Raw genomic sequence first — 72,089 nt, 5'->3', positions numbered from 1 at the left:
GTACATTTCCCAGCTGTCACTCTCCCTGCGGGGCGGAGCTGATAAACACAACATTACATCGGCATGTCCGGCATCAGGACACGCTTACTGAGTCTTAAAATAAAAAAAAACAACCATTGTTTAATCCCAGCGACCACCGATCACATCCCTAAAGATCCACCCTGGCTGTCAAACACACCGGACACGCCCAGAATAAAAATTTTAAAAACACTTTTACTAAAAGTTTAGTGTAAATCTAGATATTTCTTCCTTTACAAATTAACTAAAATGGAGGAAACAGATTATTAATGCCCTAAAAGCCAAATAGCACCTGTTTTATCCCCTTATAATGATCAGAACACTCAAATTATTCTGGTGTTTAATCCAAGACTACACATAGGCTTGGCTTCCCAGACAGGGATTAAGATTAGCCTTGGACCACACAGCATTCTGAAGAAGATTTTTAACTAAATGTAAAATACAGATTAGAACTAGACTAAAACCATATCTGATAATCTGACCACTTAAAAGAATATGTAGTCTAGGATTAGATCTAATAAATTTCTGGAAATCTGACCATTTAAAAGAGATATGCAGTCTAGGACTAGGCTTAATCCCATGTAATTTAGGAGTAGGCTTAATCCTGGTCTGAGAACCCAATCCCTTAAAAAGATATGTAGTCTAGGACTTGGTTTAATCCCTGTCTGGGAACCCAATTCCTTAAAAAGATGTGTAGTCTAGGACTAGGCGTATTCCCAGGCCAGGAATCCAACCCTGTAATGTCATATTTATAGACTATGACTAGGCTTAATCCCTGTCTGGAAAACCAATCCCTTAAACAGCTATGCAGTCTAAGACTAGGTTTAATCCCATGTAAATTAGGAGTAGTCTTAATCCGCTCTGGAAAAACAACCCCTTAAAGAGATGTGTAGTCTAGGACTAGGCTTAATCCCAGTCCAGAAAACCGACCCATTAAAGAGACATGTAGTCCATTATTAGGCTTAATCCCGGTCTGGAAAAGATATATGTAGTCTAGGACTAGGCTAAAGCCCACGTAATCTAGGAATAGGCTTGATCCCGGTCTGGAAAACCGACCCCTTACAAAGAGATATATAGTATAGGACTAGGCTTAATCCATGTCCAAAAAACTGACCCTTAAAGAGATATATAGTCTAGGATTAGGGTTCATTCCATGTCTGGGAATCCAACCACTTAAACGAGATTCATAGTCTGGGACTAGGCTTAATCCCCTATAAGAAAACCACCCCTTTAAAAAAAGACTTAATCCATATCTGAGAAACTGACCCCTTAAAGAGATAAGTAGTCAATGATTTGGCTTAATCCCATATAATCTAGAACTAGGCTTAATCCCTGTCTGGAAACCCAATCCCTTAAAGAGATATGTATTTTTTCTATATTATCTATGTATTTTTTTATTCAACATTAGTGAATTATCCTAATTGAAGCATTACCTGTCAGAGGTAAGGAACACCATCGCAGTAAATATTGATAGAATAATTAGTAAAGGAGTTAGTAATGAAATATTTACAATAATCACAAATATTCTGCTTTTGATCCATTAAAATGCACTGTAAACTCAATGAAGGCAGTCTGAGACACACGTTTTGCATTTATTCTCTACTACACAGACACTAGTTGCGAATGTTACATCAGTACAGATATTTATGGCTTCATTTTTTTGAGCCCCAGCCTTCAGGTTTGTATACAGTCGCTGGTTTTAACAGTGAGATATAATCAGAGCAGGGAAAGAGTGAACAGACTCTGAACTAATCAATACTGATAACTATAAAAACAGGACTCTGTCTCTCAACAGCAGACAAATCAATATCCTTTTACCCTCCATTATTTCAGAGCTCTGTTATATAACTGAGACGTCACAGCAGAGGAGATCATTCATATTAAATAAACATAGGATTATTTAACATTAAAATTAAAATTATCCCATCAATATACAAGCATATATACTTAATTAATGACTTTATAGTGTCACAACACTACAATACCATAAGGGCAATAACACATATTAACAATATTAATAAACGCTTATAAGAATCAATAAAATAATCACAGTATTATATCAGTTATTAAAAGCCAATATGCTACCAATTCTCTAATGTATGAAATGCATGCATATACAGTACCTACAGAAATAGCATGTTGTTATTGGTTATGTCTCGTGTAAATGTCTCGTAAATTCTCGTAAAGTTTACAGTGCTGATGTATATCTAACCCTCTCAGCGCTCTGCTGCTGCTAATCTAACACTGCAGTTTTATTACACATTAATCATATAATTACTATAGGTATCAAAACTAATTTTATCTATAGTTACTATTTATATTTATATATATATATGCAGACACAAAAAATTACATTTCTATTTTTTACATTCTTTACTCTTTGGCATAATGTGAATCTAGCCATTTTTTGTATTGTATCAACCTTTAAGAATGAATGGACAATTAGAAATTTATCATATTAAATCAACATATGATGAAATGTACTTTTATGTATCCAGTATGAATGATTTATTATCTGCTTAGACCAGAAATAACTCTGACCACTATTATTAATTCAATAAACACTACGGATTGCTCAGTACCTCTGTATTTTTCAGTATCCAGTATGAATGATTCAGCATCTATTATATATCACTCAGCACCTTGTTACTTGTCTGTATCCAGTATGAATGATATAGTATCCACCATGGATTGTCCATATCATACTATGAATGAATAAGTATCTACTATGAATTGCTCAGTACCAATGTATTTTTCATCATCCAGTCAAAAATGATTTAGTATCCACTATGAATTATACACAGTACAAATTATTCAGTATCTTATACTGTATAAATGATTCAGTATCCAGTATGAATTTTCCATAGCCCAGTATGAACGATTTAGCACTAAGGTACTTTTCTGTATCCATTATATGTATACACTATGTATTTTTCAGTATCCAGTATGAATGATTCAGCATATATTATACATCACTCAGCACCTTGTTACTTGTCTGTATCCAGTATGAATGATATGGTATCCACCATGGATTGTCCATATCATACTATGAATGAATAAGTATCTACTATGAATTGCTCAGTACCAGTGTATCTTCCAGCATCTTGTATAAATGATTCAGTATCCACTATGAATTATACAAACCCAACATAACCCAATACAAATTATTCAGTGCCTTATATGAATTATTCAGCATTCACTATGAATTATATGTAAACCACTACAACTATTCAGGATCCAGGATGAATGATTCAGCATCCAACGTGAATACTAAACATTTATTGTATTCCAATGAATTTGGCTGCAGTTAGTTGTAATTAAAGTATAGTTTTGATGTATTTTTAATTAGCTGAACATTAAAAAGTTACTCAAATTATTTATTTAAAATCTACTAACAATTATTTAAAATCTAGTATGAATTGTCCAGTGTTCACTATGAATTATTCAGTTTGCTTAGTATTCAGAATCCACTGTGAAGTCTCCATAACTCATTACGTTTTTTTTTTCCCAATAACTACTATCAATTAGTTAACAAATACATTGAATAGTTCAGTATCCACTGTGAATTATAAATAATTCACTATGAACATTAAATATTGAACATTTATATTAGTATATATACAGCTCTGGAACAAAATAAGAGAGCACTTAAAATGGATGGATGATCACAAGCCATCAAACCATCAAACTGAACTGCTTGAATTTTTACACCAGGAGTAAAGCAGCATAAAGTTATCCAAAAGCAGTGTGTAAGACTGGTGGAGGAGAACATGATGCCAAGATGCATGAAAAAAAAACTGTGATTAAAAACCAACCAGGATTATTCCACCAAATATTGATTATTTCTGAACTCTTAAAACTTTATGAATATAAACTTGTTTTCTTTGCATTATTTGAGGTCTGAAAGCTTTAAATCAAGCTCTTTTCTACAAATAAATGCTCTAATTAACAATATTTTTATTTGGAAAAAGTTATGTACATAAATTAAAGGGATAATTATTGTATATGTTAATTATCTGAACATTAAATGAGGTCAGATCTCAGTAATAATCAGATATTATTAGATATTAATCTCAGTTACCTTTAGAACAGAAATAATGATCTGTGTGTCCCCCGCCTGCACTGCAACTGTACTCAGAGCCGTGGTGGACGGGTCACGTCCCGGGTCACCTTCACTGGACATGGTCCTCCGGGTCCAGGACGGTCCGGCGGGGCTGGAGGTGCTGCAGTAATCCACAACTGTCCCTCTCTCTGTGTCTCTACTGTCTCATAGGCATCCAAACCCAAACACACAGGGGGGTGTAGCTGTGTTAAAGCCACAGTGGTGTCCACATGTCCTCACCAGCTGCTACACACACACATACTGTCCCCGTCCCACAGGTCCTGCCCCAGACCCGTCCCACAGACCCGTCCCCCAGCAGAGGGACGTCCCACAACCCTGCCCTCCTGCAGGCTGGACTGAGAGAGAGAGGGACAGAGAGTGAGAGAGAGACATTTGACATTTAACTTCACTTTACTATTCCAGAATAAAACATCTCACTTACAACATACACTCTTTTCCATTAATTAGTGTTACTGAGCACAACTTAAAAATTAAGAAACTGAAACACCTGTCATCATTTTAGTGGGATTTTAGGTTTCATGTCTAAATTGGAGCAGCCTGGTGTTCCATCTTCATTAATTGCACATTGCACCAGTAAGAGCAGAGTGTGAAGGTTCAATTAGCAGGGTAAGAGCACAGTTCTGCTCTAAATATTACAATGCACACAACATTATGGGAGACATACCAGAGTTCAAAAGAGGACAAATTGTTGGTACACGTCTTGCTGGAGCATCTGTGACCAAGACAGCAAGTCTTTGTGATGCATCAAGAGCCACGGTATCCAGGGTAATGTCAGCACACCACCAAGAAGCACCAACCACATCCAACAGGATTAACTGTGGACGCTGTAAGAGGAAGCTGTCTGAAAGGGATGTTCGGGTGCTAACCCAGATTGTATCTAAAACCAGGTGTTTCAGTTTCATTCTCCAACACCTGTATATATAAATCTTCATCAACACAAAACATCAGCATGCTCCTATACCAAAGCAAATTCCTCAACATGGTCTACAAACTTATAATACTCATATTCCACTTTCACACGTCCTATCATCAACCCTTTTAGCTCCACTGGCTTTATTCCGCCTCCTAAACCACATAGCCAATTTATATGTTCCCACAACATAATTTAAAAGGCTCACCTTCTTCTGTATATGAGATCTATATTTCACCCCTGCAATAAAAAATATATCCGAAACAGAAAGAGAGAGAGAGAGAAACACAGCAGGGTAAAAATAGAAATATCCTCAGTGTTTATCACCCTCACAGCCCTCAGACACGCCCCCTGTGTGTGGGCGTCGGCCTGTGTTTTCCTCCCCCCTCCTGCTGTCCTCTGATCTGTGGGTTTACTGTACTGTTCTCTTTCATCTTCAGTTTCCTGCAGCGGAACAGGACAGGGTCCAGACCGGGACCACAGTGCAGGACAGGGTCTGTAAAAGACAGGAGATACAAGGTTTTGGAAGATTTAAAAATTTCAACTTATTCAGTATCCAGTATGAAGTATTCAATGTCCACTATGACTTATTCGGTATCCAATATGAATTTTCATCAGTGCACACTATGGATTATTCAGCATCCATTATGAATTACTAATATCACACTGTGACTTTTTCAGTATCCATTATGAATTACTCTATGTACACGACAACTTATTTAGTATCCAATATAAATTTTCATCAGCGCACGCTATGACTTATTCAGTATCCATTCTGTATTACTCATTGCACACTACAACGTCTTTAGTACCCATTATGAATTACTTAGTATCTACTACAGTTTGTTTAGAATTTACAAATGAATATATAAATATTCACATGATTTAAGTATATATTTTGTGGCACTTATGATTTCTTTATTATTTACTATGAGATATTCAGTAATGATTATGAGTATTCTTTAATTAGTTAGTAGTAATTAATTAGTAGTTACTAGTCAGGTTCCACTATTAACTGTTCAGTAACTACACTGATATGAGTGATTTGATATTCATTATGAATTATTCAGTATCCAGTATTATGAATCTACTGGTACATGTTGCAGTTATGACAGTGAGGAACTATGGACGTATATTCCAACACATTTAGTCATAAATAATAAAGTGTTTTTTTTTTTTTTTTGAGATAAGCTTTTGATAAGCTTTGTTTTATATGTTTGATATATTCAGCAGTTTCATTGCTGGAAGAATCAGGAGTTTCTGTCCCAAATAAAAAAGTGCTGATTCTCTGAACACAGAACAAAGAGAGGAAACCAACCAGACCCAACCTGATACTGAACTGCTCAGCAAAACACAATAAACACCCGACTTCCTCCAACCAGCACAGATACCATATTTATACCATATTTATACCATATTTATACCATATTTATACCATATTTATACCACATTCCAGTAAAGAAAAAGCTTCTTATCTGTGCAGTAAGTGTTTATTTATTATCTCAGTAAAACACATTAACTCAGCATTACAATAAATACAAACAGCAATTTTACAAAAAGCAAAAAGTTTTCCTTAAAACAACAAAACATCTCCTAATCTCTCCTCCTCCTAATCTGAGTTTAATAGAGTTATTTATTTCTAGTTCTCATCATATTAATCAACACCTGGTTTGGTAAATTGATCAATTGGTAAATGTGGTAAATCAGGTGAGCTGCTGATGGAACTGAACATAATAATAAACACATGCTGACTGAGGAGCATCCAGGAGAAATCTGAATCTCTACACTTTATTCTTCAGCTCGGCTCACAGGATATAAAACATACTTATAGTTAAAAATGAGAACTATTCCTTCTTACGTTTTACTGTATTAATCTTTATTTACATCTGTTTAAATCATATCTGGAGCTTTTTTCAGGTAAAACACTCATATTGCTGAGATAAATATATATATATATATATATATATATAGTGACTGTTGGGGAGTTTTGTGGGACTCACCTGTTGCTGCAGGAGAGCACAGGTAATAGAGTAATAGAATCAGAGTGGGAAAGTGAATACTATACTTCTTTAATCTGTTTTTTTCTGTATTTTTTCACTGTGTGTTAATAAATTTCACTGTTTGAATGTACTGTTGCATTAGCGTGGTACTGTATATTAATAATAATAATATGTATATTAATAATAATACTGCAATTCAATTGAGAAAAAAAGGAAAACAGAGGATAGAAGAAAAAGCTGACTCAGAAGAATGATTTGTCGAACACTTTTTTTGTTTAATTAATAATTCCATGTATTTTTTTTTTTTTACTTCATAGTTTGGAGGAATTTAGTATTAATATCTTTCTTGAAGACTTTTTTATGCAGAGTTTTCTTACTCTGTGTGAATCGTTTGTATTTTTTTATTTTTTTTTACTGATGTACAAAAATAAACTTAATTACTCTACTTCCCAAAGTACATCTAGAGATGAGTTATACACAACAGTGTGATTCTCTTAATTAGGAGAAAAGAGCTCAGGAAACAACAGGAGAAGAACATCCAACAATCCAACTTATCTTCACTGATATTATCTCACCCACTGAGAACAATCCAGCATTCCGGGATATTCCAGAGCAGGAAATGTGATTTAGAGTAAAAACAGACAGCAAAAGTGTCCAAAACACAGATAGAGAGACACACTGATCCAAGAGAGAGAGAGAGAGCTCAGTCAGAATATTCACTCCTTCGTTTCTTTGGTTTTACTATGAGTGAATGGAGGAGCTCCTGAGCTCTGAGTTTCCTCTTCTGAAGTCTCCATTGCTCCACCAGCCGCTCGCGTTCAGTAAAACTGAGCCGGATCCTCTTTTAGAGGCTGTACGTGTGACGTAAGTACGTAAAGACGATGCGTGACGTGACCAGAAGAAGAAGAACTCCCGCAAAAAGCGACCGACACCCCAGTTTTAGGAATTAATATATTTTAAGGATTAGCAGGGATGGTCGTTTCAGAACACTGATACCATTAAACACAATATTTTATCCATATTTTTCTCCACTATTATTATTATAAATCCCGCTGTAATAAAGCTGATTGTTCATGTTTTCTAGGGAAGGTTAACTGCTGTAAACACAACGGCGGGACGGCCTGGACCGTCCTGGACACGGCAGCTGCAGGACGTGGTGGACAGCTGAGAAAGTAGCTGAGCCCTGGACAACCCCTCGGGCCACAGATAGCCGGCCATCTGTCCAGCGTCCCTGATAAATCGGGACGAACACAGAGTGGTGCTCCTAAATCACACAGGGTTATTAATAGACAAACACTAAAAAAACTCACACTTACAAGTTCCAGTGCCACAGATTACACAAAAACCACCCCCTCACCCCCCACCCCCATCACCATCACCATGAAACAGTGACTAGGGTCCAGAACTATAGGCAAACATCTACATTCTCATTTAAATCGCTAATATTTGAGAGAAAGTGGTACAAAAAAGTGAGAGCCATTGGAACAGTGGAACAGTGGTGAACCTTCCCAGGAGTGGCCTGGCCAGCCAACCAAAATTACCCCAAAAGTGCAGTAAAGACTCATCCAAGAGGTCACAAAAGGCCACTAGGAGTGATTTCTTATTTTTTGCATGTTTGTAATTTTTTTAAATGTTACATATAATAAAACCTATTTAAATATTAGTCAAAGACAACACAAGTAAACACAAAATGCAGTTTTTATATGAAGGTTAGCAGAGAAAGAAAATCCGAACCTTCATGGCCCTGGTGAACCCTCCCAGGAGTGGCTGGCCGGCCAAACAAAATTACCCCAAAAGCACAGCGACAACTCATCCAAGAGGTTAAAAAAGACTCCTAGGAGTGTTTTCCCACCTTCATGACTTCATAATTTTTTCAATCACTCCTAAATGTTTCAGATCATCAAACATATTAAAATACTAGTCAAAGACAACAAAAGTAAACACAAAATGCTTTTAAATGTTTTTAAATAAGGGTGTATTCTTATTAAGGGAGGAAAAAAAAACCTACATGGCTGGCCGAACAAAATTACCCCAAAAGCACAGCGACATCTCATCCTAAAGATTGAAAAAGACTCCTAGGAGTGTTTTCCCACCTTCATGACATTTTTTTTCCATGTTTTTCACTCTTAAATGTTTAAGGTCATCAAGCCAATGTTAATATTAGTCAAAGACAACACAAGTAAACACAAAATGCAGTTTTTAAATGAAGATTTTTTTTATTAAGAGAACATCCAAAAAAAATCCAAATCTACATGGCCCTGTGTAAAAGTGTTTGCCTCCCCAGTTAAAACATAACTGAACTGAGATACCTTAGGCTTTCTCGTGACATCACGGTGTTCAGTAGCTCCTCCATTTCCACTCACTGTTGTGTTTTTTTTTTTTTACATGGAAACCGTGGCGCATCCAAAGTGTACAGTAATTACGGTGTGCAGCAGTGGACAAATATCTATTTTATTAAAGGCGAGGAGACGAAACTCAGAGATGTGCGTCCGGACGGGACTAAAATTACCGGAGGAGCACAGAGTTCAGAGAAAAACAGTAGATAATTCAGCCTGTAATTTTCTCAGAGGACGTCTGAGAAAAACACGAACATGATCGTTCTGGACGGGAATAAAATCACAGAAACCCATAAAAGAGAAAATTACCCAGAACCCCCTGAGGAACTAATCCTGCCCAGATAGGGATTATGTCCTACATTGCTTAATGTAATGTAATAAACTGCCTTTTTAAAGTCATGCAACAAAATCTCAATATGATGATCTGAAACATTTAAGAGTAATAAACATGTCAAAAAATACAAATACTGTAATATGATGTATATTTTAGATATGTTATAAATGATATATATATCATCTAAAAGAAACTTCATTATGTCAACAAATGATAAAGGAAAGTAACAGTATGATCTGTTTCTGCACAGCATGAGGTTTTAACTCGTCAGTACAGGAACTCTCACCGTTATCAGAGTGGGGTTATTTCTGGGACTGTTATCCAGAGAGCTGCCAATAGATGTCAGAACAGAACGTTACTCAGCAGCTCTGCAGCAGGAGGAACGCCGGGTTTCTATATATAAACCACAACAGCCTCACTCTGAGAGTGCCTCACCCCAGCCTCTCACTCTCACACACTCTGCTGGAGAGTGAGGGGTAGTCTGGGTGTGAATTTCTCTGCTCGGCAGGTGGTGGGAGGAGTGAAAACAACCCAGTTTGAGAAGCAGATTTGGAACCAGAAGGTCATTGGTTCTATTCTATTGACTGAAACAGGGTAAAAAGGAGTTAAGCAATGCTGCATACCATCAGTGTTGGGCACGTTACTTTGAAAAAGTAATTAGTTATAGTTACTAGTTACTTCTCCAAAAAAGTAACTGAGTTACTAACGGAGTTACTCCACTATAAAAGTAACTAGTTACCAGTAAAAGTAACTATTGCGTTACTTCGCCCTGTAAAAATAAATAAATAAAGAATAAATAAAGAAAATAAATGATGTAATTACTATTATTATTAGAAAAATAACAAACAAAAATAAACCCAAAATGTTGACAAAAATATAGTCTAACGAATAAAAAAAAATAAGAAACGAAAAACTCCACAGGACCAAAGAAATTTACTAAGACATGTAATACTGAAAAAAAAAACGGAAAAAACAAATACACGTCTGGGGATAAAAATTAAACAAACCAAACCACACTCAAAGAAATAAATGTATATATAAACAAAACAAAAGAATGGACAAAAACAACAATCCGTTAAAAAAAACTCATTTAAATCCATTAAAAAACTCATTTAAAACAATCACAGGCTTTTTGCGCAGAATAATAAAAGTTTCGGTTAGTTTCAGTTTCAAATCATGAAAACAGCTCACCAAAACCTCAACCTATCCTTTATATTTGACAATATTTGATTAACTTACAGGTCCTTACTTATTTTTATTTAACTGAACTGAGTTGTAAATTATTTATAGCCTCGCGCTGAATTCAGCTCCGCGCTGCGAAAGAAAGAGAGAGAGAGAGAGAGAGAGAGAGGCGCAGCGCATTTTGCCTGATTTCTCTTTATTAATTAACAGTACATTTGTTGGCTTTAGTAAGTTTAATAACATTAATTTTAGTATACTTGTCAGATCTTATTTATTAAAACTTTTTTTAGAAGACAGAGGTTATTCTGCGCGCAATGCCGCGCCGCTGCGCCAAGCACCACTTTGCGTGCCTGACATTTCAGAGCGCTGGACCAGATTTTAATTCATGAATTAATATATTTAATATTTTAATAAATTTGCCCTGGTGATAAGAAACGAATGCTAACATATAGCGTTATATTTCTGTGTATTTCAAATGTTTTAAGTTTTATATAATTGACGGGCAGCACCACGCGCCAGATTGACAATGTGCTTTGTTTTTCAGATATAAAAGTGAAATTCAGTTAAATAATAGCAAAGTTAACTAAAATAAATTTATGTTCAGTCAAAGTTATTTTCTCTTTTAATTTTCCATTTCAAAACTCCAGCATTTGAGTGAGAATAAGCATCTGTTGAAATTTTTAAACAGCAGAATGCCTAGTTACAGTTATTTAGTCTGTGTACTAAACATAAATATAAATCCTTATAACTGACAGAAATAAATATAACTAATAATAATTTATAGTTACAGTGCAGATTTTTAAGTATATATATTTTTTCATAGTTGATTGCTGAAGGCTCTGGGTGTGTTTTATTTTTATGTGGTAAAGATGTGATGGTATGGAGTATTTTGGAGCGCAGGGTGAGCAATCGCGCTAAGTTTTTTTCCGCCGCCAAGATAAAAACACGCCAGAAATTTACCTCAACACACATCATTCCCAGACCACCACGCCCATCGGTGTTAATATATTCCAAAGTCCAACGCTATTTTAAGGACGCGTGCAAGGCCTAAAAATAGACTGTTGACGGGTGGCAAAGCGCCACGCTACACGCCTTGTGCGGGGTGTATGATAGGGCTCTTTGTCTGTATGCGCAAAGTTAAAAAAAAGTTCATTCAGCTGCTAAAGTAACGTGCAGTAACGGAGTGTCGAAAATGGTAACGGCGTTATAGTTACAGTCAGAGTAATTAGTTAGATTACTCGTTACTGAAAAAAGTAACGGCGTTAGTAACGCCGTTTATTTTAACGCCGTTACTCCCAACACTGCATACCATTGACTTGTAAGAGGTACAAGAGCCTGAAGGATAGATGGTTCAAGAAGCAACTTTGAGAGCAGAAGGTTGTCAGTTTAATACCTTAAACCAGCAGGTACAAGAAGCAGCAAATAAACTGCAGAACTATATGCAGTACTGTTACCTGGCAGTCACAAATTCAGTTCTTTTGCCCAGCAGGTGGTGGGAGACGCTTGGTTGGAGGAGCAGCTTTGGGACCAGAAGGTCATTGGTTCTATTATTTTGACTGAAACAGTTTACAAAGAGTTAAAGAATGCTGAATACCCTTGACTTGCAAGGGGTAGAAGTGCCGGAATGAATGCTGTTTTTAGGATAGACTTTGGAAGCAGAAGGTTGTCAGTTTAATACCCTGAACCAGCAGGTAAAAGAAGCAGTAAAAGAATGTCAGATCGAGATGCAGCATTGGAACCAGTCCCATTTGCACAGCAGATGGTGGAAGGAGGTCAGTGGAGAAGCAGCTTTGGGACCAGAAGGTTATTGGTTTTATCCTGTTCACCAGGAGAAAGTTAGAGAAGTGGGCTCGGGACCAGAAGGCCATTGGTTAAATTATTTTGACTGACACAGTGTAAAAACAGTTAATGCTGGTTTAAGAAGCAACTTTACCTGGCAGTCACAAATTCAGTTCTTTTGCCCAGCAGGTGGTGGGAGACGCTTGGTTCGAGAAGCAGATTTGGGACCAAAAATTCATTGGTTCTATTATTTTGACTAAAACAGTGTAAAAAGAGTTAAGAAATGCTGCATACCCTTGACTTGCAAGGGGTAGAAGAGCCTGAAGAAATGCTGGTTCAAGAAAAAAAAAATATATAGCAAAGATCGAGAAGCAGTGCTGGGAACAGGCAGTCTTTTGCTCAGCAGGTGGTGGGAGAAGGCTGGCTGGAGAAGAAGCTTTGGGACCAGAAGGTCATTGGTTTGATTCCCTTGACTGGCAGTAAGCTATAAAATTTGATGAAACACGGGTTTGAGAAGTGGGCATGGAAACAGTTTGACCCCATTGACTGGCTTTTGGTAAGAAAACTGAAAAAACCCAATTACCCTTAATTGCTCCCTGGGCACTTAAGTGACTGCCCTAGGTGTGTGTTCTCACGGTCTTGTTTACTAGCGTGCATGTGTTTAGTAAGTAATAGGAGAAAAGAAAAAACAAACATTTAGAGGAGAGGTCTTGGCTCCCAAAGGTTGTTAGTTCTATTTCTTGACTTACCGTGGACAAGAGAGGTGAAAGAACATCAATCGGTTCAAGCTGCTGCATGAATTGAAGGTTAAAGGTTGTCACTTCAAATCCCCTTATCTGGCAAGGGGTAGGAGTGAAGAGGAATGGGCTTGAGACCAGAAAGTCACCAGCTCCATACCCTTAGAGATACAGGAAGTAAAGGAACACTGATCTAAGAAGCTGTTTTATGAACAGAAGGTGGATGGTTCGATTCCCTTTATTGGCAGGGTATAGAAAGAAAGAGTGATGGAATGCTGGTCCAAGATACAGTACTGGGAATGGATGGTCATTGGTTAAATCCATTTGAACGCCAGCTTGAGAAGCAGCTTTGGTACCGGAAGGTCAACAGTTTGAGTCCCTTCACCTGGTAGAAGTGAACAAACGGAAATTCTAAATGCACCCATAATAATAAATTAATAAATTAATTAATACATTAAAATAAATCGAGAAAGACAAAGCTGTGGGGTAAAGCAAGTTTATTTCATGGGTTAGAAACTTCCTGTACAGCCACTGTAAAATGCATATGACAGCATAAGCAAAAAAATACACAGTTTATTTGCAGAAACGGGACATTCCTGTAAACGCAGAGTCAGTCAGTCGTACATCAGCATGACAGGATAAACATTCTCCCGAACTTCTCCCGCGGAAATTCTTTACGCTCACTTTTTTGCTCTTATGACCCCAGATTTTCATAAAATACATGATCAAAAAACGTAAAAACTGCAAAAAGCATTTTACAATTAGAAACAGCGAGTAAAAAAAGAAAAGAAATCAAGAATCAATAAATATGGATTTTATTATTTTATGACATGCCTCAATACACAAGCAGTGTACACGTTAGCTCCACATTCATGAGATGAAACGTCATTTCGGCTTCACATTTCATTAATGGAACCGGTTCTCCAACCTGATGTTCTCTTCGAGGTTCTGCTGTACCTTTTCTCTGTGGCCAAATTCTGTACAAATCGCCACCGTGTCCAGTAACGCCCACTAACTTCGAGGTTTAAAGGCTTGCTGTTTTCTCCCATATCGACCACGGTCACTGTCGTAGGGTCATCATTTTGTAGTCGTCGCAATTTCCAAATTCGGTCCTCGGGCTCTAACCTCAATTTTCAGTGGCAGAAATTAATGGGGCTTTTCAAAAATCGCCTTTATTATTATTATTACGCTCTAAATAAGTAAAAAAAAATAAAAAAGCAAAACCCTAAACAATTTATTCTGTGCACATTTTCTTCTGAACATCACCGGATCCTCTGAATTATAAAATCATTTAAGATTCGTTATAAGAATTTTGTGATGTAGGTTGTCAAGGAGGTTGTGATTGGCTGAGAGGCGTTCCATGAGTGCCGTTATCAGCCGGTAACGCACTGTAACCGAAGCTCTCCATGTATTACTGTATTACTCCGCCACATACAGGTAACCTAGCAACCATGGAGCGCTTACAAACCAAACAGCGCAGCTACAAACAGAGCAGCAATGGAACTGTTTTAACTGGCAGAGTTTTTATAACCAATCAGATCCTATTTTCTTCTCCTCTTTAAAATCTTTCAATAAATAGAGATAGTAAAACTGTGGTATAATCACAATAATACACTCGAGGTTCATGATAAAACGTGTAAAATTAGCACTGCTGTACTGATCTAGAACCGCTGCACCACAGTGCCAATATTACACATTATAGCACAAAACTTAAGCGTACTAGTTGATGAGTTTGTTTACTTAGAGCTTTTTCTTTTCTATTTGGTTTGTTTTCACACAGGCATAAACTTAAGCCGAAACCTAAACCTAATATGCCATAGCAAAGCATGTTGTCTTTTTTATATTGGTCGTAGCTATTTAAAAAAAAAAAAAAAAAATCTTAAAATTGCTTAAAATCCACTGAAATCTAAAAATGTGCTGCTGCTTTTAAATGCAGTGTTTTTTTTAATGGAATGCATGAGTGAAGAGTACTAAACATATGGTATATTTAGTGTAAAACAGTTTAGAGTGAAGCAGCAGCAGAGATTAGCATCAGTTAATAGCTGTAGTAGTAATTATTTTGGTAATAAATCAGGTTAAACTGCACCTGAACAGCCGATTAGCCTAAACATGAGTATATTTGATATTTGGGTCAGACCGAGGTCAAATCATGTTCTTACCACAAACAGAACCGCTCTGAAGTCGCTTTGGAAGCAAAACGTTTTAGTCTTTAGTTTTTACACTCGTTTAAACAAACTGTTCCAAGAGTGCAAACCAATGACAGGCTGTTTCAAGCAGAATAAATAGTGCTGTTATGAAAACGACCTTAAACTCCGTAATTTAAAGGATTTAGTGATGTTTAGGAAAGTATGGACACATAATAAAATGTAAAAACGAGCTCTAAACATAAAATTATTTACCACAAAATACTATAGATGTGATTTCTGCCATTGAAAATCGAGGTAAAACCAAGCAAAAGTCCAAATATGGGCATACCGCATGATGACTACAGAATGATGCACAATGACTTCAGTGGTCAACACACACTCATACATACATATCACTCCCTCTCGCACACACTCTCGCACACACTCTCGCACACACTCTCGCACACACTCTCGCACACACTCTCGCACACACTCTCGCACACACTCTCGCACACACTCTCGCACACACTCTCGCACACACATCTAGCTCTAATTAAAACAGTACCTTTGGCAGTTGATGCCTGAATCAAAGGCCTTTGTTTATATTGGTATATAAAGGAAGTTGGCACAGGAAGAAAAACAGGAAAAAAACGAAGATTTTGGTAATTAATAAGGTTCTGGAAATATCCGAAGAAAAATAAAAACGCAAAATACATTGCTTACTGTCAATCAGGAAGTTCACCAGGCCTAGAAATCTACAGCACCCAATAGAAAACAGGGGGGCGGGGGGAGGGGCGGTGCTTCTGTCTGTACATTCTATAGGCTTTAGTAGCACCAGTAAAAGCTCGGGTCGCCCAGTCCGGAACGGAGAGAGAGAGAGACCAGTAAAGGTAAAGCTTTTTTACGTAAAGAGAGATTTTCCGTCGTTTTTTTAGTTTAGTTCTGCTGGATCAGAGTAAAGAAATGAGACACGAACCAGAACTGCTCTCCGGGCTTCTGCGGAGTTACGATGGCTTAGCTTAGCATAGCTTAGCTTAGCATAGCTTAGCGTAGCTTAGCTTGTATTGGGCAAAGAGTACAAACCCGGGCCTGTGTATCCAGGAGGAAACTGAAGCCTGAAGCATTCGCTGCGGTCATGCAAAAACCTTGTATCTCGAAAAAAAAAAAAAAAAACCTCCTTAATCTCCTTAATTTCCAAACAAGAAATTAGTCATTAAAAAAAGAGGCATTTAGAGCATTTCTATTGGTTCGTCCATCAAGAAATTCTGAAATAATGTATATATGTATTGCAACATCAGTTGTAGTTGCTAGTTAGTTGATATGCAATGTATTTGCTATTTGCTTATTGGTGTTGCAAAGTGGTTGCTAGGAGAGGTTGCTATGGTCTTGCTAAATGATTGCTGTGACATTGTTAAGTGGTTTCTAGGAGGTTGCAACAAATAATAACTCTGGCTTGCTTTGCCTCGCTTTACCTCCAGCTTTGCTAGGTCACGTGATCACAGTCTGTGAAGAAGTGAATAAGCGCCCTCTGTTGGCGGATAGCGGATAATGCAACTGGAGTTTGCTCTTATTCACTGCATTATCGCATGCCATGAATGCTTGCGATAATGATATTTTTATTGCGTTAAGAATAAAAAAAATACTACTAATAATAAAAAAAAAACACTGTGTGTACGGAGATACAAGGTATTTGCATGGCGGCGACAGCAATACAAACGATCAGACCGGACTTTAGACTTAAAGACTTTAGTCTGGATGATCTCGAGATCACTTAATACAAAGATGCTCTGAATAAACTTGATTCAAATGACTCATCTGAACGAATCAAATGAATCAATTCAAAGATTCCACATAAATGACCTCATAATCTAATATTATGAGGTCATTTATATATCATATCTGACTCGAGTGCATCAGTTTCCACTGCTCCTCTCAGGCTCTCAGGATTATTTTAGTGTTCATTAACTCTCATCAGGCCCCGCCTCCAGAGCTGCTTCCTCCTGCAGATGCTCCGCCTCCAACTCCTCCTCCTCCTCCTCCTCCTCTTCCTCCTCGTGCTGCAGCCTCTTGTCCTCCACCAGCTTCATCTTGTCGCGGATGTTCTCGGCCGAGGACGCCATGTCGCCGGGACTGCCGAAAAACTGCTCACTCCTGCAGCAGAGGATTGTGGGTAAAGGGAGAGAGGAATAAAGTCACTTTCTGATTTAGATTTTGTTCCAGTTATTAGTGATTCACAATTAAATCAGTGTTAGTTTGCGCAGGAAGAGGAAGATGGATGAACTGAACTGCTAGAATTTCTGCACCAGGAGTAAAGCAGAAACCTATAAATAGCAAAATCAGAGAAACTGATTCAGAAACTGAAGTGCTCTCTTCATTTTTACACAGCTTTATATCTAAAATCAAGCTGATATCTGTGACAATAAAATGTGTAGAAATCAGTGGATATAATGTAGATTAACAAATTCTATATACACAGTTTATCTGATTTTACTATTTATAGGTTTATATTTGAGTAAAATGAACATTCTTGTTTTATTCTATAAACTACAGACAACATTTCTCCCAAATTACAAATAAAAATATTCTCATTTAGAGCATTTATTTACAGAAAATGAGAAATGACTGAAATAACAAAAAAGATGCAGAGCTTTCAGACCTCAAATAATGCAAAGAAAACAAGTTCATATTCATAAAGTTTTAAGAGTTCAGAAATAATCCATATTTGGTGGAATAATCCTGGTTGGTTTTTAGTCACAGTTTTTTTTTTCATGCATCTTGGCATCATGTTCTCCTCCACCAGTCTTACACACTGCTTTTGAGTGATCTTATGCAACTCCTGACATAAACAGGGAAGCAGGAACATTAGGAACCTCTACAACTCTAATCTGGCACAATGGAATTATGTTTATTGATGTACTCTCACCCATCAGGAAAGATAACCGGCACAGTCAGCCTGTCCAGCAGAGCCTTCCCCACCGTCTCCACCTCCTCAAACACCTCCACCTCCAACACCTCCACCTGCTCACACCCCTCCTTCAATACCTGCAGAGAGAGAGAGAGAGAGAGAGAGAGAGAGAGAGAGAGAGAGACGCATTATGAGACACTAGTAAGGAACAGGGGGGTCTCCATGTTTCCCTTCTAATTCAGCAGTTATGTCTGTAATTCTAAATTTCCTTCAGGATAAATAAAGTATCTATCTATCTATCTATCTATCTATCTATCTATCTATCTATCTATCTATCTATCTATCTATCTATCTATCTATGTATAGTTCTTAAAAAAACTTTTTTTTTTTAACTTAAGCGAGAGCTGGATGTTAATCTATACAGATTTCTCTCCTGAAAACTGGTTATTTGGGTAAGTAAAGCACTTCCATTTATTTACAGTAAACTTAGATTTACAGATTTACAGTAAGGCTTGGTGCAGCAGCATTAGCGGCTAACTGCTAGCACTAGTAAAAGCTGCCTGAGAGAGCTACACTGAGAAACCCTGAGTGTTCCGGTGAGCCAGGGTGATATTAGCTAGCAGTTTGTCCCCCTTATTTTAACATGGTAAACACGCAGACTACAGTCTGATAAACTCAACTCTAAACGGCAAAAGAGCTAGCACTTAGCACAGTTAGCGGCTAATGCTAATGCTAATACTGCTCCAGTCTGGGTGCTGGAGAATTAAACTGAAACTCCTGTATAACTCTGTACTTCAGCGTTCAGAGTGGCTTTACTGGTAGGTGTTTGGAGTCTCTTACCCGCTCGGCGGCGGTGTGGAAGCTGCTGGCCATGTCGAGGCGGTGCTGCCGCTCGTCGGCGGTGACGGTGAACTGCTTCCACACCCGGTTGAGTCGGGGCAGCGTGTCGCCGGAGGAGCGCGTGGTGCAGCGCAGAGACTGACACAACACCACCGTCGCCTGCAGCAGCTGCCTGCCGTAATCATACGTACTCTAACACACACACACACACACACACTCAATCATATACCTTCATCATTTAGATAAATAAAAAATACTTTCGGTACCACTTTAAAATAAGACTTCCTTTATAAAGGGTTTATAAAGGTTTACAATTAGTTTATTAATGGTTACTAATTAGGTTGTAAATGCTTTAAAAATCATTATTAATCAGTTATAACACATACATAGAAAGGGCAACAATATATATGACTTTGGGTTCACTATTTGGCAAGCAACAGGTCATTGTTGCCCTTTCTACGTATGTGTTATAACTGATTATTAATGATTTTAAGGCATTTACAAACTAATTATTAACCATTAATAAACTAATTGTAAACATTTATAAACCCTTTATAAAGGTAGTCTTATTTTAAAGTGGTACCATACTTTCTAATCAAATTTCTTCCATCTAAAATTGTTTTTTAGTTCAATATTTTATTTATTATTGATTTCACACTATCCTATTCCTTCATTAGTTTTATAATACAGGTTTTTATATACATATATATTCTTACTCTTACTATACTGTTTCTCTTTTCTCTTCTTATTTAATGGCTTTTAATTGTTGCATGGTTACTATTTATTTTATATTGTTTTCATATTATTTTATTATTTACTATTGATGCTTATTAATTTAAAATATTTGACTTAAAAAAAAAAAAAAGTTAAAAGTTGTGATATTTTGTATGTAGTTTTTACTTTTCTTGTGATTCTTTTTCACATTAAAAAGGAGACCTGAACCTAAACAAAAATAGTGATAATGATGAAATAATTACTGCTGATAAGAGGATATGATTCTGGTATATCTAGATAGTCCTTAGATTTATAATTGTTAGTCAGGACAGTCAGAAAACACAGGAAATACGATTTTCACAAATCTGAAGCACATTTTGAGGCACAATCAGAACCAAGCAAGCATTTTATGATAATTACATTAATGATTTATCGTACAATAAAATCTTCATGAGCTCAGTAATGTGTGATTAGATTAGATTCAACTTTATTGTCATTGTGCAGTGTACTAGTACAGAGCCAATGAAATGCTCTTAGCATCCAACCAGAAGTGCAATATACAGTGTTATTTACATAAAGTGCATAGATATAAGTATATATACATAAGTATAAATATACAAATATATAATGATAATAGTAATATTGGTGTATATTGTGTTTATTTGCATGTTCATGAGGTTTCATGACATTTATTCTATGACAATTCTATAATGTAATAATCGTGAGCAGCTTAGAGACAGATCCAGGGGGCGCTACCTGCGCTACGTCCACAAACTTCCTGTGTTTCTCCAGCAGGACTTTAGTTTCCTGTGAATCATCTCCCAGCCTGATGTGAGTCTTCAGCAGAGCGTCCAGCAGCTCCCCGAGCCACTCCACCGCCTGCCGGATAAATTAAATAAACATCACCATCGTCATCATCACCAGAATCACCCAGCATCACTCAGCAGTCTGATTACGTGGAGTCGGATCAGAGAAGCTCTGATGAGCTGCAGGATGGAGCAGCGGATACGTTTAATAAGCAAATATACGCAACTCTACACCGCCACTACTCCTCCCACAGGACTAAACCATTCACTATTATTACTGCAATCAAATCTAATCTAATTTATTTATATAGACCTTTTTACAAATGATTTTCTCAAAGCAGCTTCACAGAAATGTGAAATCAGGACAGAGAATCAGACACAACATTAAAACTTTAAAACACAGAAACTTCAGAGATCAACAGAGTAAAAACACTGAGAGGATCCAATACTCACATTTACCTTAAATTATCACCTGTACTATCACATTAACTATCAGATATACAGTACTATCACCTGTACTATCACATTAACTATCAGATATACAGTACTATCACCTGTACTATCACACGAAACATTGCTTGTACCATTGAGGCTCATATACATACTATCACCTGTACTATCATCTATATTATCACATGAACTATCACCTGTACTATCAAGGCTAACAAACATACTATCACCTGTACCATCACCTCTACTATCACATGAACTATCACCTGTACTATCATCTACATTATCACATGAACTATAACCTGTACTATCACATTAACTATCAGATATACAGTACTATCACCTGTACTATCACATGAAACATTGCTCGTACCATCGAGGCTCATATACATACTATCACCTGTACCATCACCTCTACGATCACATGAACTATCACACAAACTACCAAGGCTAATATACATACTATCACCTGTACCATCACGTCTACTATCACATGAACTATCACCTGTACTATCACATTAACTATCAGATATACAGTACTATCACCTGTACTATCACATGAAACATTGCTTGTACTATCGGCTCATATACATACTATCACCTGTACTATCATCTATATTATAACATGAACCATCACCTGTACTATCAAGGCTAACAAACATACTATCACCTGTACCATCACCTCTACTATCACATGAACTATCACCTGTACCATCATCTACATTATCACATGAACTATAACCTGTACTATCACATTAACTATCAGATATACAGTACCATCACCTGTACTATCACATTAACTATCAGATATACAGTACTATCACATGAAACATTGCTTGTACTATCGAGGCTCATATACATACCATCACCTGTACTATCATCTATATTATCACATGAACCATCACCTGTACTATCATCTATATTATAACGTGAACCATCACCTGTACTATCAAGGCTAACAAACATACTATCACCTGTACCATCACCTCTACGATCACATGAACTATCACCTGTACTATCATCTACATTATCACATGAACTATCACTTGTACTATCATCTATACTATCACATGAACTATCACTTGTACTATCACCTGTACCATCACCTCTACGATCACATGAACTATCACCTGTACTATCATCTACATTATCACATGGACTATCACCTGTACTATCACATTAACTATCAGATATACAGTACTATCACCTGTACTATCACATGAAACATTGCTTGTACCATCAAGGCTCATATACATACTTTCACCGTACCATCACCTCTACGATCACATGAACTATCACCTGTACTATTACATGTACCATCACCTCTACTATTACATGAACTATCACCCAAACTATCAAGGCTAATATACATACCATCACCTGTACTATCATCTGTGCTATTACCTCTACTATCACCTTAACTATCACCTGTACTATCACATGAACTATCACACAAACTATCAAGGCTAATACAAATACTATTACCTGTATCATCACCTGTATTATCACCTCATTATCACATGAACCATCACACACACTATCATTGGGTAATATATAGTACAATACATTCAGTACATCAAATTAAAAGTCAGACTCAGACTAACCTGAGAAGCGTCCTCCTCACACTTGAAGAGCTGAACCATCTGCAGCATCTTCAGCCGCCTCACGTCCACCATGTCCTCACACCTAAAAATACCACAGTGCTTTTTTACATTGAATCAATAATCCTAATAATCATATGATTTTTGAAGTTATCTAATTATTTGAGTCTGTTGGAAACGCCAAATCCACTGGAGATCCTATTTAAACCTATAGTTACACACAGAGGTGGGTAGAGTCCAGATACAGAACTAGTGTAAACAGAACTGTTGTAAACATACACCTATCTATCTCAATTGTACTTGGCTGGTGGTGTTTTTCCTCCATAGACTAATTCTAACCATTTGTTTCTTAGCTCTGAATTACTGGGTAAAGTATATAAACACTGATGTGTTATTCGCACAAATAACACAGGAATGAACTGCATGCTGTTTCTAGCGCTGTTAGTTATCTCCTATCTGACGAGACGGCGTCGCTGCCCGGCTTCAGCTCTGTCTGTGGGCGGTCCCGAGCCGAGGTGGGCGGGGCCATGAATACTAATTGACGGGTTGATGTAGACACGGTGCTTTTCCTGATCGACTCGTTTTGTTTTTCTGAATATTTTCTTTTACTAGCTGCTGCAGAAAATGAGGAAGAGGAAGAGTTTCATCATGTGCAGCATCATAAACAACTCAGAGAGACCCACTGTATTTCACCAACAACAAGAATAAGAGGATTTTAGCAGATGGAGAGCTTTAAAATTAAGTTATCATTTTATGGTAGAGTGATTAAGGTCATTTGAACCTCTGCTTCCGCAGCTGCATGTCCTCCATCACGCTGTGGACGTGGTCCACGTTCTCCTTGTTCTCGATCTGCATCTCTTTTCCGTAGAACCAGGACGTTTGGTTAGAAATCTGCTCCAGAAGAACCTGACCTTTCTCCCTCAGACTCTGCAGCGCCCCCTCTGACACACAACCAGAACTACACAGTCAATAAAACACACTCTGAGAATAAAACCATTATAAACACAAACGTCTTTTTATCACTTATAATAAGAAAACATATATAAAACAGAATAAAACATCCTCCTGTACATTTTTACATCTCCACTAAACTCTCATACACATTATAAAAAAAAGAAAAAAAAAAGACATCAAATTCATTGAAAACCCGAAAAAACACTGCATGAACCTGATTCTAATATTCCAAATTCTCACAGTGTTTAAAAACCCTTTATAGCCCCCGCCAGTGTTAATTTTGACAGGTGATTTTAGTCAAAAAGTGACTAAAACTAAGTTAAAATGTATAATAGGTTTAGTCACATTTAAGTCTTTTGGTTATTAATAGTTTTAGTCTTAATTTAGTTTTAATCAACGGAAATAGACAATATTCTAGTCTAGTTTAAGCCTAAAAAATTGTATTCAAATGTACTGTTTTTTTATTTTAGATTTGTGTTGTTATTTTGAGATTTACTGTTAATATGTATTAAAGATTATTTACTGTTAATATAGAATAAAGAAATCTAAACAGACGCAAGCCACATATTTATTTATTTCACATATTTAGAGTTTTGTTTTTCATGGAAGCACAGCTGAACTTATCCCTTTAATGATGTTTATTCAGTAAGTGGGAGCGGAGGAGCTGCTGGATAAATCAGCTGTGTGGGATTCAGAGTGAGGGTCTTGGAGGGAACCAGTCATAAGGATGTTGTGTGGAGTGGCTGTGTTCCGATCATTGATCAATAACATCCTTTACTACAATTAATTTTACCATTCGCCCGTCTTTGACATTTTTGTTTAGTTTTTTTATTATTTGAGGAAAAGTGTAAGACGTTTTGATATAAATTTCATTTTCAGGTATGAATTTTTATTTAGTTCTCGCCTCGTTTTCGTCATGGAAAATAGCTTTTCAACAAAGATTTTTTAATGGAATGAACACTAATTTACTATGTAGGAAAAAGTGAACGAGATTGAAATTAATGATAAATGTGTGTTGAGTTACTGCAGTTTTCTCACCGACGCTCTTCAGCTTCTCCTCCAGGTGTTTGAGGGTTTGCTGGATGGCGGCTCCGTCTGCAGGCGCGACGTCTGCACACAGCATCCCCAACAACCCATCCAACTGCTGAGAGAGCTGGAGAAATAATCCAGAACACAGCAGGACATGAAAAAATTATAATTTTTAAACATTATTTTTTTATCTCTGCCCTTCGAAATCATAATTTTTGAGAAAAAAGTGGAAAAAAATGAATCTATTAATTTTCTGATTTTTTGGATTATACCATCAGATTTGTGTTACAAGCTACAAAAATAGACAATGGAGCTGAGCTCGGATTGGTCAGTCTCTGTTTTTAAAGCATCTGATTCCTAAGAATATCAAACAGATTCCAAAAAAAATGTTATTTATTTATTTTTTATTTTTTTCTTACCAAATTTATCTAGGCTGTTTATATCCCCCTATCACTAGTGATCACAGCGCTAACGCTCGGAGGAAAGCACAGCGACTCCGGTGGTTCTGATACATCAGCTCACAGACGCAGCCTTGTGCTGATCCACATCACCCTAGGAGTGATGAGGGGAAAGAGAGAGCGCCATCTACTGTACTGTACCCACCCAGAGAGAAACAGCAAGTACAACTGTGTGTGCTCTCTCGGGGCTCCGGCAGCTGATGGCAAGCTGCATGACTGGGATTCGAACCAGTAATTTCCCGACCCATCATAATGGCCCCACTTTGTTTTAAATATAATGTAAGCCTGGGTGAAAGATGCTTCAGGAGGCGGGACGTACGTCCTGGGCGGTCCCGTGGAACTCGTGGGCGGACTGCAGGACGTTCTGCCGGAACTCCAGCTGACTGGCCTGCCTGTAGCACACGTCACTCAGCTGCTGCTGCAGAGCCTTCAGCTCCAGCAGGTCCTCGTCATCCCCCGCGCTCAACAGCGCCGCCATCTGCTGATTCAGCTCCACGTACACCGCAAACCACTCCTGCAGACAATCAATCAATCAATAAATAAACAAATATATTAGGGGTGGGCGATATGGCTCTAAAATTATATCACAATATTTCATGGTATTTTCTCGATAACGATACTTTTGGCGATATGACAAAACTACGGTGGCCGAGAAAGCCCAACGCAGTGCAAATTGAAAAGCGCTGCAAAAGCACAAAACACATCCATCAAAATTACAACACAGGCGCTGCAAATAGAAAAACGCGCTGCAAATACAACCACAACACAACGGAAGTGAGTCACAACACAACGGAATTTTCCCGGGGGACCTTAAAAGATGCTGTACCAGCTAAGCTGCGTCTTCAGTAACGTCTCGGACTTCACTATGTGTACAAAGGACAATACGTGGCAAACAAGGCGTTTTGTGAAGCAGAACTTTTAATAATATGCACACAACCGTGGTGATCACAGGTAATAAACATAACTTACTTTTCAGAAGCTTGTTTGCCACTTATTGTCCTTTGTATACAGCTGGTACAGCATCTTTTAAGGTCCCCCCTCTCATACACATTATAAATAAAAAAAAAGACATCAAATTCATTGAAAACCCAAAAAAACACTGCATGAACCTGATTCTAATATTCCAAAATCTCACAGTGTTTAAAAACCCTTTATAGCCCCCGCCAGTGTTAATTTTGACAGGTGATTTTAGTCAAAAAGTGACTAAAACTAAGTTAAAATGTATAATAGGTTTAGTCACATTTAAGTCTTTTGGTTATTATTAGTTTTAGTCTTAATTTAGTTTTAATCAACAAAAACAGACAACATTCTAGTCTAGTTTAAGCCTTAAAAGTTTTATTCAAATGTACTGTTTTTTTATTTTAGATTTGTGTTGTTATTTTGAGATCATTTACTGCCCCACACAGAGCATAAAGTTGTGGGGAGTTTAATTTTAATCCTGAGAAATAACACACACTGTGAGAATAGTTTAACACTAAGGGTTGATACGAGTCGTATTGTATTTATACTTTAAATTGCAGTTATATCTATTTTATTGCAATGATATCTGGAAAAGCATACAGTCTGAGGAACTGTCTGAGTCTAAAGTGTAAAAAAAAGAGTAATTTCTGAATTATGATTTTGATTATGTCTCTTAGTACTGTAACGCTGCACACTGCAACACTGCCACCTGTTGGCTGGACACAGACCTGTGAAGAACACCAGGTGATACTGGAATTTCTCACCACTCTTATCTATTAGTCTGCGTTCACACAGCAGGTAAAAGATGTCCAAATCTGATATTTAGTTCTGGCTGTTCACACAACCTTTTTTTAATGTGTCTCATATCTGACATCTGTTTAGAGGCTTTGCGCTGTGTAACTGATGCTCAGGCTCAAAACAGCAGCGCTTCACGTGAAGTTTCAGTTTCATCCTAGTCAGAATCCAGGGAGCTATGAATGAGTTCAGAGTTTAAGGCAGATAATTCACTCCAGCTCACTGAACTCACTGAAATCAACTGGCATCACAAACAAATATAATATATATACGTATATATATATATATATATATATATATATATATATATATATATATATATATATATATATATATATATATATATATATATATATATATATACGTATATATATATTACATTACATTTGGCAGACGCTTTTGTCCAAAGCGACTTACAATAGTCAAGAACAATGTAAAATAAGTTTAAAGGTAAAAACATCTTTGGATAGGGATAAAAGGAGGTCAAAGGGGAATAATAGGATAGAGGAGTGAAGGAGAGGAAGAAGGAGATGAGGTTAGAATTTAGTTAGTGTGTTAGAGGTGTTAGGAGAGTAAGAGCTCTTTGAAGAGCTCAGTCTTCAGGAGTTTATTAAAGATAGTGAGAGATTCTCCTGATCTGGTAGTAGAAGGTAGTTAGTTAGAGGTGTTAGGAGAGTAAGAGCTCTTTGAAGAGCTCAGTCTTCAGGAGTTTATTAAAGATAGTGAGAGATTCTCCTGATCTGGTAGTGGAAGGTAGTTAGTTAGAGGTGTTAGGAGAGTAAGTGCTCTTTGAAGAGCTCTGTCTTCAGGAGTTTATTAAAGATAGTGAGAGATTCTCCTGATCTGGTAGTAGAAGGTAGTTAGTTAGAGGTGTTAGGAGAGTAAGTGCTCTTTGAAGAGCTCTGTCTTCAGGAGTTTATTAAAGATAGTGAGAGATTCTCCTGATCTGGTAGTAGAAGGTAGTTAGTTAGAGGTGTTAGGAGAGTAAGTGCTCTTTGAAGAGCTCTGTCTTCAGGAGTTTATTAAAGATAGTGAGAGATTCTCCTGATCTGGTAGTAGAAGGTAGTTAGTTAGAGGTGTTAGGAGAGTAAGTGCTCTTTGAAGAGCTCTGTCTTCAGGAGTTTATTAAAGATAGTGAGAGTTTCTCCTGATCTGGTAGTAGAAGGGAGTTAGTTAGAGGTGTTAGGAGAGTAAGTGCTCTTTGAAGAGCTCTGTCTTCAGGAGTTTATTAAAGATAGTGAGAGATTCTCCTGATCTGGTAGTAGAAGGTAGTTTGTTCCACCATTGGGGAACTCTGTATGAGAACAGTCTGGATTGCTTTGTGTGAATATATATATATATATAAAATGACATAGATACCGTAGTTTCTTACAAATAGTGGAAATCTTTCGAAATGCTGCACAGCTATCGGAATATTTTATTATTATTATTATTATTACTATTTTTTAATGTACTCACGCTGTGTTGGCTCTCGATCTCCTCGTGCTTCAGCTGCAGGGCCTGCGACGCTCTGATCGAGTCTCCGATCCCCCACTGAGTCCGGAGCTGATCCGTACCCGGACCTTCCAACCAGTTCACTACCTGCACACACCAGTATAATAACACTATCACTAACCACATCCATCCCATAAATCCCATAAATCAACACGCTCAACACCGACTAAAGTACTTCTTTTAAAATCTGAAACTTAGAAAGAAAATGTGTTTAAGAATTACAGTTTCAGTTACTTGCTGAATTAATACCGTAAATTAACTGGAAAATATATACATACCTAAGCCCTTATTTTTTAATAATAACAACTTTTGATAATGTATGTATTAATGCATATTTTTCAATCGCTGGACTTATTTATTTGACCACGTCTTTTTCTGCGCCGCCTATTGGAGACATGACATTTTGCACTGTGCCTATAGGATCTAGCGCCCCCCAGTGGTGTATACTGACCAAGCACATTTGTCGTGTGTGGGCATCCATGCTCTGATTATGTCAGAAAAACAACGTTTGACAAAGATTGTAAAAATTTACATAACCTCGCCAGAAAGCCACCAAAAAGGCTGTGACTGTTTTAAATTAGTTTTTTTTTTTTGAGTTTACCTTTTTCCTACTATTTAAATGTTTTATTTATTTGTATTTATTTATTATTACTTTTTATTTTTTATTCTAATGTTTTATATTTTGATTATTATGCATTTTTCATTTCTTATCTTTCCAAAACTTTTTCCTTTTATTTAAAAAAAAATATTTTTTCTTTATTTTTTCTTTATTTTACAAATATGTTTGTATGGTCTTTTAGAATTTTCTATTTACAATATATATTTTATTCATATATATTTAACGTTAATTTAAAATTTGTATTTCTATTATCTATTTTTATTTTTTTACTATTTTATTCCTTATTATTTCTAATTTCTTATTAAATGTTGTCAATCCCTTTTATAATGTAAATGCTCGGAAACATGGTAAATAAGGGTCACCCTCAATCTACTCCTCAGTGAAAATAAAGATTGATTGATCGATTGATTTAGTGATCCAAACAAACAAACAAATGGTCTCCAGTAAAATGCTGCCGCTGCTGCTTTATCTCTTCACATATTTGTGAAAAACCAGAGCAGGTGTGCAGGCAGGTGTACAGGTGAGTTGTGGGAGTGTTACCTGCATGACCTTGGTCTGGATCTCCTCCAGCTGTGAGCGTTTGCTGCGCTGACGGCACACCTCCTGGTACTTGGTGTACTGCTCCCTCAGAGAGTCCAGCAGCTTCATCACCTGCGGCTGAGCCAGGAGCTCGTCATCCATCGGAGACCACGCCGTCCCCCCGCCACCACCACCACCTACACCACCTCCTCCACCCTCAGAACCATTAAACCGCCTCTGCTGCAGCTCCGACAGCAGCTCATGACCTGAGAGAGAGAGTAAAGCATTAGCATTAGCCGCTTACTTTTGCCATTCAGAGGTGAGTATCATCAGCCTGTAGCCTGCTGTTAACCCCGGCTAGCAGTGCTGGAGGAGCATTAGCATTAGCCACTAACCGCATTTAGCGCTAGCTCTTTCCCCGTTCAGAGATGAGTATATTACACTGTAGTCTGTGTGTTTACTGTGTAAAAACAAGCTACGTCGCACAAACCGCTAGCTAGGTTCCTCAGTGTAGCGCTGTTAGTCGATATTAGCCACTAACCATGGCTAGTGCTAGTGGTTAGCTGCTTATGCTAATGCTGCTGCACCCAGCCTTACTGGAAATATGGAAATCAAAGCATTCAAAGCAGAATTACAGTAGAATTACAGTTTTATTAACTGCTGAATTAGAAGACAAACATGGCGACACCCCCGGTTCCTTACTAGTGTCTCACAATGCGCCTTATAATCCGGTGCTCCTTATGTATGAATTCTATCAATCAGGTATTAAGGAGCAGTAAAGACCTTCCACTGAAGTACAGAGTTATACAGGAGTTTCAGTTTAGTTCTCCAGCACCGTGGCATTAGCCGCTAACCAAGCTAAGCGCTAGCTCTTTTGCCATTCAGAGGTGAGTATATCGGACTGTAGTCTGCTGCTAGCACTGCTGGAGCAGCATTAGTATTAAATGCTAACCACGCTAAGCGCTTTACTCACCCAAATGAACAAACAGTTTTTAGGAGAGAAATCTGTGTAGATTAACGTCCAGCACTCATTTTACTTTAAAAGAAAATGTTTTTATAAGAATTTAAAAGGATTTTAAAGGTTTTGCCACCCAGAGGCGACACTGGCTGAATTAGAAGGCAAACATGGCGACACCCATGTTCCTTACTAGTGTCACATAATGCGCCTTAAAATCTGGTGCATCTTATAGTGTGAAAAATGCTGTAATGTAATATAATGATCTTGTATGAGTGGATTAAACTGTATGGTGGAGATACACCGATTATAAAGATGTTGTTCAGAGTCTCTCATCATCACAAAACCCAACAATAACAGAGAGAGAGAGAGAGATTCCCCCTCCTGACCCGCCGTCCTCACACTCTGTAAACAAACGCAGGATTTACAACCTCTCTGCGTTACGCCGGGCTCAGTGCCGGGTTCAGTGCCGGGCTCAGTGCCGGGCGTGAGTCATCTAACCAGTCACAATGACCCGGTTCAGAGCGCCGGACCGGCAGAGACAGAGACCGGTCCAAACACACAAAGCTTCCTTTACTGAACACAGCACAGCTCCTCCACCACACACCACATACAGCACTTACTGCACACGATACGACCGTCTACACTGTTATACTGTACATTTACTACCTAAAATTAGATTTAAATACAGTCTAAAAACAAAAACACTATAATAAATAAAATATAAGAGCAAATATCTGTGTAAAGGTGTAAAAAGTATTTATACAATTAGAAAAGAAAACTGTACAAAACTGCTGTCTAGTGGGCGGGGCTTAAACACAACACACAGAAGAGATCTTTACTAATTCAAACTAACGATAAATATCGATAGAGTATTTTAGAAAACAAACAGAGTATTGCAAAACAAAATATCGCAATACCAATACCAAAATTGAGACTTGATATGATGCCGGTCTAAATATCTTAATATACTGGATATACTGGAAGAAAACCACAGCAAAAGCCTAAAACATCAGACAGTAATAGAGAAATAGAAATGTGAAGAAAGAAGGGAAGGAAGGAAGTAGGAAAGAGAGGAAGGAAGGAAGAAAGGAAGAAGGAATGAAGTAGGGAAGAAAATAAGGAAGTAAGGAGGGAGGGAAGGACGAAATTAAGGAAGGAAGGAATTAGGAAAGGAAGTAGTGAAAGAAGTAAGGAAAGTAGGAAGTAAGGAAAGAAGAAGGGAAAGAACAAAGGAAGGTGGGAAGGAAGGAAGTAGGAAAGGAAGTAGTGAAGGAAGAAAAGAATGAATGAGGTAAGGAGGAAGGGAAGGAAGTAAGGAAGGAAGTTGTAGATGATGTGGGAATCTCACCAGTCTGGAGAACCGTTTCAGGGTCAAATGAAGGCAGGGCGTTACAGTCTGAAGGCCTGGAGAGATTTAAAAATAAAAATATATATTTAATTTGATTCAGTAGAGCAGCTTTATGCTTATGCAGAATCTGCATTTGCATTAAATGACTTTCTGGGAAACTTTACAGGACAATTAAATCACTAAATAATAAAACTAATCAGATCTAGCTGAGATTATGCAAATATTATACAATCACAGCAACCAAATTAAATACTTATTTATTATTCAGAGGGAGAATCTGCACACGTTCCACACAATTACCCTCTAATCCCGTCTAAATCACTCATTAACCAATAAATCACTAATCAAACATTTTAACCCAACAAAGAGAAGAGAACAGCTGAACAGATTTCTGATAATTAATGACTCCTGGTAGAAGAGAAGCATCTCACAGCAAAATAAAATATCTATCTTATCACAGTCGATTATAAGAAAATTCATTGTCCATTAAAAGACACAGTCCTAGATTTGGTTAATAAATAGGTGAGGGTTTATTAGTGCATCTCTATGTATCTTATTACCCGCACAGGTATAAAAAATATCCTCTCCCCTTTATTATTAATAAACAAACAAACAAATACATAACTTAACTAATATTTCAAGTACACAACTACCCCATAAATCACTGCAGCAACCTGACACACCAAACACTCATTAATAATAAATAATATTTAATAAAGAGAGAGAGAGAGAGAGAGAGAGAGAGAGAGAGAGAGAGAGAGAGAGAGAGAGAGAGAGAGAACACAGTACAGGACATGAGAGAAAGAGAAGACAGAAAGGTAAAGAGCGGGAGAGAAAGACAGAGAGAAAGAGAGTGAGAACAGTACAGAACATGTGAGAGAAAGAAAGAGAGAGAGAAAGAGAGAGAGAGACAGAGAAATAGAGAGAGTGAAATAGAGAGAGAGAGAACAGTACAGAACATGTGAGAGAAAGAGAGAGAGAGAGAGAGAGAGAGAGATTGATCAAGGAAGAGAGAGAATTATAGAGAAAGGAGAACAGGAGAGCATGTGAGAGAGAGAGAGAGAGAGAGAAGACAGAAATGTAGAGAGCGGGAGAGAGAGAGAGAACAGTACAGAAACTTTGGAGGAAAGAAAGAGAGAGAGACAGAGAAATAGAGAGAGTGAAATAGAGAGAGAGAGAACAGTACAGAACATGTGAGAGAGAGAGAGAGAGAGAGAGAGACAGACAGAGTGATCAAGGGAGAGAGAGAATTATAGAAAATGGAGAACAGTAGAGCATGTGAGAGAGAGAGAGAGAGAGAGAGAGAGAGACAGACAGAGTGATCAAGGGAGAGAGAGAATTATAGAAAATGGAGAACAGTAGAGCATGTGAGAGAGAGAGAGAGAGAGAGAGAGAGAGAGAGAGAGAGCTACAGTATGGGTATATAAAATAAAGTAAAGAGAAGCAGATAAGAGGTTTTAGCTGAAGGTAATAGGGGGGCGGGGCTTAATACCTGGGTTTGTCTGGTTGGCCGGTTTTCTCGTTTTCGTTAATGACCGCGAGCTCGTCCAGCAGAGACGTCGACTCCTTAGTGAATTTTTCAAAAACCTGAACAGAATTTTATATCTAGTGTCATAAAGAGTTATACAGTCATAATAACCAGTCTACATAACACAGCATGATTTATTACCAGGGGAATGATTTTAATAATGCAGAGGAAATGATCTAAGAAAGTCGTAATTTAGTTTCTCAAAAGAGCTAAAAAGAGGCTTGAATCTCTGTACAGCTGAGCTCCTATACGGAGCTGAAGTGGATCTACAGTGCTGGATTGTGTTTCTCATCAGTAGTAAATTCTGTGTCTGGAACTCACCAGTCTCTTGTTGACCCAGTCCATGTGGTCGTACTGCAGACTGCCCCCGAACTCGTCCGTCAGCTGACACGGCTCGATGTAGCGCGTTAGCTTATTAGCCGACACCAGGATTACCTACACACAGGATATAAAAGTTCAACAAGAACAAACACATTACAAAAAAACTAAGAAATAAAGAAGGAGAAAAGAAAGAGATAAAAAGAGACAGGCTAAAAAGGATAAAAGAATGTGTGAACCTAGAAATCAAATGAAAGTTGAAATAAATAAAAAACAAAACTCTTAACTCCACCATCAATTACACTGATTTTAGAAAATACTCGTCATCAGTGTCCTTCATCACCCTGCCATCCAGAACCAGAACATAGAGAAATACAGCTGTAAAGCAACACAATTACCAGCAACAAGAGAAAAGAGAACAATACGTCAATCTCTCTCTTATTCTCATTCTCTCTCTCTCTAAATATATATAGACATCTCAATATGTCTCTCACTCCATTGCACCATATCTCTCCATCTCTCTATATCTCTCATATCTCTCCATCTCTTTCATCTCTGCCTCCATCTCCAAATCTCTCATCTTTTTCTCTCCATTGCTCGATATCTCTCTCTCTCCACATCTCTCAATCCCTCAAAATCTTTCTCCATCTTTCTCATTTATTTCTCTCTCATCTCCATTTCTCATCTGTCTAATTCTCTATCCATCCATCCATCTCTCTCTCTCTACATCTCCATCTCTCGATCCATCTCTCAATCTCTTTCATCTCTCTCCTTCTCTCAATATCTCTGCCTCCATCCCCAAATCTCTCATCTTTTTCTCTCCATTGCTCGATATCTCTCCCTCTCCACATCTCTCAATCAGTCAAAATCTTTCTCCATCTTTCTCATTTATTTCTCTCTCATTTCCATTTCTCAGTTGTCTAATTCTCTATCCATCCATCTCTCGCTCTCTCTCTCTCTCTCTCTCTACATCTCTATCTCTCTATCTATCTCTCATCTATGTATTTATCCAGATCAAAATGTGTGGGATGGATTATTACAGGAAGAACATTAGGAACCTCTACAACTACAAGCTGAGACATCTGCAGCGTTACACACGCGTTACACACACGTTACACACACGTAACACACACGTAACACACACGTTACACACACGTTACACACACGTTACACACACGTTACACACACGTAACACACACGTTACACACACGTAACACACACGTTACACACACGTAACACACACGTAACACACACGTAACACACACGGTACACACACGGTACACACACGTAACACACACGTTACACACACGCTACACACACGCTACACACACGTAACACACACGTTACACACACGTTACACACACGTAACACACACGTAACACACACGTTACACACACGTTACACAGACGTAACACACACGTAACACACACGTGTGTGCACACGTAACACACACGTTACACACACGTTACACACACGTAACACACACGTAACACACACGGTACACACACGGTACACACACGGTACACACACGTTACACACGTTACACACGTTACACACGTTACACACGTTACACACACGTTACACACACGTAACACACACGTAACACACACGTTACATACATGTTACACACACGTTACACACACTGTACACACACGGTACACACACGGTACACACACATGTTCCACACTACTTCTGAATGTGTAAATTAATAAATATTACCCTAAATTAGTCTAAATTTGTAATAATTTATAGTTTCTGATAACATTTCTCTTCCTTAAGAACAGAATTAGAATCCCACTCTTGCTGATTATAATATTACTGAATATTGTTTTATAATAATGGGCTGTACTGTTTTGATGTTGTATAGTACTGGAACTGGAGCTGCTGGTTCTGGTAAAGTTTACTGGGCTGAACTGGATCTCTCAGTCTCTCAGTCTCCATATGCTCCATATCACTGCCAGACCCACAGTGCTGATCTGAGGGGATTATTACAGCACAGCTCTCGGCCAATCAGCTGCAGCGGAACTGCCCTGTTCAGTGTGTGTGTGTGTGTGTGTGTGTGTGTGTGGTGAAGTGGGTCAGGAGTATGCTAATGAGTGTGTTCTGGAGAACTCCGGCTCGGGTCACTTCCTGCAGTTACTATACTGACCCCCATTCAGCACACACACACACACACGACTGAGTGTGTGTGTGATATATACACACTGTGTGTGTGTGTGCTGAGGTGCATATACACAGTGTGTGTGTGTAAGTGTTGTGTGACAGTGTGTGTGTGTGTATGTACATAGTGTGTGTGTGGTGTGTAGGAATGTGTTTGTCATTGTGTGTGTTGTGCATGTACACAGCGTGTGTGTTTGTGTGTGTACACAGCGTGTGTGTGTGTTATATACACAGTGTGTGTAAGTGTTGTGCACCACTGTTTGTGTATGTACATAGTGTGTATGTACGTGTGCATGTGTGTATATACACACTGTGTGATACAGTGTGTTTACGTACGTACACAGTGTGTGTGTGTGTGTGTGCACTGAACACTGAAAGACATCACCCACCTCTATTTCCCCACCCTACTTCTGTTGCTAGGCAACCTGACATAATTAGGTTATGTTCAAAAAAGAAGGCGGAGCCTTAAGACAAGAAAACAAATGAGCCCCACTCCCAATTGGCTGCAGCTTCCAAAAAGCCCCACCCCCTCAATCTGCTGAGCACCTGTACAGCTTCTTTACCCCACACTCACATCCTGTAGGTCACTGCCCCCCACCGTATCCACCCCCCCTCCAGCTCCTGCTGACTTCAGCACTTTCCAGCTGCTAACACATCTGTCAGCTAATTAACCTACACGATTAATTAGCTAATTAATGAGCCTTTAATTAATTTTACAATCTCTGTATAAACGAGGGGATTACAGGTCTTTGATGTCCAGGGAAATACAGTATATTCAGAACACACTCATTCAGTAGATACTAGATTACACTGATTTTCCTCGGATTCCTTTTCTTAGTATTTATAAATAAGGATTAATCTACAGTTACAGTAGATACAGAATCACCAGCACCGTAATCTGTTGTACCCGTACTGCTCTGTAATTAATCTACAGTTACAGTAGATACAGAATCACCAGCACTGTAATCTGTTGTACCCGTACTGCTCTGTAATTAATCTACAGTTACAGTAGATACAGAATCACCAGCACTGTAATCTGTTGTACCCATACTGCTCTGTAATTAATCTACAGTTACAGTAGATACAGAATCACCAGCATCGTAATCTGTTGTAAACGTACTGCTCTGTAATTAATCTACAGTTACAGTAGATACAGAATCACCAGCACCGTAATCTGTTGTACCCGTACTGCTCTGTAATTAATCTACAGTTACAGTAGATACAGAATCAACAGCACTGTAATCTGTTGTACCCGTACTGCTCTGTAATTAATCTACAGTTACAGTAGATACAGAATCACCAGCACCGTAATCTGTTGTACCCGTACTGCTCTGTAATTAATCTACAGTTACAGTAGATACAGAATCACCAGCACCGTAATCTGTTGTACCCATACTGCTCTGTAATTAATTAATGTAATTTCATGAACTGATGACGCAGAATGTAGCTCAATCCTGTTTTTGAACACAAAAATACTGTCTTAATTTTATCAGGCCTATACTTTAGGCACACTCTGGCCCAGAGCATGAAGGCAATTTATTATCAGTTTAATTTAATCAGCAAAACCTGAGATCAGCAAAAGTCCAGAGACTGAGAATCACAAGACTCCAGATGCTGCCAGCTCTTTACAATTCAATCAGCTGATAATCTGCTACAGACGAAGCACTGTAACCCTCAGAGAGAGAGACGAGACAGTAAAAGCATCAAAACCAACTCAAAACAGTTCTGTTTTGGTGAAAACAACATGATCAGACCTCAATCTGACCAGACTACCAAATAGCTAAACAGGTGCAGTTTAATCTGATTTATTACCCAGATAATAGCATAGAAAATCATCTTATTGTACAGCTCTGTTTGAGTAAAATGAACATTGTTGTTTTATTCTATAAACTACAGACAACATTTCTCCCAAATTCCAAATAAAATATTCTCATTTAGAGCATTTATTTACAGAAAATGAGAAATGTCTGAAATAACAAAAAAAAAAAAAAAAGATGCAGAGCTTTCAGACCTCAAATAATGCAAAGAAAACAAGTTCATATTCATAAAGTTTTAAGAGTTCAGAAATCAATATTTGGTGGAATAACTCCACAGTTTTTGTTTTCATGTATCTTGGCATCATGTTCTCCTCCACCAGTCTTACACACTGCTTTTGGATAACTTTATGCTGCTTTACTCCTGGTGCAAAAATCAAGCAGTTCAGTTTGGTGGTTTGATGGTTTGTGATCATCCATCTTCCTCTTGATTATATTCCAGAGGTTTTTAATTTGGTCAAATCAAAGAAACTCATCATTTTTAAGTGCTTTTATATATTTTTTTTTCCCAGAGCTTTATTTATTTTATTAACCTTACCCTAAACTAAACCAAACCAAGGGGAAAACGCTGCAGGTTAAACATCTGCATCCTGATAGAAATGACTGTGTAACTGAATAAAGTGAAACTGATATTCATACTGGATCTTATCGTGTGTCTGGGAGAAGAAAATCATCATTTTTTAAGTGTCCAGACAGTCCGTCTCTCTAACCAGCGCCTGGAGCAAGATGTCTGCTCTAATAACTGTACTGACAATGATATAAAACCATGAATTATAGACTTATAGTTCTTCCCAGTTTACACCAGACACATCCAATCTACTCAATAAAACTGATTTAGTATCTTTATTTATAGCCCCACTGAGATATACCTGCTTCCTCTGCAGTAGTGAGCCAATTCAGGATTTATATCAGCTCACCAAACGCTGAATCATTTCTTGGAGACGCAGAATCATTTATTGGATATACTGAATCATTTACTGGAGATGCTGAATCAATTATTGGAGATGGTGAATAATTTATTGGAAATATTGGATCATTTATTGGTAATATTTAATTATTTGTTGGAGATGCTGAATCATTTATTGAAGATGTTGAATCATTCATTAGAGATGGTGAATCATTTATTAGACAAGCTGAATCATTTGTTGTAGTTGCTGAATCATTCATCGAAGATGCTGAATCGTTTATTAGAGATTCTGAACCATTTGTCAGAGATTTATTGGAGATGCTGAATCATTTATTGGAAATATTGAATCTTTTTTTTGGTAATACTGAATCATTAATTGAAGATGCTGAATCATTTATCAGAGTTGCTAATTCGTTTATTGTAGTTGCTAAATTGTTTACTCAAGATGCTGAATAATTTATTGGAGATACTGAATCATTTACTGAAAATGCTGAATCATTTATTGGAGTTGCTGAATCATTTATTGGAGATGCTGAATCATTTATTGGAGATGCTGAATCATTTATTGGAGATGCTGAATAATTTATTGGAGATGCTGAATCATTTATTGGAGATGCTGAATCATTTATTGGAGATGCTGAATCATTTATTGGAGATGCTGAATAATTTATTGGAGATGCTGAATCATTTATTGGAGATGCTGAATCATTTATTGGAGATGCTGAATCATTTATTGGAGATGCTGAATCATTTATTGGAGATGCTGAATCATTTATTGGAGATGCTGAATCATTTATTGGAGACGCTGAATCATTTATTAAAGATGCTGAATAATTTATTGGAGATGCTGAATCATTTATTGGAGATGCTGAATCATTTATTGGAGATGCTGAATCATTTATTGGAGACGCTGAATCATTTATTAAAGATGCTGAATCATTTATTAAAGATGCTGAATCATTTATTGGAGATGCTGAATCATTTATTAAAGATGCTGAATCATTTATTGGAGATGCTGAATCATTTATTGGAGATGCTGAATCATTTATTGGAGACGCTGAATCATTTATTAAAGATGCTGAATCATTTATTGAAGATGCTGAATCATTTATTAAAGATGCTGAATCATTTATTGGAGTTGATGAATCATTTATTGAAAATGCAAAATTATTTATCAGAGTTGCTGAATTATTTATAGGAGATATAAAGCCTCCAGAACTCACCTCAAATCCAAGTCGGTCCTTCTCCTTCCAGAAGCAGAAATGGGTGACCTTCTTGTCCCAGAATTCATCTGGCTTCACCACGCACACCAGCGACACCTCGGCCGGGATGACGTTCTGAAAGAGGAGTGCGATGGAGAACAAATCTGATTATCTGACTAACGGCGCCTCAGATAAAACACAGCGCGTGAAACGTACAGATTTACAGCTATTAAAATCTCATTTAAAGCCATTAGAGGAGCAGATTAAAATCATTAACTCGCTCGAAACCAACATAGTCATGCTCTTTACACCACGCCACTAACACATTAAACAATCAGGGCATGAAGCCTAAATCTGGGCTGGAGCAGGATGCAGGATGCACGGGGAGCTGATAGGATGCCAACTTTTAATTAATAGCTCAAAAAAAACACAAAACGCAGCATTAAAACAGCAACACCACCGACACAGTCACGTCCCAAATAACACAGATATATTAAACCATCAACAACACGCCATTAAAAACAGATCAGCCTGCAAAAAACACTGGTGAAAAACACTGGGCCCTATTTAATGACCTATCGGCAAGCCGTACACTGTGAAGCTTGATTCAGGACGTAGTGTCCGTGTGTCTTTGCTATCATAACGATGGGAAAAGTACACGGCTGGAAACGTGCATTAATAACAGGCTGTACTGATTCTGCATGAGCAAATCAGCACTTTCACAAATCATTACAGGTCTTTTTTTTTTGTTACTCCATAGGTGTAATTAAGTTTTTCTGCCTCTCTGCCTCACCCTACCTCAATTTGCCTTGAGATACCTCACCCTAATTTGCACTGCCCCGCCCTACTTCGCTCTGCCACGCACTACCTCATTTTACCTTGAGCTACCTCGCCCTCCTTTGCGCTGCCTCGCCTTACTTTACTCTGCCTCTCTCTGTTTTGTTCAGTCTTATGCTACCTCAATTTACTTTGGGCTACCTCGGCCTAATTCGCATTGCCTCATCATACTTCGCTCTGCCTCGTTCTCTCATTCTGCCTAGCCATACTTCACTTTGCTCTGCCTCGCCCTACCTCAGTCTGCCTTATGTTACCTCACCCTACTTTAGGCTGCCTCATCTTACTTTGGGCTACTTTGCCCTACCTCACCTCTGAATAATTTGCATTGCCTCATCATACTTCGCTCTGCCTCACCCTATTTTGTTCTGCCTTATGCTACCTCACCCTACTTTAGGCTAATTCGCATTGCCTCATCATACTTCGCTCTGACTCGCCCTACCTCAGTCTGCCTAACCTTACTTCACTTCGCTCTGTCTCATTCTACCTCGCTCTGCTTGCCCTAATTTGCTCTGCCTCACCTTACTTCGCTCTGCCTCATCCTACTTCACACTGCCTTGCTTTAATTCTCTCTGCCTCGCCCTACTTCGGTCTACCTTGAGCTACCTCACCCTTATTTGAATTGCCTCATCATACTTCAACCTGCCTCGCTCTTATTTGCATTGCCTCATCCTACCTTAGTTTAACTTTAGCTGCCTCACCCTATTTCGCTTTAGGTAGATCTGCATCACTCTACCTCTCAGTGCCTCATTCTACTTCACACTGCCTCGTTCTTCCTCGCTCTTCTTGCCCTAATTTGCTCTGCCTCACCTTACTTCGCTCTGCCTCATCCTACTTTGCACTGCCTTGCTTTACTTCACTCTGCCTCGCCCTACTTCGGTCTGCCTTGGGCTACCTCGGCCTAATTTGCATTGCCTCATCATACTTCACCCTGCCTTGCCCTAATTTGCATTGCCATACCCTACCTCAGTTTAACTTTAGCTGCCTCACCCTATTTCGCTTAAGGTAGAGCTGCCTCAGTCTACCTCTCTCTTCATAGCTCTGCCTCACTCTGCCTCGCTCTACTTGCTGCAGCATCAATCTACTTCACTCTGCCTTGCCCTACCTTACATCGCTCTCCATAGCTCTGCTTCCCCTACTTTGCTCTCTGTAGCTCTGCCTCACTCTGCCTCCAGCCCTGTTATGTCATGTGAGCACAGGCTGCAGTATGTGGAGCTCCCCCTGTGGCAGCATGTAGGTAATGCAGTTTCAGATTGCTTATATTTACAATTCATATTAAATCACAGTCTTATCCATGTGTTTATTGCGATATATAATTAAAAAAACTGATTTATCTTAAAATGCACTTTGGGGGGGAACTTGTGAAATGCCATTCTTTACTTCTTAAATCTATTATTATGCCTCAATCAGACAATTTAATATATTTTTTCAACAAAGTCAGAGAGTAACGGGGTAAAATGCAGATCTGATCTGCACTTATAACACCTTTACTCTTTACTATATCGTAATTTATCCTTATTTACACTCAGACAGACGATTCCACCACTGATATAAAACTCAAACCAGGCACTAATAACCAGTCCCCTCCTCCCAGTCATACTGGAAACCATCATCAAACACAAACTGGATCCAAACAGCTCTGGGCGATCAGAGCGAGTGAAGTAGGTCAACACACAGTTTATATTCCTGCTCCTCCTCTGAGCTTCTGGGTCACAGAACACACTGAGATTCATACAGCAAATAAAAGATCAGAGCTTCTTATATCAAACCACAGAGCCCCGCCCGAGCTGCTGATCTCATGATCTCATGATAACCATTTAACTCATCATTTTAACACGGCAGAGAACATCCTGCACACACACACAGAAACACACACACACAGACACACTTTAACTTCACACAGATCACTAACACAATAATCATAACACACTCTCTAGGGGTAGGCGATACGGCCCTAAAATATCATCATGATATATTTCATGTTATTTTTACGATAATGATACTCTTAGCAATATAACAAAACACTAAATTAAAAATATATAATTATTTCAAGAATACACAACTGTAACAAAATAAAAAAAACTATATATTAATTAATTTATTATTTTTTTTAGTCTAATGCTTTATATTTTGATTCTTATATTCTTAGTTCATTATTATTCATTTTATCATTTCTTATCGTTCTTATCATTTTACTTTACTTTTAATATTATCTTTTGATTTATTTCATTTTTTTGACAAATTCTTTACTTTTGTTTCGTACTAATTTGTTTTTTTTAATGGTCTTTTCGAAATGTTCTATTTTACATATATATTTTACACATACAGAATTTTAAGAACTTTTAAAAAGTATCCTCAAGTGCAGTCACCAAAAAGACAATCAAAAACGTTATGTGAAGAAACTGGCACTCATCAGGACCACCTCAGGAAAGAAAAGGAAGAGCGAGAGTTTCCTCTGTTTTACAGGATAAGTTTATTTAAAAGTTACCAGCCTCAGAAACCACAAATTAACAAACAGCTTCTCAGATAAGATTATTTTAGAGTATTTAGGTTTGTTTAACACTGTTTTTAAGTTACTACAGGATTCCTTATGAGTTCCTTTATAGTCTGGATTCATTTACCTTTTATTTTACTATTAACAGATTGATGTTTTCCCTGCAGAAAAACAAGCTCCATTCATATGATCTCTCTCGTCAGTATCTAGTGTATCCAGTGTGAATTTCTGGTGTTTATTCAGTGAACAGGAGGCTCCATATGTCAGGAAACAGGAGGACATGCTGAAATGTGACCGTGGGGAAATATCTGCGTCTGCAGCACGACCTGGTACTTCCTGCCAATCAGGACGTGCTGTAGAACACGGCGAGTGTGCCAGCATCACATCAGACTCACGGATCAGATCAGGAGTCATCATCAGTTCTGATCCGGAGGGAGATCAACCAGAAATATGTTGGGAAAATTAAAGCTTTAATAAAAGTACTCCCTCAACCAGAACCGGTTCTGCCTGCTTCAGTTTTACACTGGAGATACAAGGTTAATGATACTGTAATAAGATGTGTTTGACTAAAGGCCAATTTATACTTATTTATAGGGATGCAGCTTTTCTGGTATCGGCCGATACCGAGTACCGATACCGATACAAACTGTCTTATGCTGAATGAGATATAATAATCTGATTGGCTGCTCCTTAGTTTGCGCCTTTTTTTGAAAGATCTGTTAAGATGATTGGCTGCAGCAGATAACGATTGACAAGGGGCTCCTCTTGTTGACTTAAAATTATTCAACTGAACATGTAATGATCAATGTATATATGGTAAAAACATAGGAACATCTTTAGGCGCTTTTCAGATTTTCTATTATTTTTATTTTTTTTATTACAAGATATATGTGCAGTGTATTCAGATCTGTATTGTGTAAACTGATATAGAAGTTGTAAAGTTGCTCACCAGGAGATGGTGGATGGCAGTAATCCTGCTCCATAGTTAGCGTTCGGCTTGGTTAGCAGGTTATTGTACTCTGGTTTGGTTGTTTACGTTTGCTGTTTAGCATTAGCGTTGGGCTCGGTTAGCGTCGGGCTCGGTTAGCGTCGGGCTCGGTTAGCGTCGGGCTCGGTTAGCGTCGGACTCGGTTAGCGTCGGACTCGGTTAGCGTCGGACTCGGTTAGCGTCGGGCTCGGTTAGCGTCGGGCTCGGTTAGCGTCGGGCTCGGTTAGCGTCGGGCTCGGTTAGCGTCGGGCTCGGTTAGCGTCGGGCTCGGTTAGCGTCGGGCTCGGTTAGCGTCGGGCTCGGTTAGCGTCGGACTCGGTTAGCGTCGGACTCGGTTAGCGTCGGACTCGGTTAGCGTCGGACTCGGTTAGCGTCGGACTCGGTTAGCGTCGGACTCGGTTAGCGTCGGACTCGGTTAGCGTCGGACTCGGTTAGCGTCGGACTCGGTTAGCGTCGGACTCGGTTAGCGTCGGACTCGGTTAGCGTCGGACTCGGTTAGCGTCGGACTCGGTTAGCGTCGGACTCGGTTAGCGTCGGACTCGGTTAGCGTCGGACTCGGTTAGCGTCGGGCTCGGTTAGCGTCGGGCTCGGTTAGCGTCGGGCTCGGTTAGCGTCGGGCTCGGTTAGCGTCGGGCTCGGTTAGCGTCGGGCTCGGTTAGCGTCGGGCTCGGTTAGCGTCGGGCTCGGTTAGCGTCGGGCTCGGTTAGCAGGGTAATGTACTCAGGTTTGGTTGTTTGCCATTTGCTGTTTGAGTAAAAAGGCACGCTGCTGCAGTAGCTCTTGCTATGCCTGCCGATACCCATTGCCGATACAGATACTGTGTGTAAGTGCCCTACTTATTTAAATACTAAAAAAACAATTTAAAACACACACACACACACACACATATATATATATAAATAAACAAGACAGTGGCAATACTGTTCGCATGCGTGACAGTGCAACGCTTCACGTTAAGTTTCACTTTAATCCCAGCCACAATCTCAAATATGAATGATGAGTTCAGTCCAAACATTAAGAGCTTGCTCTTCTGCCACTAAAACAATCATTCACTACAGTTGTCAATTTTACCGCGTTCTCTACCTGTTTTTACCTTCATTTGGTTGCATAAATTCTGATCTGACTGTGCACACAGAGTCACATTTCTGCAATTTATAGGATTTTAAATACCATATACCATATTTGTCGAGTGGCTTTACTGCTTCTTAATACCTGACTGGTAGAATTCATACATGAAGTGCACCAGATTATAAGGAGCACAGACCATTTTTGGAAAATTAAAGGATTTTAAGTGCAGCTTACAGTGTGAAAAATACGGTATTGATATGACCCAGATCTGTATCGAAATAATCAGAGATTCAATGCATCTTTTCCTGTTTACACGAACACACAAATGACACGTAGGATGTAAAATATCAGATTTGAGCCTCACTTACCTGCTGCGTCTAATTAATTTTTTTAATGATTATTTTTTAAATTAAAAAAGTGTATTTTCTCACCTGTAACATCAGAACAACTGTCTTCACCACATTCCACTGAGACTTCCTCCCATCCACGATCACAGTGAATCCCCTCGCTTTACACTTCTCACTGAGAGAGAGAGAGAGAAACATTCAGATGTTAAAACATTAGTTTAAAATGACTTATTGATAATTTTGCAGTTGGAAAACGAGCTACATGGCAACAGCAATCAAAAATAGCAATGCACACTATATACTATGGAGGACGAAAAACGGCACAAGTATAAATAAATAAATTCACATATAAATGCATTAATTAATAAATAAATAAATGAAAATGTGAAGAAATGTGGAAATAAATAAATAATTAAATATAGAAATGTTGAAATAAAGGAATAAGTAAATAATTAAATAAATAAATGTTGAAACAATCAATCAATAAATAAATTCAGAAATGCAGAAACAGTCCCAAATAAAGGTTCATGCATGGAAACGAGGAAATGAATTCCTGATATAATGTTAAGTGTGTACTTTTTCATGACAAAACGTATTTGTTAATTTATTTATTTATCTATACAGTTATTTATGCATGCATTTATTTATTTACCTACTTTTTTTAATATGCACTTATTTATTTATACTAATGTCATTTCTCACAGAGTTTCCAGGAGCAAGAGCCCAAAAACGGCAGGTTTAAGTTCATTTTTACTCTCTACTCACATAAATGACACTAAATAAAGCATTCAGCATCACTGATCACACTGACTTTCAGTTTACTTTTACTCCGTACCTACTATCTACTACACAACAGTCTGTTTTCCAGCTAAAAGATACAGGAGAGCTGTACAGGACTAGGATCGTAACGTTAGCTAAGCTAACTTAGCCTTGTGTGTTGACATAGTGTATTGCAGCGCATCAACAAACCTAAAAACATTGTCTGGAGTTTGTAAATAATGTACATTTCCTAATATTTTAATGAGTTTTTCATACTTCTGTTTTCCATGGGTGCATAATAAAGTCTGATCTAACTGTTATTATATAAGCTTTAATTGTAACCCCTGTAATGTGATATATTATTCTTCTGTTTCCACCCCCTGAAACTACTCATCAGACCTGCTCATGGTTTACCAGTGATGTGGCACCTCCCTGAACCCTGGGTGACTCCTCTGTTCTCCTCTACAGTAACGCTAAGCAGTGTGAAGGCAGCTGGGGGGGGGAGATTTTGTACAGATGATTGTTTTGGAAGCGTCTGAAGAGCGTCGTTCAGACAGCAGCAGGGATCCGCTGGCATTTAAACCCACTCTGCTTCAACCCGGGCGGCTCAGGAACCGACGCCAGCCTCATTAACAAGCTGAAAGATCAGGAGAGCTGAGCTGATCTGAGGAGTGACCCCACAGACGCTGGAGTGGAAACACTGCAGGATACAGCGCACCACTCAAAAACACTCAACACACTCAACACACGAGCAGAAAGAGCTTAAACCTGATTTACTAATTACAGTTAACCTTTACTGCATCCTCCACAACCTGCATCCTGCACTACCTCCAAACAACCACAGGGGGAGCTCTACACACTGTCTGCTCATCTACGTCCACATTAATGATGTCCCGAGGCTGGAGGTAGAGCGAGGCAGAGTGTGGCAGATGGGATAAAGCAAGGTACACTGAGGCAGAGAGGGTAAGAGTGAAGTTGAGGGTAGAGAGAGATACAGCAAGGTAGAGCAAGGATACAGTGAGGTACAGTGAGGCAGAGTGGGATAGAGTGAGGTAGAGTGAGATATATCGAGGTAGAGTAAGGTAGAGTGAGATATAGTGAGGACAGAATGAGATCTAGTGAGGTGGAGTGAGATATAGCGAAGTAGAGTGAGATACAGTGAGGTAGAGTGAGATACAGTGAGATATAGTGAGGGAGATATAGTGAGGTAGAAAGAGATATAGTGAGGGTAGAGTGAGATATAGCGAGGTAGTGTGAGATACAGTGAGATATAGTGAGGTAGAATGAGATATAGTGAGGGTAGAGTGAGATATAGCGAGGTAGTGTGAGATACAGTGAGATATAGTGAGGTAGAATGAGATATAGTGAGGGTAGAGTGAGATATAGTGAGGTAGTGTGAGATACAGTGAGATATAGTGAGGGAGATATAGTGAGGTAGAATAAGATATAGTGAGGTAGAGTGAGATATAGTGAGGTAGAGTGAGATACAGTGAGGAAGTGTGAGATACAGTGAGGAAGTGTGAGATACAGTGAGGAAGTGTGAGATACAGTGAGGAAGTGTGAGATACAGTGAGATATAGTGAGGGAGATATAGTGAGGTAGAATGAGATAGTGAGGTAGAGTGAGATATAGTGAGGTAGTGTGAGATACAGTGAGATATAGTCAGGTAGAATGAGATATAGTGAGGGTAGAGTGAGATATAGTGAGGTAGTGTGAGATACAGTGAGATATAGTGAGGGAGATATAGTGAGGTAGAGTGAGATATAGTGAGGTAGAGTGAGATATAGTGAGGTAGAGTGAGATATAGTGAGGTAGTGTGAGATACAGTGAGATATAGTGAGGTAGTGTGAGATACAGTGAGATATAGTGAGGTAGAATGAGATATAGTGAGGTAGAGTGAGATATAGTGAGGTAGTGTGAGATACAGTGAGATATAGTGAGGGAGATATAGTGAGGTAGAATGAGATATAGTGAGGTAGAGTGAGATATAGTGAGGTAATGTGAGATACAGTGAGATATAGTGAGGGAGATATAGTGAGGTAGAGTGAGATACAGTGAGATATAGGGAGGTTAGAGTGAGATACAGCAGGTACAGCATGTGGTACAGGTGAGCTCACCTGGGGATGCCGAGCAGGTAATCTAGGGTGGAGCTGAGCTCCTCCATGCTGGTCTGCTCTGTACATAGTGGGATGGTGAGGATGAGGCCGCTGCGCCGATCTTTACCCCCTGAAACAGAGACGAGCAGAAATAAACCAGATAAATGAGATAAATCCCCATTAAACACCTGCAGAAAGATCTTAAAACTGCTGTTGGGGGAGGAAACCCTTTAAACCCTTTAAGTCCGGCCCATTTCTGGAGGAGTTTTGCATGAAATTATATCATATTTTGATTTTTCTTCTTTCAGATTTTTGCATTGTTCTAATTCACACAAAGAAAATAAACATAACAAAACATGTGTAATTCTAATAACTTTCTGGAAGAAAATCAGGGGTGCCAAAATCATGTTCCCATCATTACAGACCCCTATAACCAATCACGCCGCCCTCCATCTGATTCCCTAAGTGAGATGAAGTTGTTTCCAGATGTCGGTGCGGCTGAAACACGCTTTAAATCTCCAGCCTGAGAAAAGCTGCTGTAAGTGGGGAGAAAAACCACACGCTCTTAATGCTGCGGCTCAAGGACACGACCAAAACATTCCATCATCACAAATACAGCTACAGAGAAAGAGAGCACCGCTAAAACCAGGCGCAACTATTCCCATAATAACTGTGCTCTCTCGGGGCTCTGTCAGCTGATGGCAAGCTGCATGACTGGGATTCGAATAGGGCTTCACGACACATCGTTTAAGCATCGTCATGGCGATGTGTGAATGCACAATAGTCACGTCGCAAGGCAATTAAATCAAACACATCATGTTGCAACGTTTTGATTCTTAACACAAGAAGAAGTAGATACACAGCGCTGTCTCTGTGTCTGTGTGAGTGACAGGCTGCTGCTGCCTGAGAAGCATGAGGGGGAGGAGTAAACAACCACATGGTTGGGCACGTGCTTGTAAACGTGATCACGTGTGGAAAGCTGTGCTCCTCAGTCCAGCACAGTTTATCAGTGCAGATATTTCCAGTTACAGCTGAATTCACGCTTTTAATCCCAGAAAAACAAACGCTCTTATTTACCTTTTAAAAAGACATTTAAATAGATTAATTAAAGGGCTGATTATTGTTGTTTTGCTATTTTTCTCGGGGTTTGAGAGCTCTGCGCTGACTTAGCTCTTGATTGGTCCGGACGTGAGACAGTGCGTGGGTGGGGGTGGGGCTGGTGATGTCATGGGAACTGTCTTGTTTAATATCGCAATATATATATATATATATTAAAAAAAGAACTTTTGCAATGTAATTTTTTTCTAATATTGTGCAGCTCTAGTTAGTATAAATCAGTGTATGCATGGTATCATTTCAGAAACTTGGCTTTGTCCCACCATGTTATTAGGTCACTTATTTTAAAACATTTTAATGTTGGCATTATTTAAATGCAACAAAACTTAAAAGGCTAATATTTTAATAAACATTATACATTAGTAATTAATCTCAAATAAACAACAAAACAAATCTAAAATAGTAACACAATAAAAATATAAAATACATACTTTTTTATTTGACTAAAATCCATTAGATTAAGACTAAAACTAGACTTAAACTAATAATAACAACTAAAAAAGCCTAAAATGTGACTAAAACTAAAACAAAATCAAAAATTAAAAATCACCTGTCAAAATTAACACTGCTGCCGAAACAATTGGTTTCAGTATATACTATATATACACACTATATTGTGGCTGCTAAATTGTATTTTCTGATCTGAAATTAGTAAAAATAAAGGTAATAATAATAAAAAAACGGTATTTGTTGAGGGTAACTCTTAAAAATCCATCAGTAAGAACAGCAGCAGCACCTTCTGCTCAGTAATCTGTTCGGACGCTTCTGGCCGACCTGCTGCTGCTGCTGCTGGAGGTAATTTGTGTTCAGTAATGATTTAATTCAGATTTTACACTCTTGTTTACAGTTTCTCTCAGCGAGGTCAGAAAACGATGAAATGACCACAGATTACAGAAACAGCGCCGCGAGCCGAGAGGACGCTAATGAAGTGGAATCGAGTTAAAGAAGCACCTCTTATTCCACACTCTCACAGCTCATTAAAACACAACAGAGGGGGGTGAAGGATTCTGGGTAATCAGCGCTCAAATCACAATTAGGATTTTAGAATTATCTAGCACACTTATTAACACAGAGCTTATTTAACCATATTTTGTGTTTTCTTATGAAAATTCAACTGTGAGAACTGAGGCTGGGGTGGATTTCCACGCTGGTGTTTGATAAGAAGCAGAATTAGGAGAAGATTTCTAAAAGATAAATGAAAAATAGAGCTTTAAAATAAGATTAATATGTATTAAAACACTCATCATCATGAGACCAATTAAGAGACCACTTAAAAATGATTTTAAAAATGAGTTGAGAAATGAGAACCTCGGGAATAGAATCAAGAGGAAGATGGATGATCACAAACCATCAAACCACCAAACTGAACTGCTTGAATTTTTGCACCAGGAGTAAAGCAGCATAAAGTTATCCAAAAGCAGTGTGTAAGACTGGTGGAGGAGGAGAACATGATGCCAATATTGTGATTAAGAACCACCAGGATTATTCCCCCAAATATTGATTTCTGAACTCTTAAAACTTTATGAATATGAACTTGTTTTCTTTGCATTATTTGAGGTCTGAAAGCTCTGCATCTTTTTTGTTATTTCAGACATTTCTCATTTTCTGTAAATAAATGCTCTAAATGAGAATATTTTTATTTGGAATTTGGGAGAAATGTTGTCTGTAGTTTATAGAATAAAACAACAATGTTCATTTTACTCAAACATAAACCTATAAATAGCAAAATCAGAGAAACTGATTCAGAAACTGAAGTGCTCTGTTCCTTTTTTCAAATGGTGTATAATGAATAAAATGTAATTATTCAGTACCTGAGAGAAAGGCCAGCTTCTTCTTCAGTACAGGCAGTATGGTGGACGCCTCCATGATGAACTGAGTAGCTCCTCAAATCAGACAGCTGCAAGAAATGAATGCAGGTTACACCACTTTAAAACTACTGTAGCTGAAACACTGTAGAGCAGAGTCTAACTAAACTAAAAAAAAAAAAACTAATTTTACGTTCACCACAAACATATAAAATCAAAATTAACCAATCAGACTTAACACCAGAAATCTCCCACTTACCTCAAAATCTGCTCCAGAATATCAATCATTCTCTAATTAATCACTCGCTCCATCCACAACCCATCCTCTACAGAGAGAGAGAGAGAGAGAGAGAGAGAGAGAGAAAGAAAGAGAAAAGAGAAGAAAGAGAAAGAGAAAAGAGAGAGAGAGAGAAAAAAGAGACAGAAAAAAGAAATAGAAAAGAAAGAAAAGAGAAGAGAAAAAAGAGAGAAAAAGAAAAAAGAAAAGAGAAAAGAGAAGAGAGAGAAAAAGAGAGAGAGAGAAAGAGAGAATAATGAGCATAGTCAGTAAAAACTGTCTATGTAAAAACATAAGAACAGACAGAAACACCTCCCAAAAAAGTCAACAAATACATTTATTGGCGATATATTACATTACATTACATTACATTACATTACATTACATTACGCAGATGCTTTTGCCCGAAACGTCTAACAATAATGATGTTAATTTAGTAATAAAAGTTTAAGGTAAAAACATGTTTAGACAGGACGTGTATGTTATACTGTATTCTTTACTGTATTTATTTGTTTAGTCTTATTTAGTTTCACGCCGCAGTTTAGTGACTGAGAGCACTAAACAAACTAAATTAAAAGAATATATATATATATATCAGTAGTTGCAGCTAGGCCTGTCACAATACCATTTTTTGCAAACAATATTTTGTCCCAAAAATGATTGCGAATTTAGAGGTCGATAAATGCCAACGATATTGTTGGCATTTATCGACCTCTAAATTGGCACTAATAAAATTATATTATAATATCGTAACAAAGGAATTAACCCTTTTAAAGACAATAAACTTTCCATTCCTGTTTACACTCCTATTTTGGAACCTGAAAAGCTCCAGCTTGAATCAAAGTATTTTATATATAGTAGGTTCTTCAGTGTGTACAATATATACAGTACATATACATTGCAAAATGCAGAGGCAGGGGAACCGTGGGTCTGCCTCCACACCATGATGTGCTGCAGCCCCGGTCTGTCCCAGCTGGCACGCGTTGAACCAGCATAAAGTCCAGTCCCTGCCTCAGCCTTCACTCTAGATATATGCTGATTGTGAATAAAAGGCTGAGGCAACACAAACCTAAGAGACACTAAAATTAAGCAACTACTGTTTCTTTAAGTTTGTTTTTGTGTGTTGGTAGAGGACATTTTTCCTAATAAAAGGTATGTTTTGAGTTAATTAATTCCCTGTGTCTGTGTTTCTCTGTGCTTCCGCACTACCTGGTCACTGCAGTCACCAGGTGCATTTTGTAAGTAAAACATAAAGGGCAATATCACGATTATTAAAATTGAGATTGAGGTCATGTCTATTTACTAAACGGTAAGTTCATAACTTAATATAATTATTGTGACAGGCCTAGTTGCAGAAGTGTATTCTTGATTTTTTCAGTGTCATATTTCCAGAAGTATTATTATCATGAAAATACCATGAGATATCGTAATATTATTTTAGGGCCATATCGCACAGCCCTACTTTAAATCAGGACTTGACAAACTGAAGAGCCTGAAAGTCCAGATGAAACAGAGCAGGAGTGAAAGTGGAGAAAGCTTGTGAAAGCAGGAGTGAAGTGTCTCGGACAGTACAGGGCTGCTCTGCTTCTGCTGTATCTGCGAGTTGTTGGTGGACGAGTGCAGAGTAATCACTCCCCGTCTGATTCATTCGGGGGTAAAAGGACAGTTCCAGATAAACTGCTTAGTGTAGGAATTCTCCTGTAAGCATCCCATAATCAGCAGCAGCAGCAGAACCAGCGTCCAGCTCGGCCCGGTTCAGCTCCGACCAGCCGGGCAAGAAAAAGCCATAAAAAACCAAAGCCACAACAGCTCTGCGTTATTAACGTCCTAAACAGCAGTAAAATCTGCAGGAGCCGAGCTAATCCAGCTGGACCACACTAAACACAGCTCTGCAGGAGCTACAGCAATAAACCATAAGCTGATGCTCCATAAGCTGAGAATAAATACATACATAAATATATAATATAAATAAATTAATAAATAAATTAGAACGTGAGCTCAGCAGTGATTGGTAAAGCCGGAGTCGGGACCGCGGCCACGGTACGCTCGACCCGTTACAGCAAACTGTGAAAAACTCTGGAGCTCAGATCCTTCAGAACCTGCAGAAACCATCATCAGTGTGAGGAAGGTTATAAAGTTCTGAATCCAGATTACTGCACATTTCCACTTTACCCACGAGCTTCACTGCGCTGCTCACAACTCAAATATTCATATTATCTCAGATATTTCCCTATAAACCTTATCAAATAAAATAAAATCTACACAGCACAACCCTCAGTATATCAGAGCTTCTGAACCGAGGAAAACTGAAAACTGGGTCAGAACAAGAACATCTTCAAAACAGCAACAGCAAGTGATTCTAGATTTTTCTCATTCAGACAAATTGACTGAGGCTTTAAAGTGTAAGTAACTCCACCCTCAGCATGAAAATTGCAAAATAAATAAATAATAAAAAAATTAATTAATTAATTAATTAGTTATTTGGAGGGATAATTTGGGAGGGGCACTGGGTGATGTATGGGTTTAGGGGCGGGGCAGAAGGGAGAGCTGATTGGCTGTGCTGCAGCAGAGCAGTGTGCAGGGGGCGGTATTACTGATTGACTGATTTGCATATTGCGAGTGTCCGCGTTCCAAAGTATTATTATAAAACCTATTATTTCATGCAAAATCGTTTTTTTTACGAAATATACGAAAGTACTCTTATAATTTTTCTTAAACTTTAAGATATCAGCAGAAAGAAAATGAGAAGAAAATCAGCAAACAATTATCAGAAGATCACCAGAAGGATGATCAGCAGAAAAATCCACAAAAGATCAGCAGAAAGAAGATGATCAGCAGAAGGATGATCAGCGAAAAGAAGATCAGCACGGGGATGATCAGCAGAAGAAAGATAAGCAGTAATATCAGCAGTAAGATCAACAAAAAGAAGGAGATCAGCAGAACGAAGATCAGCAGAACGAACATCAGCAGAACGAAGATGATCAGTAGAACGAAGATCAGCAGAACGAAGATGATCAGCAGAACGAAGATGATCAGCAGAACAAAGATCAGCAGAAAGATGATGAGCAGAACGAAGATAATGAGCAGAACCGTGATGATGAACAGAACGAAGATGATCAGCAGAACGAAGATCAGCAGAAAGAAGATGATCAGCAGTAGGATCAGCAGAAATAACACCAGCAAAAAAAAAGATGATCAGCAGAAAAAAGATCAGCAAAGATCAGCAGCAGCAGAAAGATCCGCAGGAAGATGAAGATCAGCGAAATGATGAAGATCAGCAGAAAAATCCACAGAAGATCAGCAGAAGCAGCTGCATGGAGCATGCCTGAAACCTTATATACCCATTCAGCAGTTCCATGCACATGTATACAATGTTGAGCACAGAAAGTGGAAATCCATCCCTGGATTTCGCTCCAACCGCCTGGGCGGCTGCAGCGGAGCCGTCCAGGCGGTTGGTGCGAAATCCCGGGACGGATTTCCACTCTCCGGACCTGGACTAGCCACACATACTGCTGACAATACCCTCCCAATGACAAACCAGCTAAACAGCGCATTTCTCACTATTATTAAAACACGTACACGCGAATAAACACTCGATTTAGACAACAAAAGCCTTAAAAAAAACAATTTAATTACATAAAAACAGCTTAAAACTGTAAAACCAGCTAAAACTAACCTAGTTCAACCCATAAATCCACACCGCAACATCTGCAGCCGCAGCTAACACACACTAACACACACACCAGCAGCTCAAATACACCAGTATAACCAGTTTAAGAGACTGTAAACCAGTTATTTACCCTTTACTGGGTGGTAAATGTTACCTTTTCCCGGGTTTGGAGCCTAAAAATCCCCCGTTTAGAGCAGAACCGCTGGGAAACGCAGCGCTAACCCCGCTAGCCGTTTGCTGTGTTTTGTCGGAGAGGGGGTTGGGCCTCGCCCACCGTAGCCACGTCCACACCGCCGCCGCAGCCAATGAAATCCGACACTGCAGTGGGTGGGCCGAGCCTGGCCCGCGCCTGCGCAGTGGGCAGCGCGTCATTCAAACGTGAGAGAAAAGTGTTAAATCATGTGTTACAACAAATGTAACTCTTGCTCTTCCTCTCCTGGGGGAGGTCCTGATGAGTCCCAGTTCCATCATTATAACATTTTGATGTTTTTTTTTTTTTTGCAACTGCACTTAAGAAGACTTAGAAAAAATTATTTCCTTGGTCGGTCCTGATGAGTGCCAGTTCTATCATTATAACATTTTAGATGTTTGTTTTTGTTTTTTGCGACTGCACTCGAGGATACTTTCAAAAGTAACTCTTGCTTCTCCTTTTCTGGGGCGGCCCTGATGAGTGCCATTTCCATCGTTTTTGACCGCTTTGTTCTTTTTTTTCGACCACATTCGAGGATGCTTCCAAAAGTTCTCGAAAGTAACTCCTGCTCTTTCTTTCCTGGGGAAGGTCATTATAAGTGCCAGTTCCATCAGTGTGAGTTTTTTTACTGTTTTGGTCATTTTTGCGAGCGCACTCAAGGATACTTTCAAAAGTTTTTTTTTTCCTGGGTCGGTCCTGATGAGTGCCAGTTCCATCATTATAACATTTTAGATGTTTGTTTTTTTGCGACTGCACTTCAGAAAACTTTCAAAAGTTCTGGAGAGCCAGTTTCATCAGTGTGAAGTTTTTGACCTTTTGGGTCTTTTTGCGACTGCACTTGAGGACACTTTCAAAAGTTCTCAAAAGTAACTCTTGCTCTTCCTTTCCTGGGGCGGTCCTGATGAGAGCCAGTTCCATCATTGTGAAGCTTTAGATGTTTTGTTTTTTTGCGACTGCACTTGAAGATACTTTTAGTAGTTATTTCATGGGGCGGTCCTGATGAGTGCCAGTTCCATCATTGTGACGATATTGACAGTTTTGGTCTTTTTGCGATCGCACTTGAGGATACTTTCAAAAGTTCTCGAAACTAACTCTTGCTCCTCTTTTCCTGGGGCGGACCTGATGAGTGCCAGTTCCATCATTATGACATTTTAGATGTTTTAGATTTTTTTTTTTTCGTGACTGCACCTGAGGATACGTTCAAAAATTCTTTCCTGGGGCGGTCCTGATAAGTGCTAGTTCCGTCATTGTGACGTTTTTGACTGTTTGGGTATTTTTGCAACTGCACTAAAGGATACTTTCAAAAGTTCTCAAAAATAACTCTTGCTTTTCCTTTCCTGGGGTGGTCCTGATGAGTGCCAGTTCCATTACTGTGATGTTTTTGACATTTTTTGGTCTTTTTGCGACAGCACTTGAGGATACTTTCAAAAGTATTTTATCATAAGAGAAGAATTAAAGGTCTGACAGATGAAGTGCAGTAATAAAGTTATTGATAAGATGATAAAATAAACAATAGGGTTGTTCTAAAGGTTTTGACCGGTTGTGTACAGTAGTTGACAAATTGACCTCGAAGCTGAACTTTGAATGTTCCTGGAAAATTATTACCAACATGTTACAGGCGAACCTTACTCTAAGCTTTTTAATACATTACTATAAACCTACTGATCTCACTGAAGAAGCTTTTAAGTACCCTATTTTAAAGAGATTATTTTTATTAAGTCTATTTAGATATGTTTTACTATTTATTTTTGTATATGATTTTCCATGTACATGAGAATAAACTGCCTCAGTTCACCCTGTACTGCGATTTTGATTATGTAGGTTTATAATTAGAAGCATTGTCTACAAATGGGTAAATATTGTTTGTACAAATACAATAAACTAATGCAGTTCTTCTGGTTTGAGCGGCGCCAGTGCCGACCCGATAATCCCTGAAATCCTGTTTTAGCTACAAGCGGATCCTGTAATGGAATGAAAGGCTTTGAACTTGATTACTGCGATAATACAGGCCGAGTGCTCTTTAGCCTTTAGCCAATCGCAAGGCTTTGTGCATACACAGAATAACCCAATTTAATGGCACGTTAAACAGCTTTGCTTTGCTATAATCAAAGGCGAGTGCTCTTAAGAAGAGGACAATTGACATTTGTTCCTCTGAGACTCTGAAAGGAGAGATAGATTTGAGGAACTGAAGATAAAAGAAAAGCATTAAAACTGCTCAGAGCTAAAATAACACCATGCCATCTCAGACTGAACGCTCCGGCTAAAGACTGTGATCATTTTAACCCATAATCACAAAATTATGAGACAGTTACAGCAAATAGACTCATAACCTGATAATACCTTCACTTTACACCAACACCATTCATCTACTCATCCCTGCTGTCCACCCAGCAAACAGAGAACCTTAAATAACGTTACAAGAACATTTAGCACCGTAATCTGTTGTACCCGTACTGCTCTGTAATTAATCTACAGTTACAGTAGATACAGAATCACCAGCACCGTAATCTGTTGTACCCGTACTGCTCTGTAATTAATCTACAGTTACAGTAGATACAGAATTACCAGCACCGTAATCTGTTGTACCCGTACTGCTCTGTAATTAATCTACAGTTACAGTAGATACAGAATCACCAGCACTGTAATCTGTTGTACCCATACTGCTCTGTAATTAATCTACAGTTACAGTAGATACAGAATCACCAGCACTGTAATCTGTTGTAAACGTACTGCTCTGTAATTAATCTACAGTTACAGTAGATACAGAATCACCAGCACTGTAATCTGTTGTAAACGTACTGCTCTGTAATTAATCTACAGTTACAGTAGATACAGAATCACCAGCACTGTAATCTGTTGTACCCATACTGTTCTGTAATTAATCTACAGTTACAGTAGATACAGAATCACCAGCACTGTAATCTGTTGTACCCGTACTGCTCTGTAATTAATCTACAGTTACAGTAGATACAGAATCACCAGCACTGTAATCTGTTGTACCCGTACTGCTCTGTAATTAATCTACAGTTACAGTAGATACAGAATCACCAGCACTGTGATCTGTTGTAAACGTACTGCTCTGTAATTAATCTACAGTTACAGTAGATACAGAATCACCAGCACTGTGATCTGTTGTAAACGTACTGCTCTGTAATTAATCTACAGTTACAGTAGATACAGAATCCATACTGCGAGAGACACATTTCAGCACAACACCTCTTATTTTATTTCTTCTATTGTTTAATGGGTGATGATAGACTGACTCTATGAACTTCCTGTAATAGTTCATAAATAAAGTCTGAATTGTCTTTCTGCCACTTCTTAAAAAAATCCTAATGTAAGAGGGAACTCTGTGATATGACTTCAAATAAATGAGTCATTGTTTATTCAGCCTTTACATTTATTTACTTATAAGCCTTTTTTTGTTATTTTCAGAAAATATATTCTGGGTTGCCAAATATCCCTGGCTTCCCTACAAAACACACCTAAATAAAATTAATAGTAGATTATTTGCTTCGTTAACTGTAGTAAAAAGTACTGTGTCTTCAGCACTAAAAAAGAATTGAGAATTATTCTTGATTGCAAAACAATAAAAGCTCCTTTATTGCAAAACAAAGCAGGACGCCTCATTTGAGTTTATACATGAATCACAAAGCAACTGATTCATTTAGGAATGACTCACTCAGCTTAGACACACACATACACACACACACACACACACACACACACACACACATTAAAACCACTAAATAAAACAGGTTTTCTGTAAACACTGAGTAAATTACCTACTAAATACAAATACCGGTACTTTCATACCATTATTACAGCTTCTAAAGACTCATTAAACACACATAACATGCCAGCAATATGTAAATTAACCAAGATTTGTTTCCTCAAAGGCAAGGCTTGGGAACTCCCACACATGTATACATTGTGAGGTGATATCTTGTGAGTGAGGTTGATTGAATAATGCTCAACGTGCTCATGGTAAGGCCAGATGAATATAGGAGGTCTAATAGTGGGAGCAGGTGAATTATTCTACATTTCGCTAAACCTGATTTATAAAGTGATGCTTTTTTGGCATTTCTTGGAAATATGTGGAATAGGTGGAGTTTCGTACATTAAACTAGAAAATTCTGATATCCAGGTTTAAATGGGAAAAATAACCTGGAGTAAAAGAGTTTCAATCTGTATTAAAATCATTTTTTTTTATAAGTGTTTAAGCTCCTGAGCCCAGAGCTATTGCTTGTCATGTGCATTTTTAATTTCTCCAAGTTTTATAGCATAAGTAGGATCTAACAAATATTAAAACTACACTTTGTCTTTGTACAGGAAGTCATTTTTAGCAAAAAACAATGTCATCATATGTGGACAGTAGTTTATTTTAAGATTTAAAAATTAATTTTGCCATTTTTAATCCTAATCCCATTTTTTTAGCTTTATACAGTAAGTAAATAAACTAGTTTCAAATATAGATATAAACAGGAAACAAAAACCATTAAAAATAGTAATACATAAAATTTTTAATTTAAATTTAAAATAAAGAAAAATAATAATAGTAAAAGTAAATGATGATATATAAAAATAATAATGATAAGGAATGGCAAAATGAAGAATAATGAACTAAGATAAAAGATAAATAAATACATAAATAAATAAAGAAAAAGAAAAAATACAAATTTAAATAACAAGAGAAAGGATAAACTCAGTTAAAACAGTCCCAGGCTTTCTGATAGTGATTAGAAACTAAAAGTTTAAAATCATTTAATGATCCCAGCGAGCTGAGATTCGGATTTCTGTATTTAGTTAAAGTTAGAACTAAAACTATATACTGTCATATTCAGCTGAACTAAAGTTATATACTGATATATTTAGGTGAAGGTTGTAAAGTTATACGTTTCTGCTGAGCCGCAGCTATGAGCTCGTTAAATGTTTGTACCAATTAATCAGCCCCCAGTTGCTGATAATGAGTGAAATGAATAGGAGCGAGTCAGTATTATGTAAATGAGAGGATAATAGCAGGGTTGGTGGGGGGTGGTGGGGGGGTGAAGTGCCCCTCTAAACGCTGCAGTAAATGTGGGGTATCAGCAGCGGGACAGGAAGTGTGGAGCTACTGCTGCATAATTAACACTGCTGCTGCTGCTGCTGCTGCTGAGGATGAAATGATGCTAATTATAATGCTGTTTTCTGATTTACTAAAATTAGCTGAGGTTTAATAACCACATGTAGACCCTCCACACAACCCAGTCCCGGAATCAATAACCAGGATCAGGAATCAATAACCAGGATCAGGAATCAATAACCAGGAACAAGAATCAGGTTAAGGAACCAGGATCAGGAACCTGGAACAGGAATCAGGAAACAGGATCTGGAATCAATAACCAGGATCAGAAACAGAAACCAGGATCCGGATCAGGAATCAACAGCCAGGATCAGGATCAGAAACCAGAACCAGGAACCAGGATCAGGATCAAGATCCAGGATTAGGAACCAGGATGTGGAACCAAGAACCAGGAACATTAGCAGGAATAATATTTAAATTAATTTAATAATTATTTAAAAAGTGGCATATCTTAATAAAAACCTGATAAAAAACAGTGTTTGTTGTTGAACTTTTGGCCAAATATTTAATTTTGTTAATTTTGAGTTTTGGCCATAATTATTTACTCTTGAGATTTTACCCTGTTTTAATTTAAAAATGAAGTATCTACAAAAGCAGATTATATCTGCCCAAAAATACATTATTTTACTGCATATAGTGCATAAATATATTGTTATATTTTTTTACGTTTGCCTTTTAATATTGCAATAGATATCACAGTACAATAAAATATTGCAAAATCAAGCATGACAGAAAAAAAGTACAAATTAAAAGTGAAAAGCTGGAAAATATGAAGTCTGAAATCTTATAAATATGATAAAAATATACATATGTTTTTATACAGCATGTTATGAGACCCCAGACTGCGCATTATTCTGATAATAAATGATAAATCAGTGAATCACAGGAGTAAAAGTGATCATGTTTTATTAATACTGAGCCGGGCCGGTAGAACCGGATCAGAACCGGGAGCTGAGAGCCTGCAGTCGGTTCTCTGGAGCTGTAGAATAAACGCGGGGTGAAATCAGTTCTGTTGGGCCATATGGGAACCAAAAATAGAAATAGAAGGATAAATTCAGTTGCTATGGTAATCAGGTTTACCCCACTGATAAGAGGAGGAGGCTGAAGATACAAAGAGGAGCCACAGGGTGGCGCTGTTTGCCCAGTCAGACCTTAGGGACAGAAAATCAGCAAAAAACACAGAGTTCGGGTCATTTCTAAAAAACAGACCCTAAAAACATCAGTCAAAAGTTTGGACACACATTAAAATCTGTGTTTTTATTATTTTAAAATGTTCTATATTGTTGAAAAACTTATGGAATTATTTAATGAAAAAAGTGTTAAACAAACCAGAATACGTTTTATATTTTACATTCTTCAAAGCAGTCTGTCTGTGAGTCTGTCTGTATGTGGGTCTGTCTGTCTCTAAGTCTGTCTGTCTGAATCTGAGTCTGTGTGTCTGTGAACCTGTCTCTCTATTAGTCTGTCTACAAGTCTGTCTATGAGTCTGCCTGTCTATGAATCTGTCTGTCTGTCTCAGTCTGTCTGTCAATAAGTCTGTCTGTCTGTTAGTCCAGAGTCTCTTTGTGAGTCTGTCTGTCTATGAATCTGTCTATCTATACGTCTGTCTGTCTATAAGTCTGTCTGTCTGTCTGTGAGTCTGTCTATCTGTCTGTCTGTCTGTTTGAGTCTGTCTGTAGGTGAGTCTGTCTACCTATGAGTCTGTCTGTCTATGAGACTATCTGTGAGTCTGTCTGTCTACAAATCTGTCTGTCTGTCTATGAGTCTGTCTGTATGTGAGTCTGTCTATAAATCTGTCTGTCTGTCTATGAGTCTGTCTGTCTTTCTATGAGTCTGTCTGTCTGTGAGTCTGTCTGTCTGTGAGTATGTAAGTCTGTCTTTCTATGACTGTTTGTTCATGATTCTGTCTATGAGTCTGTCTATGTATGAGTATGTATATGAGACTGTCAGTCTGTAAGTCTCTCTATAAGTCTGTCTGTTTATGGGTATGTCTCTCTATGAGTCCGTGTGTCTATGAGTCTGTCTGTCTTTGAGTCTGTCTGCCTATGAGTTTTTCTGTCTGTGAATCTGTCTTTCCTTGAGTCTGTCTGTCTGTAAGTCTCTCTATAAGTCTTTCTGTTTATGGTTCTGTCTCTCTATGAGTCTATCTGTCTTCGAGTCTTTCTGTCTGTCTATGAGTCTGTCTTTCTATGAGTTTTTCTGTCTGGGAGTCTGTCTGTCTACGAGTCTGTCTGTCTATGAGTCTGTCTGTCTATGAGTCTGTCTGTCTATGAGTATGAGTCTGGCATACTTTATTTCATGTTACACCAAAAACACACTCATAATTAATTAAGAGAATTAGTACATGACTTTTGTGTGTTTTGAGCAGCGCAAGATGTACTTTTCCCATCGTTATGATAGCAAAGATACACTAACACACCAAGCTGCACAGTGCACAGTTAACGGCTCGTCTATAGATCACTAAAATAGGACCCTTAAGTCACAAAATGACACTGATTTTCTATAATCTCAGCATCCTGTCTGAACGGAGATGATCCTGACTTGTTTGTGAACCTCTTCAATTGAATTTAGGAAATGAGATTAGGTGGAGGACGCTCCTCGTGAGACTCGGGATGAGTCTGCCAGGTGTTTGTCTCTCGTATCGACTCTTAAATCTCTTTCATTTCCAAAACTCTCCGCTTAGAATTTTATAAATGCATCTCATGCATTTATTTATCAGCCTGTTTTCCCTTTCTTTCCACTGGAAACAAGTCTAAGCAAGAACAAAATAACAAAACATTAATTTATTATTGTTTAATTAATGTTGTATAATTAATGTTTACTCTTCAGATTACTCACCATATCTGATTTAATTCTACAGGAACAATAACAAACTTTAGCAAACTCATTAATGGAGTTAAACATGTAATATTAGATTGAACAATTGAGTCAAGATACATAGTCATAAATGCATAATTACTAGAGATTTAAAAAAATATATAGATATCGCATATAGTATCATATTATGTTATTTTTACAATACTATCGATTTTCTAAAAATACAGTATTTAGAAAAAATATATATTTATTATTTAGTTATAAATTAAGAAGTAAAGGTTGGTCCCAGACAGTGATTCATTTAGTGTTGTGTTTAAACTCCGCCCACTAGAATGAAGTATTGTACTTTGTCTTCAGATCTCACTGTTCTGATTAAATAAAAATTATATATTTTTTTACTTTTAAAGTGTTTTTATTATTAAATGCATATGATGGTGTGATTTTATATTTAAACAGAACACTTTGCTTAACATCCCAAATCATATCCTCAAGTTCAAGCCAATGCCCTACTAATTTTGAATTATGAATATATATCTTTATTTTTTGAAGGATAAGCCTTTAAAGATGTGTTAGATTCAATATCTTTAAAGTTATGTAACTTTTAAAGAATAATTTTGTAGTATTTTATTTAAGTTACCAGCAAAAAGTCAGGATATTCTTTACACATAAAGATAAAAATCTCACCTGTTCTATTCTTACCAGTTTTAGTACCTTTCAAAACGAGCCGTTTAAGGGCTCTGTCACCTTTATGCAAATATATGAGCTGTTGCTGGCCACGCCCCATGTTTATGCTAAGCATTTACCGCATGTTAGTGTTAGGTTGTGCTAAATGGCAAAACACAAACAAGAACAGACTAGCTGATGCTTAACTGCGATAGAAGCAAAAAACTTACTATTTAAAAGTCATTATATCTCCCTTATCTGCTGACTCGCCATAAACAGTAAGTTACAGATCCCTCCCTCAGAAGAAGTCTGCTGACTAATTTTGCTATGTACTGTCTGAGGTTCAGAGGTTCAACCAGCAGACCAACATGTAAATGTTACTTCAACTGATCTAGTGGGTGGGATGGGTGAGGGGCGGAGCCAGGGTGGTTCTACTGTATATGCAGGTTTCCTTATTGTGACATCACAATCAGATATTCTGAGATAAGCACTTTTAGCAGCAGTAACTTGTGATTTACTTCTGATAACTTCAATATAAAACAATATAAAAATAGTGTTCAAAAGGTACAAAACTTTAAAAGTTAAAAATAACTTTTTAATTTTTACTTTTTTTTATCCAAACAGAACAGTGAGAGCTAAAGAGAAAATACTGCACAATACTTTTTTTCTAGTGGGTGGAGTTTAAACACAACACAAAATGAACCACAGTACTGTGACATCACAGATAATTTACCACACATACTTTACTGTGAAAGAAGTCATTGTCTGAAGGTTCTTAAATCTCCCTCATCTGCTGACTCGCCACGGACAGTAGGTACAGATCCCTCTCTCAGACGAAGTCTACTGGCTAGAGCTGGCTAATCCTGCTGTGCACTGTCACCTCTGAGGTTCAGAGGTTCAACCAGCAGAACGAAAGGGTGTTTCTTCAACTAGAAGATCTAGTGGGCGGGGCTCTGGTGGGAGTTGAAGGGTGAGGGGTGGAGCCATGGTGGTTCTATGCAGGTTACTTTATTGTGACGTCACAATAAGGGAGGAGAATCCAAACGGCTCATAGAAGCAAATGATTCCTGACACTAAACTCTTTTAGCTGATTTACAGAAAACGGATGGATGGGTTATTTTTAAATGGAATTAAGCGATTTCCTTTCTTTTGACAGTTATTGAGTTGATATACAGAGTAATAATCTGGAGAGTGGGATTAGTATTCTGGTGTGGATGTTGCCTCCAGGTCTACAGGAACGGAGAATTGCTTATTAGCACTGGTTTTAGAAGCTAACTGCTTTCTGCCGCTCTAATAATGGCAGCGTTTGGATGGTGGTGGGAGGTCTGCTGTGAATAAAAGTTCTTCATATTGACATATGCGTTGGTTAGATAACAGGTTGTGTGTTCGGGAGCTCTGGCTTTGTAACGGATCTGAGTGCGGTGTTCTGAAGCTGTGTGGGTGTTTGCTTGTATCTGATAGGGCACCGGAGGCCAGCGGCGGAGGTGTTGGTGATGCTCAGAAGAGACTGAGGGAGGGGTTTGGGTGGGCAGAGCGGGTACTGTAGGTGTTTTACCAGCCAGATCTCCTTTTACACTGTGATTTCTATTCTTCTTCTTTTTTTGCTGTTTTATTATAGTTGAGTTCCCATAAATTAAGTTAGATACAGTCTAGATTAGACAGATTTATGTTGGGCTAGAGTTGAGTTCAGACAGAATTGTGTTGGATAGAATTAAGTTTAGACAATTTTCATGGGATGCATTTGATAAGATAAGATTTTTTGTTTGATAAGATAAACTTTGTTTGGGGTTACAATTGAGTTCAGGTGAAATTACGGATACAGTCTATTTATGGCACAATTTTGTTGGGTTAGATTTGGATTAGAATTGGGTTAGAGTTCATGCAGTATTTTGTAAGGCTATAGTTAAATTCAGACAGAATTTTGTAGGGTTACTGTTGAGTTTAAATGTAATTATGTTGGATGAATTCTATTTATGGCAGATTTGTTGGGTTAGAATTAAGTCCATGCAGTATTTTGTAAGGCTATAGTTAGATTTAGTCAGAATTTGGTTGGGTTTTAGATGAGTTCAGAAAATTATTTTGGCTACAGTTGAATTCAGACAGAATTTGGTTGGGTAATACCTGCCCAGCCAGATCTCCTTTTACACAGTGATTTCTATTCTTCTTTTTTTGTTTGTTTTATAATAGTTGAGTTCCCATAAATTAAGTTAGATACAGTCTAGATTAGACAGATTTATGTTGGGCTAGAGTTGAGTTCAGACAGAATTGTGTTGGATAGAATTAAGGTTAGACAATTTTCATGGGATGCATTTGATAAGATAAGATTTTTTGTTTGATAAGATAAAATTTGTTTGGGGTTACAATTGAGTTCAGGTGAAATTATGGATACAGTCTATTTATGGCAGAAATTTGTTGGGTTAGAATAAAATTCATACAGTATTTTGTAAGGTTATAGTTGAATTCAGACCGAATTTTGCTGGGTTTTAGATGAGTTTAGAAAATTATTTTGGCCACAGTTGAATTCAGACAGAATTTTGTAGGGTTACTGTTGAGTTTAAATGAAATTATGTTGGATATATTCTATTTATGGCAGATTTGTTGGGTTAGAATTTTGTAAGGCTATAGTTAAATTTAGACAGAATTTGGTTGGGTTTTAGATGAGTTCAGTAAATTATTTTGGCTACAGTTGAATTCAGACAATCTCCTTTTACACAGTGATTTCTATTCTTCTTTTTTTATTATTATAGTTCTCATAAATTGTGTTGGATACAGTCTAGATTAGACAAATTTATGTTGGGATAGAGTTGAGTTCAGACACTTTTCTTGGGCTCCCTTTTAGTTGATTTTAGACAGAATTTTGTTTGGTTTTGTCATGGTGTGCACAGAATACAGACACTCGCAGATGCAGTAAAACGGGTTGTTTATTAAAATAGCAGGCAGAAAAAAGGGTAGTCGTACAAACAAAGTTAGAGCACCGGTAAACAGAAGCAACGTAGGGATAACCATACCATGAGTGAGATACAGTCCAGAGTTCAAACACAAGCAGGCCAACATCAGAGGTAATCCAAAATCGAAAAACGTGAAACAGTCCAGGTCATACACAAAAATATCCACAATCAGAGATAATCCAAAAATCGGCGTCGAGAAAAAACAAAACAAGGTCATACACGAAGATAACAGAGACAATAGAGAGTAACGCTTAGTAATGAGGAAAATCCAACAATACCCGGCACAGAAGTGTGTGAGAGGTGTCCTTAAATAGTGCCAGACTAATATTCGGGGCTTCCTGGTTGGAGCAGGTGAGGTGACGTGTGACTGGGTGTGTGCGTGTCAGCGGGTGGTGCGTTCTGGGTAATGTAGTTGTTAGACTGAGAACCTCTGTCAGAGCTGGGTGTGTGAGAAACAGAGGAGCTAACAGCACCAGATGTGACAGTACCTCCCCCCGAGGGAGTCGGAACGGGAACGGAACGAGGACGACCACGACGACGCCCACGGTAGTCTATACAGGGTCTCAACCCCCCGTCTTTCTTCTTGACAAAGAAGAACCCTGAACCAACCGGAGATTTAGACGGGCGGATGAAACCCTGAGCGAGTGCCTCCTCAACATAGTCTGCCATAGCCTTCTCTTCATCGAGGGTGAGGGGATAGACTCTAGCTTTGGGCAGCGTAGCTCCCTCCACTAGATCTATAGCACAGTCATAAGGACGGTGTGGAGGCAATTTAGTGGCATTGGCTTTGCTAAAGACATCAAGAAAATCAGAGTATTCAGAGGGGATAACAGGAGTATCTACTGCGTCAGGACTTTCTACCGAGGTAGACTGTAAAGCTAACTCATTAAGAGCTAAACAATGTTCATAACAAGAGGGAGACCAAACCGTAATATCACCATCAGTCCAGGAAACCACAGGATCATGAAACTTGAGCCATGGCATGCCCAAAATCACCGGGTGTTCAGAGCAGGGAAGCACAAACAGGGGCAGTTCCTCGTGATGCAGAGCGCTGGCTTGAAGAGCGACGGGAAGTGTCTGACGAGTGATAGCCTTGGAGCGTACAGTTTTCCCATCCACAGCGTGAATAGAAATGGGACGGCGCAGGTCACGGGTAGGGATGCCATGTTCCTTGACCAGGTCCCAACTGATGAAGTTCCCCTCCGACCCGGAATCTACAAGCGCTGGGACACAGAACATACCAGTGGGTGAAGAGATAATAACGGGTAACGTAAAACATTTAGCTTTGTGATTAGAGATAGAATTACGTACCACGTTAGCGCGTGGAGAGCCCCCCACGCGCTTTCCCAGGGCTGGAGCCTTCACGGATCGGGTCAGGAGACCACATGCAGCTTTGCGATGCCCAGCCTCTCCACAGTAGAGACAAAGATGGAACCGAATGCGGCGTTGGCGTTCCGCTGGAGATAATCTGGACTTTTGAACATCCATGGGTTCCACTGTGGAGTCTGATGAAGCGTGAGGTAGCTCTGCTGGAGTGGGTTGTACGTGGAGGTTGGTCTTGGTTTGGCGAGAGAGCAGCTGGTCTAACCGAATGGAGAGGGAAATCAGCTGATCCAAGGTAAGGGATTCATCCTTGCATGCTAACTCCTTCAAAACTTCAGGGTTAAGTCCATTCTTGAACACAGAGATGAGTGCAGCGTTGTTCCAGCCACTGCCAGCTGCCAGAGTGCGAAACTCCGTGGCATATGAAGCAACAGTTTCATGACCTTGTTTTAACGCCAGTAGAAGCTCTCCAGAGGATTGTCCGTAGCGTGAGTGATCAAAAACTGCTCGAAACAAAGTCAAAAACTCCGAATAGCAGGTTTCAGAAATGGTGTCCCAAACCGCCGTAGCCCAGTCGAGTGCTTTACCAGACAGCCTCGAAATAATAAAGCCGATCTTAGCTTTGTCTGAGGCGGGAGAAGCGTTACTAAAAAATACGGAGCATTGTAAGAGAAATCCGCTGCATTTCTCCGGGGAACCATCAAAATACTCCGGCTTGCACACCTGAAAGCCGGAGACAGGAGAGCTAATGATGCTAGTGTTAGCTACAGGGCTAGCGTTAGCTACAGCTAAGCCCTTGAGGTGCTCGAGAATGCTAGAGAGCTGCTGCTGCTGGTTAGCTTGCTGGCTAGCTAACTCAGTAACGGCGTGGGTCACACCGGCGAGTGTTTGCTGGTGCTGACCGAGCAATCTGCCTTGATTAAACAACCCTGATCTTAGCATATCCGCATCTGCTGTCTGATCGAGAGAGGCCGGGTATTCTGTCATGGTGTGCACAGAATACAGACACTCGCAGATGCAGTAAAACGGGTTGTTTATTAAAATAGCAGGCAGAAAAAAGGGTAGTCGTACAAACAAAGTTAGAGCACCGGTAAACAGAAGCAACGTAGGGATAACCATACCATGAGTGAGATACAGTCCAGAGTTCAAACACAAGCAGGCCAACATCAGAGGTAATCCAAAATCGAAAAACGTGAAACAGTCCAGGTCATACACAAAAATATCCACAATCAGAGATAATCCAAAAATCGGCGTCGAGAAAAAACAAAACAAGGTCATACACGAAGATAACAGAGACAATAGAGAGTAACGCTTAGTAATGAGGAAAATCCAACAATACCCGGCACAGAAGTGTGTGAGAGGTGTCCTTAAATAGTGCCAGACTAATATTCGGGGCTTCCTGGTTGGAGCAGGTGAGGTGACGTGTGACTGGGTGTGTGCGTGTCAGCGGGTGGTGCGTTCTGGGTAATGTAGTTGTTAGACTGAGAACCTCTGTCAGAGCTGGGTGTGTGAGAAACAGAGGAGCTAACAGCACCAGATGTGACAGGTTTTAGTTGAGTTTAGACAGAATTCTGTTTGGTTTTAGTTGAGTTTAGACAGAATTTTGTTTGGTTTTAGTTGAGTTTAGACAGAATTATATTTAGTTTTAGTTCATTTGAGTTTATGCAGAAGTTTGTTTGGTTTTAGTTGAGTTTAGACAGAAGTTTGTTTGGTTTTAGTTGAGTTTAGACAGAATTCTGTTTGGTTTTAGTTGAGTTTAGACAGAATTATATTTAGTTTTAGTTCATTTGAGTTTATGCAGAATTTTGTTTGGTTTTAGTTGAGTTTAGACAGAATTTTGTTTGGTTTTAGTTGAGTTTAGACAGAATTTTGTTTGGTTTTAGTTGAGTTTAGACAGAATTATATTTAGTTTTAGTTCATTTGAGTTTATGCAGAAGTTTGTTTGGTTTTAGTTGAGTTTAGACAGAAGTTTGTTTGGTTTTAGTTGAGTTTAGACAGAATTATATTTAGTTTTAGTTCATTTGAGTTTATGCAGAATTTTGTTTGGTTTTAGTTGAGTTTAGACAGAAGTTTGTTTGGTTTTAGTTGAGTTTAGACAGAATTTTGTTTGGTTTTAGTTGAGTTTAGACAGAATTATATTTAGTTTTAGTTCATTTGAGTTCATGCAGAATTTTGTTTGGTTTTAGTTGAGTTTAGACAGAATTCTGTTTAGTTTTAGTTGAGTTTAGACAGAATTCTGTTTAGTTTTAGTTGAGTTTAGACAGAATTTTGTTTGGTTTTAGTTGAGTTTAGACGGAATTCTGTTTAGTTTTAGTTCGGTTGGATTTATGCAGAATTTTGCTTGGTTACAGAATCAGTCAGAATGTTGTTGGTTTGTATGTTTTGCATCAAACAAACTGTATATGAAAAAGAACAGCATGGAAAATTGGAAATTGTCATTCTGATTTTCCACTGAACTATTGAGGCTGCTGAGGTTGTAATGTTGCTGATTGCTGACTCTTAAATTGACTCTTAAATTTCTACATTATGCATGTGATATCATGGGAAAGCTCCTCAGAGCTCTTGAAGAGTCTTAAATGAGTGTGAGAGTAGCTGTATTATGGTCTGTTTGGACGTAAACAGCATGAATTTATAAAATAAGTATCAGAGAGAGGCTCCAGGCGTATAGCAGTGCAGCGCTGTGTACCGACAGTAATGGTTCCTGTATTTCTGCTCCGTCCCTATTTTCTGTTCTTTATTTCAGCTCTAAAGATGTTCAACAACCCGCTGAACGTTATTTCCTGTGTGGAAAGTGAAAGGCATCTTGTTCTTTCACATGTGCACCCATCAGAAGCTTTTCCCGCTGTGCGGAGTATTTGCCCCGACATAAGTGCTCAGGAAATAATGCATGAAATATGATTTTTCATGAAAGCACCATTCCTCCGTTCCCTCCAGCGTACGAGCAGCAGGTCGTTTTAAGTGCTGCAATTACACGTCCTGCTATTTGTTCATTTCCAGCCCCCTCAGACGAGCTTTGTGCTCTTTGATTGTGAAATGAGTGCAGTCTGAGCTTTGCTCCAACATTTAAAGCAACTTATGATTCATAAATCATTTTTTGGAAGGTAATTTTAAGGCCAATCGTAGCCAAAAAAGGAAAGACGCAGAGTTTTGTCGGAAAGCTGTTCTTACTTTCCTTTTCTACAAAAGAATAATCTCAAAATGGCATTAAAATGATGATACTCCTTTTATCGTAATTTTTTTTGGCCTTTAACCTTCGTACTTCCCATTAATTTCCTGATTCACTATGGCGACCTCCTTAGCAACACCTTAGCAACACATCCCTTTCCACAGCAACCACCTAACAACTCCTTAGCATCATTCTAGCTGTTTTTACTTTCCACCACTACTCAATCGCAATCTCCTCTTCATCCTACAGCTTTTTAAACCACCAGGCATGGGTCCAGAAAGTTTAATCCACAGCAATACTGAAGCCACACCTTAGCAACGGCTTAGCAACGCTTTGGCAACAGCTTAGCAACACCTTAGAAACCATATGGCAGATCTCCTCCACTAATGGCATATCTTTTTTCGAGACCTGGAACACCTGTTCCAGTAAAAAACAACCTCATAGCAACACCTTAGTAACCAACTATTTTTTTACAATAACCA

General features: G+C 38.4%; 2 protein-coding genes across 5 annotated transcripts in view; both read right to left on the bottom strand.

Annotated features, from left to right (window-relative positions):
• ccdc141 (coiled-coil domain containing 141) overlaps positions 1-4,397 on the bottom strand; it is a 54,529-nt gene extending 50,132 nt beyond the window's left edge. For all 4 annotated transcript variants that reach the window (XM_049484658.1, XM_049484659.1, XM_049484656.1 and 1 more), the window contains exon 1: positions 4,100-4,397. In XM_049484658.1, the coding sequence (XP_049340615.1) occupies positions 4,100-4,201 (102 nt within the window). In that variant the 5' untranslated portion in view covers positions 4,202-4,397. The remainder of the gene's footprint in view (positions 1-4,099) is intronic.
• A 9,502-nt stretch (positions 4,398-13,899) lies between these two features.
• Positions 13,900-55,659, bottom strand: sestd1 (SEC14 and spectrin domains 1). Its single transcript, XM_022664367.2, has 19 exons — positions 55,533-55,659; positions 51,691-51,757; positions 51,438-51,523; positions 48,532-48,640; positions 45,740-45,830; positions 39,946-40,059; positions 33,845-33,958; positions 33,488-33,582; positions 31,996-32,051; positions 29,711-29,955; positions 28,516-28,638; positions 25,622-25,816; positions 24,854-24,968; positions 23,643-23,802; positions 22,865-22,946; positions 20,761-20,883; positions 19,291-19,482; positions 18,469-18,587; positions 13,900-17,696 (listed from the first exon to the last, which is right to left on the bottom strand). Exons 3-19 carry the CDS (start codon positions 51,490-51,492, stop codon positions 17,507-17,509), a joined length of 2,178 nt encoding a protein of 725 aa, XP_022520088.2. The 5' UTR covers positions 51,493-51,523; positions 51,691-51,757; positions 55,533-55,659; the 3' UTR covers positions 13,900-17,506.
• Between the last annotated feature and the right edge of the window lie 16,430 nt (positions 55,660-72,089).

The sequence above is a fragment of the Astyanax mexicanus genome, chromosome 11, assembly GCF_023375975.1.
Source record: "Astyanax mexicanus isolate ESR-SI-001 chromosome 11, AstMex3_surface, whole genome shotgun sequence".
NCBI lineage: Eukaryota > Metazoa > Chordata > Actinopteri > Characiformes > Acestrorhamphidae > Astyanax > Astyanax mexicanus.
The sequence above is the reverse complement of the archived record's forward strand: the minus strand, read 5'-3'. Positions and strand labels throughout refer to the sequence as shown.

What these genes read in the sequence shown, in the direction of transcription:
- sestd1 (XM_022664367.2), bottom strand. Translation starts at nt 51,492, where the DNA reads ATGGAGGCGTCCACCATACTGCCTGTACTGAAGAAGAAGCTGGCCTTT. An exon ending in CAGTTGTTCTGATGTTACAG is followed by an intron (nt 40,060 to 45,739) that starts GTGAGAAAATAC and finishes CTCCTCTTTCAG; the next exon opens with AACGTCATCCCGGCCGAGGT. An exon ending in AGTTTGTGGACGTAGCGCAG is followed by an intron (nt 19,483 to 20,760) that starts GTAGCGCCCCCT and finishes TGTGTGTGTTAG; the next exon opens with AGTACGTATGATTACGGCAG.